We start from the raw sequence: 72,089 nt of genomic DNA on the forward strand, positions 1-72,089 counted from the left end.
GGTCCTACATGGCCCAGCAGGGTTTGTGCTGGCGGTCCTTCATGGCCCAGCGGGGCTTGTGCTGGCGGTCCTTCATGGCCCAGCGGTGCTTGTGCTGGCGGTTCTACATGGCCCAGCGTTGCTTGTGCTGGTGGTTCTTCATGGCCCAGTTGGGGCTGGGGCTGGCGGTCCTTCAGGGATCAGCGGGGCTGGGGCTTGCGGTGCCCTCCTGAGCAGCTGGGCTGGCGATGGCCTCCTGGGCACCTGGGCTGGGGCTGGCGGTGCCCTCCTGGGCAGCTGGGCTGGGGCTGGCGGTGGCCTCCTGGGCAGCTGGGCTGGGGCTGGCGGTGGCCTCCTGGGCAGCTGGGCTGGGGCTGGTGGTGGCCTCCTGGACTGCAGGGATGATGGCGGTCTTCTCCGCCGTGCAGCTCTTCCCAGACTTGCCGGGTTTCTTCTGGCCCTTCCCCACCTTGGGAGGTGTCACAGCTGACTCCACACTCCCACCGGGACCCCTGGGAGCGGCTTTGGTGGCTGGAGTCTTCCCCCTCTCCCGCCGGGCACTGGCCAACTTCTGATGCTTCACAGGTGGGGGACTGGCTGTGCTGTGGCTCCGTGCCACACTGGCTGTCCCGGTGGCCGGTGCACTCCACATACCGGTGTCTACAGGCACCACTGGTCCCAGAGATGTTGTGGCTGAGGTGCTACTAGGGACCTATGAGATGGACGGGGTGGGGGAGGTGTGGGAAAAAGGTCAAGGCTGGACATGAAATATTTCTTGGACACACTGGGATGGGTAGCTGGAGGGGGTTTGGGAGTGGAGGGAGAGATGGTGGTAGTAGGAGGTGTACGTTTGGTGACTTTGGGTGCAGGTGCATGCGCTGGAGGATGTGTGAGGTGGATGGCTGTTGGGTGGGTGTGTGGCTGTGTTTGTGTATTTTGGGAGGGGGCGTCACAGGCACACTGGCAGAGTACACAGGGGACATGTGAATGGTAGTGGGGGTGGGGGTGGTGACTGCACGTGAGCGGGGTGTGCTGGTGGGTGTGCTGGTGAGGGACATAGTGGCTGTAGAGGTAGTGCATGCAGGTGTGAGTGTAGATGAGACTGGGAGGGAGGAGGGAGACGACGAGGAGGGGGACACAGTGGAGGCAGTGGATGTTGGTGTGTCTGCATGTGTGTGTTGCTTGCGTGAGTGCCTGTGGGATGTGTGGTGCTTATGTTTGCCAGAGCTTCCCTTGTGTGTTGACATGTGTGCATGCTGGTCTGATGGTGTGCTTGGGATAGGCAGCGGTACAGGGGATTGGGTCTGGGTGGAGGACGTTGGAGGGGGGAGGATAGAGATGGGGACAATGGCTGCCATCAGTGCTGAGGCCAGAGTTTGAAAAGCTCGGTAAAGGGCCGCCTGACCAGAATGAATGCCCTCCAGGAATGCATTAGTTTGTTGCAACTGCCTTTCTACACCCTGGATGGCATTCAAAATGGTAGACTGCCCAACAGTGAGGGACCTGAGAAGGTCAATGGCCTCCTCACTGAGGGAAGCAGGGGTGACTGGGGCAGGGCCTGAGGTGCCTGGGGCGAAGGTGATGCCCACCCTCCTGGGTGAGCGGGCACGGGTCGAGGACAGAGGGGCTGCTGGGAGGGCGGTGCTGGTAGGGGGGGTGGCGGCTGTACCTGTAGATGCGGGGGGCACAAATGTTGCCGCCACCACAAGGGAGCTCCCATCAGAGGACGTGTCCGTGTCACTGGTGTCAGCTCCTGTCCCGCCATGAAGCTCCCCTCGCCCTCCATCCCAATGGTGAATTCCGAGTCCGTAGTCTCGCCCTCCAGGGCCATGTGGGATGCAGCTCCCTCGAGCTCCGGTGCCACTGCTCCTCCGCCTGATGATGCTAATGCACACAAGAACAGGGAGACCACAAAAAAGGGGGACGACGACAGAAGAAAGACATGTTGAGTGCATGGATTACCACTACAGTTGGCGGACAAGACAGACACAGAACCCCCCTGCACTATGCCGCGCTCTTGGGCTCCACTGTTCAATTCCTGGGAAATGGCCTACAAGGCTATGGAAGACATCTGCATACATAGATGACACAGGGGCATGAATCGCTGTACTTGGCAGTCTACAGAGGTGGGGTGGGGTGCCACATGGCCTGCCTTACGGAGGGGCCTTGCCTATGGAACTCGCCCTGGCCTAGGGAAACCCACACCCCTCCTTCCCCACCCAGACAACTCCACTGTGTGCAAAGTCAGCAGAATGAGAGTGTACTAACCCCCTTGTGTCTGCTGTGATGCCCTCAAGCGCCCATCCAACTCCGGGTAGGCCACCGCCAGGATCCTGAACATCAGGGGGGTCATGGTGCAACGGGCACTCCTCCCACGTTGGGAGGCCATCCCCAGCTGAGCCTCCGCCGTCTTCTTGCTCCAGCGGCGAATGTCCTCCCATCTTTTCCGGCAGTGGGTACTCCGCCTGTGGTAGACCCCCAGGGTCCGGACGTCCTTGGCGATGGCACGCCAAATATCTTTCTTCTGGTGGGCGCTAACCTACATGAAATGTACAGGGGAAGAAGAGAAGTCATTACCAACTGCACCGTCAAAGTGATTGGCCCCCATCCCTACCCTTGCCATGTGGCACATGCATTCACCGTCTTTCATGCATGCAGCACTCTGCCCCCTTCCTTCTTACATCCAGCCATCTCCACTCAGGCATAGCCCATACAACATGCTCCCTGTGTACTTACCTGTTTGTCTGGAGGACCGTAGAGTAGCGTGTACTGGGGGAGGACCCCATCCAGGAGCTTCTCCAACTCCTCCGATGTGAAGGCAGGAGCCCTTTCCCCAGACACTCGAGCCATTGTCTCTTCCAGACCGAAGTCACAGCAGCACTTGCAGCGTAGGTCCTTTCCTGTCGAAGATCAGGTATTGAGTGATTGAACAGATAGAAAATGGCGGTCGCGTCCGCGGCGGTGCGAACTGTCACCGCCGGTGTACATCGTCATTGGCTTCTGGGACCCATAGGGTCCAATGTTAACCAATGTAGCATTGCGCCGCGGTCTCTGACCGCCTACCGCAACGGTGTACAACGCCAGCGCAGTTACCTCACATCCCATTGTCTCACTTTAGAGGTCAGCCAGCCACCATTTCAGGGGTCCACATGGCTTCATTTTCACACATACCTAGGCCTAGTCTCAACACACATACAGGCCACCTTTTGTGTATGATTGGTGTTCTGTGTAAACTGTAGGTACGCACCTCTGAGTTGTTTGACTCTGTGCCTGCTGTTGTCCTTCATAGGCACCGTCCGCTGGGACATGTGAGGAGATGGCGGCATCCTCCGGTGTACCGACCGTTGGTGGACCTGTCGACAATGGAGGAGCGACATTTGATAATCACCTACAGGCTTGACCATGCCACAATCCAGGAACTGTGTACCCAATTGGACCCAGACCTGATGTCAAAAAATGTGGAAAAAAAACACGTACACCAGGCAGCGCCGGCGTAGGGAAAAATGGCGTTAGGGCGTCTTAAAAATGGGGCAAGTCAGGTTGAGGCAAAAAAATCGCTTCCACCCGATTTGCGCCATTTTTAACGACGCCCAGACGCCATTTACATGACTCCTGTCTTAGTAAAGACAGGAGTCATGCCCCCTTGCCCAATGGCCATGCCCAGGGGACTTATGTCCCCTGGGCATGGTCATTGGGCATTGTGGCATGTAGGGGGGCACAAATCAGGCCCCCCTATGCCAAAAAAAAAAAAAAAAAATGTATACTTACCTGAACTTACCTGAATGTCCCTGGGATGGGTCCCTCCATCCTTGGGTGTCCTCCTGGGGTGGGCAAGGGTGGCAGGGGGGGTCCCTCGGGGCATGGGAGGGCAGCTGTGGGCTCATTTTGAGCCCACAGGTCCCTTAACGCCTGCCCTGACCCAGGCGTTAAAAAGAGGCGCAAATGCGGTTTTTTTTGCCCCGCCCACTCCCGGGCGTGATTTTTGCCCGGGAGTATAAATACGACGCATTTGCGTCGCAGTCATTTTTTTAGACGGGAACGCCTACCTTGCATCTCATTAACGCAAGGAAGGCGTTCACGCAAAAAAATGACGCTCTTTCCTCATACTTTGGCGCTAGACGCGTCTAACGCCAAAGTATAAATATGGCGTTAGTTTTGCGCCAAATTTGCGTTGAAAAAAACAACGCAAATTTGGCGCAAACGGAATATAAATATGCCCCTGTGTTTTCCAACGTATTGTCCAGAGTGTTGTCTGCCCTTCTGAAACACATGCAGAGCTACATCGTTTTCCCTCAGGTGGAGGATTTTCCTACAGTGAAAGGTGATTTCTATGCCCAGGGACATATCCCCAAAATCATAGTTGCCATTGATGGGACCCATGTGGCTTTGGTCCCCCCCCCCACAGGAGTGAACAGGTGTACAGAAACCGGAAGAGTTATCATTCTATGAATGTACAGATGGTATGTTTGGCTGACCAGTACATCTCCCATGTGAATGCCATGTTCCCTGGCTCAGTGCATGACGCCTACATCCTGCGGAATGGCAGCATCCCTTATGTGATGGGTCAACTCCAGAGGCTCCGTGTGTGGCTATTAGGTGAGCACCTGGAAGCAAGTCAGTGGGAATGGTTGTCTGGGTCTGGTGTTATCCCTCCAGGTTAGTGTGTATCTAACAGTTGCCCCTCACCATTTGCAGGTGACTCTGGTTACCCCAACCTGTCATGGCTACTGACCCCAGTGAGGAATCCCAGGACCAGGGCAGAGGAATGCTACAATGAGGCCCATGGGCGAACTAGGAGGGTGATGGAGCGGACCTTCGGCCTCCTGAAGGCCAGGTTCAGGTGTCTCCATATGACAGGTGGATCCCTATTCTACTCACCAAAGAAGGTGTGCCAGATCATTGTGGCCTGCTGTGTGCTTCACAACTTGGCTTTGCGACGACAGGTGCCTTTTCGGCAGGAGGATGGTCCAGATGGCGGTGTTGTGGCAGCTGCGGAGCCTGTGGACAGTGATGACGAGGAAGCAGAGGAAGAAGACATGCACAACAGGGACTCAGTGATCCAGCAATATTTCCAGTGAAACACAGGTAAGAATACAATCTTGCAGACTACATGTACATTTACACTACTACCTCTCTCCTGTCTGTCGTTTTCACCCAGTGTATGGTCACTGAGTTGTCACTTTCCCTTAGGGTTTCACAGATGTGGGTCCCACTGCGTGACATCTGCTTAAATTCCTCATGGACTAGAGCTGTGTGACATAGGTATGTTGACATTACTATTTCAAATACATTTTGTCACTGTAATTGCTAATACACTATTTCGAAATAACAGACAGACCCCAGATCTTTTTGTGCTTTAGGTGTGTTTATTTAAATGAAAAATATTGGAGGGGGTAGTTCAATTTTGATGGGTGATGGCGGAGGAGTGTCCATGGCAGAGTCCAGTCTATTAGTCTCACAGGTGCATTGCCCATATGGGCATAGGAAGTGGAGCTGGGGCAGTTTAATTATGGACAGGGTGACAAAGTGGGACAGTAGGATGACAATCAGGGTGGTCTCATTTCTTGGCGGGGGTCTTGGCATTATTCTCTGTCTTGTTCCTGGATCTCAGGGACCGTTTGCGGGGTGGTTCTCCCTCTGCAGGGGGTGGGGTGCTGGTGTGGTGGTCCTGTGGTGGGACGTCCTGTCCACTAGCACCGTCGGAGGTTGTGGGCAGTTCATTGTCCATGCTAGTGTCAGGGGCCCCTTGTAGTGCCACAGTGTCCCTCCTAGTATTGAGTACTTCCTTCAGCACCCCTACGATGGTGCCCAAGGTGGAGCTGATGGCTCTGAGTTCCTCCCTGAAGCCCATATACTGTTCCTCCTGCATGCGCTGGGTCTCCTGAAACGTGGCCAGTACCATTGCCATCGTCTCCTGGGAGTGGTGGTATGCTCCCATGATGGAGGAGAGGGCCTCGTGGAGCCCTCCCAGTTCCCCTGTGTTCCAGTGCCTCCATCCCCTGGACTGTGTGCCCACTGCCACTGCCCCCAGGTCCCTGTTGTTGTTGGGGTGGTGGGTTATCCTGGGTTCCCTGTAGTGGTGGACACCCAGCTGATTGACGGGTCCTGGGGACGGAGGTATGGGCCCGCTGGGTGGGTGCTGTGGTAGTGTTTCCAGAGGGGGGAAGGTCTGTGGTGGCCTGTGCCTGTGTGAGGGGAACCAACTGTCGTGAGGTCCCCGATGGTCCGGGCTGGTCATCTAGATCTAGTTGGACAGAGGTGCTGTCATCACTGTGGGCCTCTCCTGTTGGTGGTGTGGACATGTGTGGACCCTCCTGTCCGGTGACGTTGGGTAGGGGTCCTGCAGGGGTATAAAAGGATGTTTGTTAAATCTGTGTGTGTAATGGTGTGCAATGGGTGGGTTGACCGTGGACCCCAGTGCTAGCATTTCTGTGTGGGAGCTTGTGTGATGGTGGTTTAGGGGGGTGTATGGGTGTGTGCATTGGCCATGCTTTTGTGATGGGTGTCCATGCTTTGTAGTTGCATGCAGTGCTTGGTGTTGGGATGTGTGGTTTGTGATGTTGGGACATTTGTGAGGAGTTGGGGTGCTGGGGGTGAGGGTGAGGGTGGGGGTATCTGATAGCATGCAGGTAGGGTGGGGGATGTAATAGTAAAACTTTGACTTGCCAGAGTCCATTCCTCCAGCTACTCCTGCGAGGCCCTCAGGATGCAGAATCACCAAGACCTGCTCCTCCCATGTTGTTAGTTGTGGGGGAAGAGGTGGGGGTCCGCCGCCAGTCAGCTGAACCGCCAGGTGGTGTCTTGAGACCACGGAACGCACCTTCCCCCATAGGTCGTTCCAACTCTTCCTGATGTCCTCCCGATTTCTTGGGTGTTGTCCCACTGCGTTGACCCTGTCCACTATTCTGCACCATAGCTCCATCTTCCTAGCTATGGAGGTGTGATGCACCTGTGCTCCTAATAGCTGTGGCTCTACCCGGACGATTTCTTCCACCATGACCCTGAGCTCCTCCTCCGAGAATCTGGGGTGTCTTTGCGGTGCCATGGGTTGGTGTAGATGATGTGTGGGGTGGAGTGTGTGGTGATAAGTGTGGTGATATGTAGTGGTGTGTTGTGTGAGGTGCGTGGACGTTGTGTGGGTGATGGTGTTGAGTGCCTGTGGATGCTGTTGTTCTTGCTGTTGGTGTCTCTCTGGCCTTCTTTCAGAATTTTTTGTCGTGGGTGTTTGTGGGTGATGTGGGTGTGTGTTTTATATTGTAATGGGTATGTGGGAGTGGTGTGTGTATGTGTCTCAGGTGTGTGTATTTTGAATTGTCCAATGTGGGGATGTTTTGTAAGAGTGTGTGTATTTTGAGAGCAGCGGTGTGTACCGCCAATGGAATACCGCTGATGAAAGACCGCCGCGTGGATTACTGTGTCGTGATAATGTGGGCTTATTTCTGTTGGCGTGACGGTGGAGGATTTGTTTTCGCCAGTTTATCACTGACCTTTGGTGTGGCGGACTTGTGTGGGTGTCTTAATTTTGGCGGATTCCGAGATGTGGGTCATAATAGCTGTGGCGGAATTCCGCGGCTGCGGCGGTGTGTTGGCGGTCTTCTGCACGGCATTAAGCGGCTTTTACCGCCAATGTTGTAATGACCCCCTTTATGTCTGTTCTTTCCCAAATGATCCAGTAGGGCAATGGTATCGTACCTGCTGTCATCTCTCGTTTTGGACGCAATTAACAAATCATCAATGTACTGTACTAGAGTCGAACTAAAATGCAATTCTTATGATTCCAAGTCCTTCTTCAATATCTGATTGAAGATGGAAGGTGATTCAGAAAACCATTGAGGAATTCGACACCAACTGTAAACCTTGTCCTGGAATTTGAAACTGAAGAGAAATTGGCTGTCCTCATAAAGAGACACTGAAAAGAATGCTTGAGATAGGTCCACAACTGTGAACCATTCTGCATCACACGGAACCTGAAACATAATCACGGCTGGATTTGGTACTATGGGGCAACATTTTACCACAATCTCATTAATTTTTCTCAGGTCTTTGACAATTCGAACTTTCCCACAAGGCTTTTTCAGACCCATTATTGGTGAATTACAAAGGGCTGCTCATCACTTCTTTTAGAACCCCTTGCTTTACAAAGTCTGCAATTATCTGTGTCACGTGTATAAGAACATCTTGTGCCATGTGGTACTGCGGCACCTGGGGAAATGCAGCATTTGGCTTCACTTCTGCCTTGACTGGCTCTACTCCTCTTATTAATCCCACTTCCTTTCCTGTCAAGTCCCACACTTTCTCTGTCACTGTTCCCTGTAATTCGGCTGGTAAATCAGTCACTGTGAACATCCGGAAGAAGGTTATCAAAGGGTACTCCTCATTTGCGGTCTCCGTCTCTGTCTCTGAGATCTGGCCATCGTCCCCTTCATCATCACTGTTTGTCTGCACCTCAATCCCTCCATTGGAACAGGTAATCGAACACCTCGTCTTACACAGTAAATCTCTTCCCAACAGGGACACAGGACTCGAGTCACAGACTACAAATCTATGTAATCCCTGGAAGGTACCAATATCAACTTGCACTGGATCTGTAATTGGATTTGTCAGGAGCTGATTTGCTACTCCTACCACCCTTATGGTACGCCCCGAAAGTGGCAGTTTCGGAACCTCTACACTTCTGACTGTAGAGCGTGTAGCTCCTGTATCAACTAGGAACGAAATCTTATAACCCATCACCTTTCCCTGAAAATAAGGTCCCCTCTGATCTGCTTCTAGGGACGCTGCAAGCCTGCACTCCTCACTATCTGAACAATCATCCGACCATTCAACATTTATTCCATCCTCACTACGCAATGGGAACTGTTGTACTGTATCATTTTGACTCATTATTTGACCTTTGACCTGTTGAGGAAGCATCACCTGTTGCTGTCCCATTGGAGCTAGTGGTAACTGCATTTGCTGTCTAGGTACCATGGGAATCTGCTATTGTACCTGCTACATCTGTGCTGGTTGAACACGTGGCATTTGCATTTGTTGCATAGGCTGGAGACCCTGCATCTGCATCATGTTATTCTGGAAGTTCGGATTTTGACCCCTCACTCTTGGACCCCTCACATTTTGAAATGTACCGACATCATTGCTTTGTTGAACAACACCATCCAGGATCATCATTGGGCACTCCTGCTTTCAGTGTCCTACGCCCCGCACGCGTGACATGGTAACACCTTTTTCATCCCTTGCACATCATTTTGAACCACAACGGTATTCAAATCTGGACCACGGTTCACAAAACCTCCTCAACCTCGTCCTCTCGGCTGCGACTGAAACATTCTGTTTCCTTGTGGTTGCTGCTGTACCATCTGCTGTACTCCATTTCCCTGCATCCCTGCCTGAGCTGCTATAATTTGCATCACCATCACCTTCTCTTTCAACTTTCTTTGCTTCAATTCAATCTCATCGCTGCAGTATTTCGCATACTGCAACACCTCATCAATCGGCTTCGCTTGGCAACAGATCAAATGATTCTTAATCATCTGCCTAATCTCTGGTCTCAACCCTTCAACAAACTTGAACACAAGGTGATTCATGTCTTTCGGTTCCATGACCTCAGTACAACAATAGTGTTTGAATGCCTTCAACAGCCTCTCATAGTAAGCATGTATCGACTCTTTTCCTTCCTGTGACGTTCGGTCATTTTCTGCCAATCAGTAACTTTCGGCGACACTTTCTGCTTCAAAAACTCAATCACCTTATGGTAATACCTCATTACTTCAGAAGACGGTGCTCCAGTAATCTTGTCTCTTGCCGGTTCCTCTCTCGGCCAATCCACGGCCCTCTTGCACTCAAGCCATAAGTCAGCTGGGACTATGATCTCAAACAATGTATTCAAGTCTTCCCAAAGACATTTCACAAGTTTCGCAAACCTGTCCATCTGCTGGTACCACTCTATTGGCTTTTCCCTCAACCTGGGATAATCATTTGTGAATGACAGGATGTCACCCCTAGACCACTGTATTTGGACTAGAACCCCACCAGCTGTTTCTCTCATTGGTAACATTTTTATTGTTCCCGTGTCTGGCACAGCTTTCTCTTTATCTCTCTTCTTTGCCCATCTGCCTTCCCACTTCTCTAATGCTCCCCAAATTTGAGCACTCTGCAATATCTCTTTAAGATGTGCCTTCATTCCGGTGGATCTCATGTGATCAAAACCTTTAGGTTCAAAATCTAACCTATAAGTCCTCTTCAAATGCTTAGTATTGTCGAAGCCTATGCTGTATTTGTCCGCTAGGTTTCCCAACCTCTGATGTATCCTGCTCAAGTCTTTGGTTATTTTGGGGCACAGAAACCTTAATTCTGCTTCCGTGTATGACTCTAATCTGTTCACTCCCATTGTTCCTTCTACTAACTCTGTGGCTTCCACACCCAACCTCACAAAATTCAGGTATTCCTCTCTTTCTGATCTCTCTGCGGTCACTGAAGTAGTCTGCGGAGTGTTGAGCTTGTCTAACCACTCATTCAATTGTTGCGCTGTTAAGCCTTGCAACGAGACATTTCCAGTCTGCATCATTGATGTCTGTGACGTGTTTGCACTTATCATCTGTGGGGTCAAGGTACCCAACCCTGCTTGCCTCATTGTCTCCAAAGGAACCCCAATCGGACTGAAGTCCAACAAGGATCTAGACCTTTCGGCTGTCTGTCCCCCCTGTGTCATTCCCTGCAAGTTTCATGTGAACCCTCCTCTTATCGCCTCTTGGGTCATTACTTCTTGGTCACATATGCTAGGCTTAGCTTGCGCATACAGCGGTACTGGCGGACCAACAGTAATTGGCAATGATATAGCAGCTTGTGTTTGTCCAATTCCCAAACCCTGTGGAGCATTAACTCACATAGCTTGATTCATCATGGGTGCTGTAGCTACTGACTGCGGTCCTGTGACAGAAGTGTAACTCTAAACCACCTGTTGCTGTGGCTGGGGCAGTAATTGTGGAGTTGGCTCGATCTGCACTAACTTTGCTCTCCTGTATACTGGATCAGGCGGCACCATCAAACTCGTAGTTGTCTCTAATACTGGGACATCAGGATAGAGCCTCTGAATTTGTGGCGGCTGCAACCGTATCTGTGTGTCTGGTGCAGTGGGTACACTGACACCATTCTGTATCAGAACTGTATTGCCTGTCTGTACTGTATTCATGATTCCCTTATTTTGTGTCGGATCTTCAGGACCTGCACTAGTACTCAGTCCATTATCATTCATGGCATATGGTGGCGGGCGATCATGTAACAACTAATTAAGAAACTCCTCATCGTCTGAATCATCTGCATACGCCCAAGACTTCTGAGTCTCCTTTGGCTTACTAGAGCCTTTGTCGGTTTTACAAGTGGCCTTCTTTCCCTCTGTCTCGGCTTCTTGTGTTATTGCAGGGAACATCCTAACTCCTTCAACTATTCCCCTTCTCCACATCTTAGTCTCACTATCCCATCTAGCCTCCGCTAGAGTCTTTTCTGCTTTTCTCATTCTCCTCACAAATTTCTGCTGCCTCTGTTGTATGGCCATTAAATCCCAGATCGCTAATGCCTCAAATTGAGCTGGTCTCGGAGGCGGTATTTGCTCACTTAACACCCTCCCCAAATTTTCAAAAATCCTTATATTAAACGTTCTGTACTCCGGAAATGCCAAACATCCCTCTTTCTCTGTCATTTTGCACCACTGCTTTAGCCAAAGACATGGCGCGACTCCCTTCTCCTCCATTACAGTATAAGCCGGAGTATCCTCTGGCGGTGTAGGCTCCCCCACACTCGCTGTAATGTATGTATCTCCCTTAAAAGCACTCTTTAGAGCCTCAAAAAACTTCATTTTTGCATCTTTTATTTTGTTTAGAATCTAATCAGGAAGTGACTTTAATTCCCAGAACACTCTTCGCCTACCTTCTCAACCAATTGCCTCTCACGGACGGCTGGCAATCTGTGTGCGACCCCTTTCGGCAACTGACCTATCCCAGCGCAGCTCTAATGATGTCACACTCACACACACACTGCGGCTGACCAAGTCTTGTGGCTTGTCTTCCTCACACAGAAACTAATGCAATAGACTGCGAGCACCTTAACAATAAACTCAAATTTGCCGGTTTACTACAGGAAGTGTAACACAATCGCTTCAGAACTTTACAGAGATTTCACTTGAAGCCTCGGCCACTACTCTCTCCTTTTCAGCTCCCACACTCGCAAGCAGAATTCGACCCGTAAATCCTACTCTCGACTTGTCAATGGATCGTTCTAGTGCACTTTAGAACTTGCCAAATCTCCATCGAAGGTTGCATTCACACATTTGACTCAAACTCGACTCGTCAACCACGCCCGACTGACCTATTAAACTGCACAAATTACAACATAAACCAAGTGTCTCATACACTTCTCAATATACTCCGGAGTCTCAGACCATGACAGGTCTGTACATCGCCAACAACCACGTGGACAATTTTTGAGCACAAAGCGCCACACTCACATGAAGTTCGCCAACTTCCCTACTCTCATACTGCGGAGTACGCCCACTCCTACTAAAACATTACCTGGCCTAAATTCACACATACTTCACAAATCACCTGCGATATGCATAAGCTGGGCAAACGCAAATTCTATTTCACACATGCTAGGACGCCGAGAACATACACAACTCACTTAGGCAAACTCCGAGATTCCGGGAAAGTCATTTGGGGCTTAGAGACACATCATACCTCCAATTTGCATTATTTCGAAAACAATTTTAAACAATGGTCCCTCGTCTTAGGGCCCCAAAGGGCCTAAACCACCCTCTGCTACCAGAACTGATAACGCATCCCAATCCAGATAATTTATTCACTTCGGGACTCGTTTTAGGCCGATGAATCTTTTGACCCTGATTGAAAACACCTTAAGACGAGACCTCTAATCAACACGTCAATCAATAAGTCAATAACGTCATCAATATTCACCATAACAAATCAATTTGATTAATCAACAACATTAATAAGACTCGGAAACCACCATGACCTCTCAGTCATGAATAACCACACCAGTTTAGTACAATTTTATGATGTTTATTCCCTATTGATTACAATTCTACTAGTAAATTTATTAGTCTCAAAACCATGAAACATATCAGCATTGTCATAATATGGTAACTCGAATAAGATTTCATCAAAGCAAAGATCACGAACATTAGAACATAACACAACGTCAACATAGGTTAACCTTAGCAGAGTATCATTAGCGCGTTATTCAACAAAGCATTGATCCAGTCATTTGTCTATTTGCGTCCGTTTAGTGAACCCTTAACTAACCTCGAATTAGCATTGGCATGTTGGGCTTCATGCAAAATAATTTTGGTAACACACATTTAGAAAAACATCTAACTATGGTCTCTGTCAACAGAAGCAGTTGGTACCTAGAAAGGAAAGGCAAACAGACAATTACAATTTCATCATCATATAGTTACCCTCCGTAATGGGTCAGAATACAGAGTCAGTCTTCATCCTCAGGACATCAGTTGATTCGCCATTCAGCCAGGAAACACAGCAAAGTTAAGCAAGACAGGGTAAGTAGGGACAATTCCCTCAAAAGGAGGAGAAGTATAGAACGGGCAAGGTAAGGGTGAGGATGGTTTGAAGAGTCAAACAGCAAAGTCTTTAGGCAGAGTGACAAAGTGTCTGGGTAATAGCAAGAAATTTGCAATGGCATCTTCTAATGGCTCCTTGTGTCAAAGGTTTTTATCCCTTTTCTGTTGTACAGTCCCCTAATTTCTAATTGGGCTGGTTTGGCACCCCACTATCTCCATCCAATGGTTTTCCAATCGTACTATCAAAATTGTCACCTCATAACAGTTCTCACATAGTTTATTGGTTCTTGTGATTGACGTCTCCACCGGGTAGAATGTCCGGTATGATTTCATATTCTCGTGGTCCTCTTTGCATCCCCAGTCAGTATTTCCATTGTCTATACCGGTTTAGGCGACCTTGTACCTTTTGCGAGTCTACACTGTTATATTCAGCAAGAATGTTCCCTTGAGCAAGTCGAGTTTCAAGAGAACGGATCTATTACAGTTACACTCATCTTCTAGCTTCTGGAAAAATACGATTACATGTCCTTCAGAAATTCAGCACACTGCACGTTAGAAAAACACATTTACCGGGCAGCTAGGCCTTGACTCATGCTAACTAAGGCCTTGTGAATTAATTAGCAAAACCTTAATGTATAGCTCTTAATACTAATGCAAAATCATACATTAGCGCATTAATAACTCATTATTTGTCAATTTTATTAGTCCCCGTATATATTGGCGGCCACTCCCTGTGGGCTCATTTCGGACTCACGTTAGTAAAACACATTAATACATTTTCTATGTGGCATTATTATGCATTAGTTCATAAACATTTTCATGTTAATTTTGATTATAAGAGCTACGCTCCAACACTCTTTATAACGTGAAGACTCGAAGAGGCTTGCGAGGACTGGTAACCAGAGTGAAGGACCTTGAACTGTGCAGATTTCAGATGGCTCTGCTAGAATATTCTGCGAATGTACCAGCGTACAGGAGATGATGAAGTCAATTTGATAGAATTAAGGGCCAGATGTATCAAAATATTTTGCACTCGCAAATGGCAAAATCGGCCGTTTGCGAGTACAAAATCGTGGTCTGCAATGCATCAAAGGCATTCGCAGATCACAAAATAGAAATCGGAAAAATTTCCGACCTGGATTTTGCGAATCGCATTTCGCGATTCGCAAAATCCAGGTCGCAAGGCAATTCTGCAAAAAATCGCAAATTGCGATTTTTCGCAGAATGATATTTTGCACATGCAAAATACCATTGTCTGCAACCAGGTGGTAACCTGGAGCAAAATTTAAAAATGCAGTAAATGTAATATGTAAAGCACACATGCCCTTTTTGCATGTGTGTACTTTACATGGTAAAAAAACAAGAATTTGGGGTGCAGGAGAGGGGGCCTTAGGCCCCCAGCACCCTGGCCTTTTGCATTTCCCAAATTGCGATTTCTGGTTCAGAAATTGCAATTTAGGAAATGCAAAAAATTCGCAGCTATGGGCCAACAGGCCCATAGCTGCGAATGGGGCCAGTATCGCAATTTGCGATTCGGTAATTGCATTTGCGATTTTTAAGAAATTGCTATTACCGATTCGCAAATGTGATACATGGCCCTTTGCAATTCGGTAATAGCGATTTCTTAAAAATCGCAATTACCGAATCGCAATGGGCCAGATTCATACATCTGGCCCCAAGTGTAGTGTAGGCTAAATGTACTTTCCCAGGACTTGAACAATAGAAGCACTGACTAAAGACTTGTATACAACAATTTTGTTACCTGAAGAGCCGGATGATGTTCTCGTCACCAGGAGGACCAATCAAATTAATGGAACTTGAAGCCTAAGCAGAAATGTAGATTCGGTAAACAAAAACTATAGTTTAGAGTCATAACTTCTGATAAGTTTGACCAATTAGCAATTAGTGGGATGGACTGAGAAACCCTAACAAAAAGTCGTGACAAGAGGAGTAAAAGGAGAGCAGAAAGGAGAAAGTCGATAACTTCAGGAGATGCTGTCCGAAGTGCTGATAATTGGGCTTACACTCTGTGAGCCTGATACTTTGCTGACTATTGATGACCTGGGGATGAAGACTGACTCATTACTGATCCATCCTGGATAGGTAGCTATGAAACTGTGACTGACAAAATTGTGTGCCTTTTCTTTTAGGTGCAACTGCGCTGTTCTGAATAGATTTTTATCTCTTAGATAGAATTTTTCCAAATTAATGTTTTATCCAAATTGTTTTCGCATGAAGACCCACATGATGATGCCAATCTTGGTTAGGTAGGCTAACAGGGGAGACGTTGACGTGACAATTGACTGACGAAATTGCATTGCTGAGTTTCTCTATTAATGTTGATAATTGCTGACTTATGATTTGCTTTGATTGCTTGTGATTCTTTTGGTGAATAATTTTTTGTGATGATTAATAAAGCTTTGATTAATAAAAAAGCAAAAGAAGATCTTGATTAGAATTGTAATCAATAGGGAATAAAAACTATTAACCTTTCCAATGAGTGATGGTTATTTTAGATTATTAGGGTTTCCGTTCTTGGATATTTGAGTGTTGACAATGCTTTATTAATGTTGATTATTGGATTAGTAATCACTGCATGACTAGGATACTCCAAGCGATTCAAAAGGTTCATTGATCTATACGCATCCCCTTGTAAGTTTACTTACTAAGGATCAGGCGCGCTATCAGTTTTTGGTTGCAGCTTGATGGTTAGTTTCCTAATGTTTCCTAATCTAATTTGTAATTCACTGATAATGGGTTTGAAAACGCCATGTGGGAAAGCACGAGTTGTGCAGGACTTGCGAAAAGTGAACGACATGGTGGTTAGATGTTGTCCGATTGTGCCCAATCCAGCAGTGATACTGTTTCAGATTCCTTGCAATGCAGAGTGGTTCACAGTGGTTGATCTGTCACATGCTTTCTTTTTTGTGCCACTTCATGAGGATAGTCATTTTTTCTTTAGTTTCAAATTCCTAGATAGAGTCTACAGCTGGTGCAGGCTTCCACAAGGGTATACGGAGTCACCATCCCTGTTTAATCAGATCTTGAAAAAGAATCTGGAATAATTGGAATTGCCCTGCCAATCGACTCTTGTACAGTACATTGATGATTTGTTGATTGCGTACAAAACAAGGGACAAGTGTAAGCATGACTCGATTGCCCTGTTAAATCATTTGGGAGAATTTGGACATAAAGTTTCACCTGTGAAGTTACAGTATTGTCAGAAGTCAGTAACGTATCTCAGACATCCAATTGAGAAGGGGTTGAGAAGAATTTCCTGAGAAAAGATCACCATGATTCTGCAGAGAAGTCCCCTGACGTCTCAGAGAGATGTTAGAATGTTTCTGGGAATGGTGGGGTACTGTAGACAGTGGAATCCAAATTTTGCTGAAATAGCCAAACCCTTACAATAGTTAGCACATAAGGGAGCAGACCCTATTATCCTAGATGAGGACCAGATGAAAGCATTTACTGAATTGAGAGAGAGTCTTTGCAGAGCTCCAACGTTGGGTATGCCTGATTACACAAAGCCTTTCACATTGTTTTGTCATGAACGTGATGCTTGTTCCTTGTCTGTCTTGACACAGGTCCAAGGAGGTGCTTATCACCCAGTAGCTTATTTTTCAGCTACATTGGACCCGGTTGCAGCAGGTTTACCAGGTTGTCTGTGCGCAAAAGACGCAGTTGGTCAAAGTCTTTTCTAATGTGAGGGGGTAGTCATGGGATACCCTTTAATGGTAATGGTACCACAATCTGTTGAGATTTTACTGACAAGGACGAAAACGCAATATTTGACAGGAGCAAGACTGACAAGGTATGAGACAAGCATATTGCGTGCTCCAAATATAACATTGAAAAGATGTACAGTGCTGAATCCAGCGACATTACTTTCAAGTGATTCTGTTGGAATTGAGAAAGAAGAAGATATTGAACATGATTGTCTTGAAGTAACTGAATTGTGCACAAAACCGAGGCCTGACATTAGAGACACTCGTTTAGAAGAAAATGATCAAAGTGTCTTTGTTGATAGTTCGTGTCTCAGAGATGGAATCAGCACACTGAGAGCAGGATATGCTGTGTGCACAATTACAGGCACATTAGAAGCTTCATGGCTTCCAGGTGTGTATTCTGCACAAGTGGCAGAACTAGTAGCTCTTACCAGGGCTTGCTATGTCTCTGCAAGGCTAAGAGTCACAATCTACACTGAACGTCAATATGGATTTGGAATTGTTCATGATTTTGTCCAATTGAGGTCTCAGCGAGGTTTTATGACCTCAACTGGAACACCAGTGAGAAATGGTGACCGGATAAAAGAGTTGTTGTTTGCAATTCAGTTATCTGAAGAGATTGTGGAGGTGAAATGCAGTGCACACCAAAAGACACAAGATTACATTTCTTAGGGAAATGTTATGCAGATCAAGTCGCAAGTATGCTTTAAAAATAATTGACACTTTAGAAGAGACAAGGAAGAGAAAAAGCTTTGGTTAAAGTTAAAATGTGTCCAAAGACCAGATGAAATTTGGGTTCCTGAGGAGGGCCAGATGGTACTGGCAAATAGTTTGTTAACTCAGATGGCCCGGTACTACCATGGCCAGGCACACATTGGACGAGGTGCCATGGTTAGGCTGTTTAAAGTTGACTGGTTAAATCCAAAATTCAGACAAGCAGCAGAAGCAGTATGTCACAGATATGTGATTTGTCAGCAACTAAATGTGGGAAAAGGGACAGTAGTGAATTTGAGCCACATTGGAAGAGCAGGAAGACCATTCAGCAAAATGCAATTGGATTTCATTGAAATGCCTGCATGTGGTGGACTGAAGTACCTGTTGGTGATTGTGTATGTTTAGTCATTGGATTGACGCATACCCCACACGAAGAAATGATGGTCTCACAGTTGCAAAGCTATTGCTTAGAGAATTAATACCACGGTTCGGATTTCTGATCTCATTAGAATCAGATAGGGAAACGCACTTCAATAACAAAGTGATCAAACTCCTATGTGCAGAACTAAACATTGAGCAGAAATTGCCCAGAAGCTTCAGGACTTGTAGAACAAATGAATGGTACATTGAAATCAAGAATTGCCAAAACGTGTGCTGCAACAAACCTGAAATGGCCAGATGCATTACCTTTGGTGTTGATGTCAATGCGAAATATACCTGACAAAAAGACAGGACTGTCACCACATGAGATTCTCATGGGCAGAGCAAAGAGATTACCAGCAATACCAGCAAATGCTCCAGTCAATATTACAGATGATATGGTGTTGGGCTACTGCAAAGGTCTGGATGATGTGGTTCGATCTTTCTCTCAGCAGGTACAGGCTGTTACCCTGCCAACCATCCATGACCCAGGTCACAACTTAAGAGCTGGAGATTGGGTTGTGATTAAAAAGCACGTTTGAAAGACTTGCCTAGAGTTGCGCTGGAAAGGCCCATACCAGGTGGTGCTGACCACTACGACAGTTGTGAAGTGTGCCGGACTATCTAACTGGATCCATGCAAGTCATACCAAGAGCGTGGTGAGTCCACAAGATCATGAAGAAGTGTTGTTGAGATCACCAACAGCAGCAAAACAAGTGGCACTTCCTGAACCAGAACCAGAGCAAGTTGAGCCGGAGGTTGACCCAGAGCTGGTGGAAGATGGGTCAATCACACCAGTGAGAGACGAAGGTCCTGGAGTACAAGAGGAGGATCAAGAGTCAAACCTGACGGAAGCGACTGGAGAACCAGGCACAGGAAGAGTTCTCCCAGAAATAGATGGTGCCAAAGCACAAGCAGACCAAATGCCAGATCAAGAGGGGGAAAGAGTTGAGATGAATCAAATCGAAGGTGATCCAACTCCTCTTGAACCCGTTGCAGGTCCATCAAGAGAAAACACCATAGATAAGGGACAGGAGAACAGTCCAATCTTAAAAAGATTACTGAAATACGAGCTAAGTGAAGGAGAATTAGCAGGAGGACAAAGGTTGAAAAGAAAGAGAGTAGCAAGTCAAAGATATGCAGGTCTTGAGTGGGCATATGCAGCGACAAGTAAATGGCAAAACGAGTTGATGTCCTTTTGCTTTGACAGAGAAGTTCTGAATCAGTACTTTGATGCAACATGAAAGAATCAATATACTGAGTTGCTGAGCTAATCTGAAGAAAAATAAGTAGAGAATAATAAACCCGGAAAAGACTTCGATGACTTGATATGACATTTGAAACCTGAATATGACAAGCCACTAACCGATTTGACAAGGATAGAAATGGGTTCCTGTGTGTTCAGTTGAATTGCAAGAAAGAAGCATATTTTTGATTTTTCAATTTTTTATTTTTTCCTGTTGCACCTTATCTAAGAGTTATTTATGTTTTCTGATTCTTTACAGATCATGGCTGGATCAAATAATAGTGTTAGAAATATTAGGTATTGTACATACTTGAGTGCGGGAGTGGTAATCATGTATGGAATAATGTTTATAATAATGATTGTGGGAATGTCTATTCATGAGATGAAAGAAGCTGCTATTACTCCTTGTTGGATAATGGGTTATTGGTAAGGGCAGGTACGTACCTACACTTAGCAATAGGCCACTAACCTCCACTTAGGTCCAGTCAGGTCTCAGTAAATTAAACCTAGCTCAACCCTTGGTATCTTGGCAACGAGTGACAAGGCTTAACTTAGAAGACTAAGGGGGTCATTACAACCCTGGCGGTACAAGACCGCCAGGGCTGAAATGACGGAAGCACCGCCAACAGGCTGGCGGTGCTTCCCTGGTCATTACGACTGCGGCGGAAGCGCCGCGGTCGTACCGCCGGGGCCGGCGGTTTCCCACCACAATGGCCCGGCAGTAGTAATCCGCCAGGGCAGCGCTGCTAGCAGCGCTGCCCAGGGATTACGAGTCCCCCTACCGCCAGCCATTTCCTGGCGATTTGAACCGCCAGGAAAAGGCTGGTGGTACGGGGAGTCGCGGGGCCCCCCTAACAGGGCCCCATGCAGCTTTTCACTGTCTGCTATGCAGACAGTGAAAAGCTCGACAGGTGCAACTGCACCCAATGCACGGCTGCAACACTGCCGGCTCCATTTGGAGCTGGCTCCTATGTTGCGGCCGAGATCCCCGCTGGGCCGGCGGGGATCTCATAATGACCGCGGCGGGGGCGCGACCGCCAAGGTCATAATGAGGGCCTAAGTGTAAAGAATTCAAATATCATCAAACAGTAATTAAATTAAACATAGGAAACAGTTTAAAAATCCAAAATCAATTTATAAAAATACAGAATATTTAGTAGCTTTACAATGACACAAAAATGAATACAATCGGATAAGGGGAACCGGAGATATTAATTTTTAAAGAATTATTATTTTCTAGCGCATAGAAACACAAAGCGCCAATCTGGTCATCTGGTCGCACCTTGACCTGGGCAAAGTCAAAGTTTAAGGCTGACCGCGATGGAGCCCGGCTCGGCTACAGCCCACGGGAGGCCTCGGTCAAAAGTTTATCTTAGGACTTATTTGTTTTTCTGGAGATTTTCTCCAGCGGGACGAACCTGCAAGTCCAATCCGACCTCCTGGAACTCTTCCTCGGATATGCATTGCAGGAGCTTTGTGGAGATTTTTACCTTCGGACTTAGTCATTTTTTCGAGGTGTTGATCCAACGTCCATGGAGCCCTCTTTGGATACGCTGGCTGGGAGGTCCCGGTCAACTTCCTACGTTTGGACATAGGGGGTCATGACCGCCAGGGCCAACGACCGCGGAAGCACCGCCAACAGGCTGACAGTGCTTCCATGGGCATTCTGACCACGGCGGTACAGAAGCGGTCAGAAACGGGAAACCGGCGGTGTCCCGCCGGTTTCCCGCTGCCCCAGGGAATCCTCCACGGCGGCGCTGCTTGCAGCGCCGCCATGGGGATTCCGACCCCCTTACCGCCATCCTGTTCCTGGCGGTTTTCACCGCCAGGAACAGGATGGCGGTAACGGGTGTCGTGGGGCCCCTGGGGGCCCCTGCAGTGCCCATGCCAATGGCATGGGCACTGCAGGGGCCCCCTAACAGGGCCCCACATAGATTTTCGGTGTCTGCCAAGCAGACACTGAAAATCGCGACGGGTGCCACTGCACCCGTCGCACGCCTTCAACTCCGCCGGCTCCATTCGGAGCCGGCTTCCTCGTTGAAGGTGCTTTCCCGCTGGGCTGGCGAGTGGCCTTCTAGCGGTCGCCCGCCAGCCCAGCGGGAAAGCCAGAATGGCCGCCGCGGTCCTTTGACCGCGGTGCGGTCATTAGGCGGCTCCCGCCGGGCGTGCGGTTACCGCCGCCGGCGGGAGTCGGAATGACCCCCATAGTCTCTTTTTGGGAGATTTTCTTCACCGGGACGAACCTGCAGTCAGGCTGGGTCGCGGTTGAGGCAAGCCGGCTAGAGTTGCCGTGACGGGTCAGTCCCTCTATGGAGCTTATTTTTCCAAAAGTTCTCCAAAGTTCTCCAAATGTCTGGATCTTCTTCCAGATGTTCTTTTAAGGTTCTTTTGATGTCCACAGCTCACCCCAATTTTCCAGAAGCTCTGAGATTCTCCTTGAGGGTGTGAACTACAACTCACAGAATGCACCTGGTACAAACTCCTTTTTAGCCACTGGGCAGTGGTCAGCTGGTTGGTTTCTTCAGGAGTTGGTGTAGGGAACTCTGGTTAGAATGTTCTCACCTGTAGCAAACAGGGAGTCCCTCCTTGAACCAGTTGAAGCCAGGCAAAGTCCTTCTTGTGGTGAAGCCCAAGTGTGCATCTGGTGCAGTCCTCCAGAGTATAGGATCCAGGTGCAGGCCAGGGGTCCAGTAGGGCAGTCCTTCTTCTCCTGTAGTTCTCCCTTGTTGGAATCTGATGGGGATCTGAGGTGTGGGTGCAGGTCTGCCAGTTTTATCCTTGCTCCTGGGTGAAAAACAGGGGGTTCCTGGTTCTCCAATCAGGGGCAGAGGCATTCCTCCTGTGATGAGCACTTACTGGGAAGTGTGGCAAAAACCAATCCCAGGGAGCAGCATTCCTTAAAAATTCATCATGGCTGAAAGTGATTTTTGGAGGTTACATCTGGCTGAGCCCACCCACTGGTGTGGCTAAAAATCCTAAACACACCCCTCTCCTGCCCTCTCCTTATCTAATCGAGGGGGCACCTAATTGTCTGGGTTTGCAGAATGTGATGGTGTTGTTGGGTTGCTCCAAATGTCCTTGTCTGCCTTGGAAGACCAGTTTGGCAGCCCTCCCCCTTCCTGCTTCACCATCTGCTGAGGGGAGATCTCCTCCCCCCGGCACATCTCTTTGTGTGAAGCCAGGCCACTTCACACCTCATCAAGGCAGCCTGGCTAGGCTGCCAGAGACTTGCCAATCAGAGCACAGCAGCAAAAACATGACAGGGCTGAAGTTGGCAACTTTTCAGGTAAAGTTAGAAACTATTTACCTGAACAAGTTATATTAAATCAAACAACTGGAAGTTGTGGGATTTATTATAACAATTAATTTGATACCAAACTCCGGGTATCTGGTACTTAAGGGGATTTTCAAAATTAAAATAACGTCTCCCCATTCTAGCCTATGGAGGCCATTCACTGCAATGAGGGGAAAAGGAATGTGACTGTTTTACCTCACCAGGGCTTGTAAAACTATTTTTATAAGGTCCCTGCTTATAGTTACATGACACCCAGTCCTAGGGGCACATAGGGCACATCTTAGGGGTGACTTATATGTAAAAGTAAGGTAGTTTAATACTTCAGAACTACCTTTAATTCCAAAGTCAAATTTGCATGTAACTTTAATTTAAAAGCAGCTAGAAAGGCAGGGCTATATTTAAAATGACACTGGGCACCTCAGCAGTGCACCTATGGGGGCACTACCTATGCTGGGGTTTCTAAACATCCATGCCCTATCGTATGCTAGGGACTTATAGGTAGGTTTACTTAGACTATTAGAATTAGCCTAATTTGCATACTGATTTTACACAGAGCACAGGCCCTGGGACTGGTTAGCAGTACCCAGGGCACCATCAGAGTCAGAAAAACACCAGCAAAAAGTGGAAAATGGGGGCAGAAAGTTATGGGACCTCTGCAATCAGCCCTTTTCTCACTCACAAGCCCCCCCGGCCCACACGCCCAGGAGACTCAGCCCAACCCTGGGAGAGTCTTCTTGGCTTGTCAGGCGAGGAAGACCGTGAAGGGAACAAGCTGTCGCTTTGCAGGGCCTACTCTGCCTTACATCCTCTTTCCATGGTCACTCCCTCTGGGTAGTGAATCCATCCCAACAGTGAAAAGACCCATCTCAAACTGAAACTTCCCTCCAGGAGGGTCTTCCTCCTCTCTCATTGCCAACTTGGGTAGTGAGGTGCCCACCTCCACTACCCCTAACATTGCTAGGGCTACACCTAGCTTACCCAAAGAGGTCACCCAACACTTGTGCAACCCCACCATGACCAACAGGGTCAGGGGGCCTACTTTGCTTTTGGCCCTGTGGTCTGCCTCCCAGGCCAAGTGCAGTGCTGCCAGGAAGGCTAACACTCAGCAGAGGCTAATGACAGCTGTCAGTAACCAGAACCACAACCTAAGCTCTCCACTGACAGGGGAATGAGCTGCTTTAGGGGAAACTGTGGGGTCCTGGCACCCCTTTTGCTGTTTAGAGTGGGGGGCTACAACCTCCTATGGCGGAAACCCTCCTTCCACTCTCCCTTCTGTCAGTGCAGGGGCAACACCCTGCATCTGGACAGCTGCCTGACTACTCAGGACTTCCTTGGGGTCAGGTGAGGCCTCACCAGTGACAACTCTGGGCTCCCCCCCTACTTGGGCAAAAGGCCCTTGGCTCCCTGGAACTCTGTTTAAGAGTGGCCCATCCTTCCATCCTTCCTTTTCTTCTTTCCTTTTCTTGGGGTCCCCTGTCTCCTAACTGTAGGGACTGACTCCCCAGGACTTTGGGTTAAGGAGTGCCCTGGGCGACCACCCCATCTGGGACCAGACTCACCTCTGGAAGGTCATTGTCCAGGATACAGTCTAACACAAGGCTATTCCAACTTGACCATAGTACATACAAATGCCCCACACCCATTAAAAATGAAACAAAAGACCAGGGTTCAACGGCGTGACGCCGAAACACAGGCGACACAGAAACTTTAATGTGAAGCTCACGGAGCCAAACAGTCTAAACAGGGCCAATGGCCAGTCCGTATGACGACAATTGCCATGGGCCACAACGGGCCCAACCTGAGTCCCACAAGTGCATGGTACTCCACCTAATGGGGCAACATATGGGCATCCAGGCACCTCACGGAAGGGGGAAGAGGGTGGTGGGGATTGACGACAGGGGTGGGCCTTGGACTTTCGTTTGGAAGGTAGAGGGGGGTGGGCTTGTCCTTTAAAGGGGGTGGGGGCTGTTTGGATCGGGTGGAGCTAGATGGCCTAGGCTCAGTCCGGGCCTTTTTCTTATCTGGGGAAGGAGCACAGGAATGTGAAGGGTGGACAGGGGTGGGCTGTGATGTGGAAGGGGTGGGAAGGGCAAGGAGCTGAGCACATCTTGGGACAAGACGGGGTGGGCCAGTGGGTTGGAAGAGGTCAGCACGGGAGAGGAAAAGTTTATTCGGAGAAATTGGGGTGGGCGTGGATGAGGGTGTGGGAGTGGAGGTAGAGGGTGTGGATGTATGTGGTGTAGGGATGCATGTAGTGGGTACAGGTGACTGGTCAGTATGCTGTGGTGTGGTGGATTTCTGATGGGTGGGTGTCTTGGTACATTTGTGGGTTTTGGGAGGAGGGGGGTGGACACATTGGGAGAAGACAGAAAGCTAGTGTGGACGTATGTTGTGTGGGTGTCTGCAAGTCTGCTGGGTGTGCTGCATGTGTCAACTACAGCAGTGGTGGTGAGTGCAGGTGTGGTGTATGGGGTGCATGTATGTATGGCTGCTATTGTGGTGAGAGCAGGAAGAGGAGAAGCAACAGTCAGTGAAGGTGCAGTGCATGAGGGTGTGGCTATAGAGGGGACAGACAGGGAGGCGGAAGAGGTGGGCACACTGAGGGAAGTGGATGTTGTTGTGTGTGCATGTGTCTGTTGGCTGTGTGAATGCTTGTGGTGGGAGGTGTGGTGCTTGTGTTTTGAAGTGTGTTTCTTGTGTGTTGAAGTGCTTGACTGGGTGTCTAAATGTGTGCTTTGGACAGGTGATGGGAGTTGGGTGCTGGAAGGGGTAGAGGAGGTTGGAGGGGGGACGGAATAGCCAGGGAAACTGGCTGCCACTGGAGAGGAGGCCAGAGCCTGAAAAGATCTCTGTAGGGCAGACACGGCACAGTGAAAGCCATCCAGATAGCCATTTGTCTGCTGCACCTCTGAAGCTAGCCCCTGGATGGCATTGATGATGGTTGTGTGCCCTACAGAGATGGTTCTCAGGAGGTCAATAGCCTCCTCTGTGAGGGCAGCAGGGCTGACCGGGGCAGGAGAGGAGGTGCCTGGGGTGAATGAGACGCCCACCTTTCTGGGTGGGCAGGCACGGGCAACTCAGTGGGGAGCAGAAGAGAGGGCGGTGATGGAATGGGGGTGGCGGAAGATGTCACAGTAGTGGTGTGGGCACTAGGGTTCGCCACCGCTGGAGAGCCCCCATCAGAGGAGGTCTCGGAGTCACTACCTCCTGTGGTAGTAGTCTACCCCTTGGAACTCCCCTCGCCCCCCCACCCATTGGTCTCCTGGGCGTCGGTTGTCTCTGCCTCCGAGGATCCATGGACTGCTGCCTCCCCACTTGCCGGTGCCTCAGCTCCCTCGCCTGATGTTGATGCTTGACCAAACCAACACAAGAGAACAGGGATGGGGAGACAAAACAGGAGAGACACTTGTAAATAGCTGAATACAGGTACATAATGGTCAGACATACACCCACCCAGAAGACACACCAAACATGCAGCACCGTTCACTATGCCCATGGCCATGCCCCTGACTACTGACCAGAATACTGCTCTCTACCCATCCCCTGAAATACGTAAGGAGCCGACGTATGTGAAACCTGACAAAGACACCCGTACAACCTTTGGGGAGCATAAAGTAGATGCACACCAGTCAAAGTCCCTGCCTCTAAGCAGCATGAACCCTAATGCACATCCAGAGATCCATCCAGACTGAAGTATGTGAAATGAGTACTCACCCCCTTGTGACTGCTGTACAGCCTTCAAGCACCCATCCAGGTCTGGGTACGCCACCACCAGGATTCATCGCATGAGGGGGGGTCAGTGCCCGACTGGCACCCCTTCCACGTTGGGATGACTTCCCCAGCTGGGCTTCAGTGATCTTACGCGGCCAGCACCGCAGGTCCTTCCACCTCTTTCTACAGTTTGTGATCCACCGGTTGTAGACCTCCAATGTCCGCACCTCCCTGGCGATGGCATGCCATGTTTCCCTCTTCTGGTGGTGCTGACCTAAAAGGGCAACACAGAAATGGAACACAGAGGTCAGGCACTTGCACGATAGGAACAGCTGGCTAATCGCCCACTATGGGACGGACAGTACTCTCAGACATACAGGACAGTCGCACGCAGCATGCCATGCACAATGGCCCATGCAGGGTCAGAGGTACACACATATGTGCAATCAACACCATCCATTACACACAGACAGTGCCCCCCAAACCCAGACTCATCTTTACCTCTGGCCATCCGTACAGTTTTGCATACAGGGGCAGGACCCCGTCAACTAGCTTCTCCAGTCCTCCTGGGTGAAGGCCGGGGCCCTTTCCCCTGCAACATGAGGCACATCCATAGCCAGAGGCAGGCCACAGCTGTACACACAGTGGAGTACCTGTCCACACAAGATCAGGGAGTCAAGTGATCAAACGATGACGAACGCGTGTGCGTTCCGCGATGGTGCGCACCGTCACTGCCGGCGGCGATCATGATATGCCAGGATTCCCCATTGGTATCCATGTTAACCAATGAGGGTGCAAACAGCGGTAAACACCGACTTACGCTGTGGTATGAGGTCACTTCCACATCGAAAGGGCAGAATTACAGTGGGCAGACATTTTGCCATGACCTACGCATCTAAAATTAATTACTACTCACAATGCAGGCCCTATTAGCTACATGAAGCACCTAGGCCTCTGTCCTTTCAGTATTGTAGAACACATGAAATACTTTGTTCCCTCCTTGTGATGTACATGTGTATCTGTCAGGTAGCAGTTATTGTAGAGACACTACAATGAACAATGCAGTGCACAAATGATGACAAGTGTGCCTATGTATGTGTCTTCATCACACCTTTTTGTAACCCCTATTAAGTATCGACCCTTGCGGCGAGGAAGGGCACCATTGGTGTACAGACCACTTGTGAATATGAGGACCATGGTGGAGCGTCAGAACATAGTCACTTACAGACTCACACGTGCAACAATTCCGGAGTTTTGTGCATCACTGGTTCCTGCACTAACTCCGGGAAATCGTAATCAGCATGCCATTCCAACTGAAGTGCAGGTGCTCTCCGCACTCCATTTCCTGTCCACGGGCTCATTTCAAGTGATAGTGGGCATGGGTGCTGGTCTTTCACAGCCAATGTTCAGCATGGTACTGACAAGATTTCTGAATGCATTTGTATGACATCTGCAGTCCTATGTGAGGTTTCCCTAAAGTACTGACCTACCTGCCATCAAGTCTGAATTGTATGCCTTGGTCAACATACCCCATGTCATAGGTGCCATCGATGGCACCCATATACTGATCATCCCCCCAAGAGTGAGTGAAAAGGTGAACAGAAACCAAAAGAACTTTCACTCCATCAACATCCAATTGGGATGTACTGCAGACCAGTACATCTCACATGTGAGTGCCATGTTTCCAGGTTCAGTCCATGATTCCTCTGTGTTGAGGAACAGAAGTGTGCCACTGAAGATGGGACAACTACAAGAGGACAGGGGGTGGATCATAGCTAAGTGTGCCTGTCACTAACTGACACATTGCAGAAAACCAGCCTGGTTGACTAAGGGACATAACAATGATGACTCTATGTTGCACCATTTTCCTGGTGATTCTGGCTATCCAAACTTGCGTTGGCTCCTGACACCAGTGAGGAATCCCAGGACGGATGCAGAGAGGAATTACAATGAGGCCAATGAACGTACTAGGAGGGCAATAGAGTGAACTATAGGTCTACTGAAGGCTAGATTTCATTGTCTTCATATCTCTGGGGGTTCCCTGGCCTATGGGCCTGAAAAGGTATGTAGAATAGTGGTGGCCTGCTGCATGTTGCACAACCTGGCAGGGAGACATTCTATCGCCCTCTTGGAGGTGTAGGGTGCTGTAGGTCCTGATCAGCTACCTCAGAGAGATGAGGAGAGTGATGGTGATGATGAGGAAGGGGAAGATGTCAATTCCAGGAAACCAACTGATACAACTCTACTTCCAGTAACTGTGTGGGACTTGCGCCTGACATTGGGGTTTGTGACTAATGCTGTCAGTGTGCTCAGTCATAAAGTGGGGGGTTGGTAATGATAGGCGAAACATGGCCCACTTCTGCCTGGTACAGACTGAAAATATATGCATTTCCTCCTTGCCACCATTTAGGAACACAGGACTCCCTTCATGCACAGATTTGACAATAAAGTTGTTCTCTGCCAGTTGCATCCATGCTTCACTTTGTTCACAATTTAACACAGGGGACAGTGTTACAGGTGTGAAATGTGTTTTATTTGTTGAAGTGAGTGAATAGTGCTATTTACAGTGATGGCAAGTCGTAAGGGGGGTGTCCTCAAGACCAACATGGTGGCAGCCTTGTTGGTAGTATTGATGGGTCCATCTTGTCTAACAGTACTTCATATTGGCTCTTAGCAATGTGTGGTTGGTAATTGGGTGAGATGGTTGCTGTGCATATTGTGGCAGAGTTACTTACTGGAGGGGGCCTTATTCTTAGCTGGGGTTCCAGTGCCATATCTTGGCCTTAGGGTCAGTTTGGGCTCCTGCTGTTGACCTTCAGGGGATGACATTGTAGGCCCTTGTGTTTCCTGTGAGGGTACTTCCTGGGATGTTTCTGCTGCTGGGGTCATCTGATGCTGGTTGTCCGGTGCAGTTGTGGGTGTCTCTTGTCCGGTATTGGGTGTCAGACTGGTTTTTGACCAGCTGCAGCAGTGCTCCTGCTATGGTGGCCATTGTGGCATTGCGCTCTTTCCACTGCTCCCTGGCCTGTTGGTGGTGTTCCTGCTGCATCCTCTGACTGTGCTCCAGGGTGGACACAATCTGTGCAAACCTGTCATGGGTATGTTGGTAGGCCCCCAATACCTCTGAAATCATGGCCTGGGCTGCTGCATCCATCCTGTGGCCTCCCCCTGACCCACTGCCACCCTTGCACTTGCCCTAACCCCCTGTGCCTGTGTCCCCTGCACAGGTCTGGCAGTACCACTTGTACTGGGGCCCTCGCCTTCCTGTATGTTGGGAGTGGGAGACTGTGGCCTATGTACCTGTGTTCCACCAGTCTGTGGCCTGGTACACTGGTGTGGGGATGCCTGCCCAGGGCTGCTGGTCTTGACTGGGTGGTAGGGGTGACAGTGGTTTCCTGGATGGGGCTGCTGCATGGTGAGAGTCCAGGACTGTGTGAGGGGCCTGCCTGCTCATCAGTGTCCAGGGATCCTTCACCAGTGTCCTGTGAGGTGCCTCTGTCTCCCTGGGGGACTCCTTGTCCCATCTGTTAGGGTTGCATGGGTGGTGGTGCCTGTTGGGGGACATAGACCTGTCTGTTACATCTGCATCTGCATGAACGTTTGAGGTGGACATGACTGGACTTATTTTTGCTGGTGTTACTTCAAGTGGCCTTTGAGGATACCTTTGTGAGATTGACATTGCATTTTGCGCCAGTGTGGGGTTGCATTGTGGTGGGGGGGTCATTTCAGTGTGGGTTAGTGCAGGGGTGGGTGACTGTGCACTGCAGGAGGGATGTGGGCCTGTTAGTGGGTTTGTGGTCATGCAGGGGGGTGGATTTAGTGGCTGATGCCTGGGTGGGGTGTTGGTCCTGGTGTGGGTGGGTGGGGTGGGGTGGTGCATGCATTGTAGGTGTGGTGGATGTGGGGTATGCGTTGATAACTTACTCAAGTCCATTCCTCTAGTGAGTCCCTCTGGGTGCAGGATGGCCAGTACCTTTTCCTCCCAGTCAGTGTAGTCAGGTGGTGCTGGTGGCGGTCCTTCCCCAGTCTTCTGCACTGCGAGGTGATGCCTTGATGCCGTGTTCCTGACCGTCCCCCGCAGGTCGTTCCATCTCTTGCGGATGTCGGCCCTGGGGCATGGATGGTTACCCACTGCATTGACCCTGTTCACAATGGTCTGCCACAGCTCCATCTTCCTTGTGATAGGTGTGTGCTGCACCTCGGCCCCAAATATTTGTGGCTCCACCTTCAAGATCTCGTCCACCATGGTCCTTAACTCCCTTTCGGCGAAGCGTGGATGTTTGGGGGGGACATGGTGAGTATGGTGAATGGTGTTGAGGCTGGGAATGAGGTGAGGGTGCTCTTCTGTGGGTCAGTGTGCGTCTCCTGTATGCTGGCATTCATTGTCTGCCTCTGGTGCTCTCTGTCTTCTTGTCCTGGTTTCATTGCAAAGGATTGTGAGGTGTGTCTGGGGGTGTTTTATGGGGTTTTGGATGTGTGTCAGGTGTGTGGGTCATACGCCTATCCAATGTGTGCACTTCTTGCTGTTGAGTCCACTTGCCGCCCGTGGTGGTCACAGCCGCCAATGGTCGCCCGGCCTCCACTGTCCACCAAGGTGATTTGTGCATCATTATTTGGAGGGCGGGATGTGGGTGTGCTTGGCGGTGGCGGGGTGGGGTGGGGAGGTCTGGGATTCAAGGGTCATGGTGGGAAGTGGTGGGCTGGTGATTTTTGGCAGGGTTGAGATTTTCCATCATTATATGGCAGGTTTCCATTCACCGCCAACGGCGGGATTCCGTTCATCGCCATCACAGCGGTCGGCGGTGTTTCCCGCCATGTTCATAATGACCGCCTAGGTGTAAAGCATTCAAATATTGTCAAACAGTAATTAAACAAAACACAGGAAACAGTGTAAAAATCCAAAATCAATTTATAAAAATATAAATATCTTTAGCATTAAAATGACACAAAAACAAATAAAATGGGATAAGGGGAACAGGAGATACGAATATTTAAAGAATTATTGTTTTCTAGCGCATAGAAACACAAAGCGCCAATCTGGTCATCTGGTCGCACCTCGACCGGGGAAAAGTCATAGTTTAAGGCCGACCGCGATGGAGCCAGGCACGGCTACAGCCCGCGGCAGGCCTCAGCCAAAAGTTTACATTAGGACTTAGTCGTTTTTCTGGAGATTTTCTTCAGCAGGATGACCTCCAGGATCTCTTCCTCGGATACGCGTTGCAGGAACCCTCGGTGGAGATTTTTACCTTCGGACGTAGTAATTTTTTCGAGGTGAAAATCTTTCAACCGGGGCAAACAAGAAGCTTGATCCGACGTCCATGGAGCCCTCTTCGGATACGCTGGCTGGGAGGTCCCGGTCAACTTCCTACGTTGACCGGGACCTCCCAGCCAATAAAAAATTTGGCTGTTTTACCTCACCAGGGCTTATAAAACTTAGGGGGTCATTACGACCTCGGCGGTAAAAGGCGCTTACCGCCAGACAGAAGACCGCCATAACACCACCGCGGCCGCGGTAAACCGCCACGGTCATTCTGACCCACAACAGGCAAACCGCCAAAATACCGACATCCACAAAAGTCCGCCACACCAAAGGTCAGCGATAAACTGGCGATGACCAAACCTCCACCGTCACGCCAACAGAAATACGCCCATGCCATTACGACCCACGAATCCACGCGGCGGTCTTTCAACCGCGGTATTCTATTGGCGGTACACACGGCCGCGGTCGAAATACACATACTCGTACAAAACACTACCACATTGGCCAATTCGAAATACACACACCTGATACACATACACACACCACTCCCACACACCCAATACAATATAAAACACACACCCACATCACCCACAAACCCCTACGACCAGAAATTCTTAGAGAAGGCCAGAGAGAGACACCACAGTCAACTACCAAGCATCCACAGGCACACAATACCAATACCCACAGAACTTCCACGCACCTCACACAACACACCACTAAATAGCACCCCACCTATCACTACACACTCCACCCCACACATCATCCACACCACCCCAAGGCACCTCAAAGACACCCCAGGTTCTCAGATGATGAACTCAGGGTCATGGTGGAGGAAATCGTACGAGTAGAGCCCCAGCTGTTCGGGACTCAGGTGCAGCACACCACCATTGCCAGGAAGATGGAGCTATGGAGCAGAATAGTCGACAGGGTCAACGCTTTGGGACAGCACCCAAGAAATAGGGACGACATCAGGAAGAGGTGGAACGACCTACGGGGGAAGGTGCGTTCCATGGTATCAAAGCACAACATCCCGGTACAGCGGACTGGCGGCGGACCCCCACCTCCTCCCCCAGAATTTACAACATGGGAGGAGCAAGTCTTGAACATCCTGCATCCTGAGGGCCTCGCTGGAGTCGGTGGAGGAATGGACTCTGGTAAGTCTCATCTTCACTACTTCATCCCCCCCACCCCACCTGCATGCCAACTCATACCCCCACCCTCACCCCCACCCCCATCACAACTACCCCTTGCAAATGTCTCACCATCACAACCCACCCATTCCAAAACTTAGCCCTGCTTGCGGCCCCAAAGCATGGACACCCATCACCAAAGCATGCCCAATGCACATACCCATCACCCCCCCCCAAAACACCGTCACAACAGCCCCAACAAAGGAATGCCAGCACTGGGGTACACGGACACCCACCCATTGCACGCCATTGGCACACACAGAAGCAATAACCATACTTTTATACCCCTGCAGGACCCGAACGCCAGGTCACCGCGCAGGAGGGTCCACAATTTTCCACTCCACCCCCAGAAGAGGCCCACAGTGATGACAGCAGCTCTGTCTCCCTGGATCTAGATGACCAGCCCGGTCCATCGGGGACCTTGGGACAGTCGGTTCCCCTCAGACAGTCACAGGCCACAGCAGACCTTCCCCCCTCTGGGAACACCAGCACAACACCCACCCAGCGGGCCCATACCTCTGTCCCCAGGACACGTCAATCAGCGGTGTGTCCACCACTACAGGGAACCCAGGCTAACCCACCACCCCAACAACAACAGGGACCTGGGGGAAGTGGTAGTGGGCACACGGTCCAGGGGACGGAGGCCCAGGGAAACAGGGGAACTGGGAGGGCTGCTGTGCGACAGGGGGGGGACAGGCCAAGGGAACCCACTCTCCACAAGGCCCTCTCCTCCATCATGGGAGCATACCACCACTCCCAGGAGACGATGGCGACGGTCCTGGCCAGGTTTCAGGAAATCCAGCTTCTGCAGGAGCAACAGTATATGGGGTTCAGGGAGGAAATAAGAAACATCAGTTCCGCCATGGGTACCATCGTAGTGGCCCTGAATGAGTTAATCACCACATTGCGGAACACTGTGGCACCTCAAAAGGCCACTGTCACTAGCATGGACCAAGAACTGGCTACCACCTCCACCGGCGCTAGTGGACAGGAGGCCCCGACACAAGACCAACAGGCCACCAGAACCCCACCCCCTGCAGAAGGAGAACCACCCCACAAGCGGGCCCTGAGATCCAGGAAGAAGACAGAGTAACATGTCAAGACCCCCGCCAGCAGAAGATACCGCCCTGATTGTCATCCCACTGTCCCACATTGTCACCCTGTCCAACCTTAAACTGCCCCTGTTCCACTTCCCACAGGCATTTGGACAATGCACCTGTGAACCTGATAGTCTGGACTCTGCCATGGACAATCCTCCACCATCACCCCTCACCGATTTGCAACCACCATCCAAATTAGAGCACTTGAATAAACACACTTATTGCACATAAACAATCTGGAGTCTGTCTGTGATTTTAACAAATGTATTAGACATGACAGTGCCAAAATTTTTATTCACATTGTGATGCCAACAAACCGCTGTCACACAGCTGTAGTCCATGGGGAAACAAAGCAGATGTCACGCAGTGGGGCCCACAGCTCTGAAAACAGAAGGGAAAGTCACAACACAGTTACCATACACTGGGGGAAAAAGTCAGACAGTAGAGAGGTAGGAGTCTTGAAGTAAATGTAATATGCCGGTGTGTACTCTTACCTGTGTGTCACTGAAAATATTGCTCTATTACTGTGTCCCTGTTGTCTATGTCGTCCTCTTTGGCTTCCTCTTCTTCACTCTCCACAGGCTCCACAGCTGCTACAACACCACCATCTGGACCATCCTCCTGCAGAAAAGGCACCTGGCGGCGCAAAGCCAGGTTGTGAAGCATACAGCAGGCCACGATGATCTGGCACACCTTCTTTGGTGAGTACATTAGGGATCCACCTGTCATATGGAGGCACCTGAACCTGGCCTTCAGGAGGCCAAAGGTTCGCTCTATCACTCTCCTAGTCCGCCCATGGGCCTCATTGTAGCGTTCCTCTGCCCTGGTACTGGGATTCCTCACTGGGGTCAGTAGCCAGGACAGGTTGGGGTAACCAGAGTCCCCTAATAGCCACACCCGGTGCCTCTGGAGTTGACCCATCACATACGGGATGCTGCTATTCCGCAGGATGTAGGCGTCATGCACTGAGCCAGGGAACTTGGCATTAACATGGGAGATGTACTGGTCTGCCAAACAGACCATCTGTACATTCATCGAATGATAACTTTTCCTGTTCCTGTACACCTGTTCACTCCTGCTGGGGGGTACCAAAGCCACATGGGTCCCATCAATGGCACCTATGATGTTGGGGATATGTCCAAGGGCATAGAAATCACCCTTCACTGTAGGCAAATCCCCCACCTCAGGGAAAACGATGTAGCTCCGCATGTGTTTCAGCAGGGCAGACAACACTCTGGACAACACCTTCGAAAATATAGGTTGAGACATCCACGTTGATATGGCCACTGTTGTTTGAAGTGACCCACTTGCTAAGAAATGGAGTACTGACAGCACCTGCACTAGAGGGGGGATCCCTGTGGGTTGGCGGATGGGTGACATCAGGTCTGCCTCCAGCTGGGCACACAGTTCATGAATAGTGGCTCGGTCAACCTGTATGTCAGTATGACATGTCTTTCCTCCATTGTCGACAGGTCCACCAGCGGTCTGTACACGGGTAGATTCCTCCATCTCCGCGCATTGCCCAGCGGACGGTGCCTAGGAAGGACAACAGCGAGCACAGCGTCAATCAACCCACAGGTACGTTCCCACAGCTTGCACACAACATGATTCACTATGCATTGAATGGTTTGTATGAGTGTTGAGGAAAGGCCTGGGTATGTGTGACGCAGTAGAAATTAAGCCATGTGGGCCCTTGAAATGGCGGCTGCCTGACCTGTGAAGTGTGACAATGGGATGTGAGGTCAATGCGCTGGCGTGGCACATCATGGCGGTAGGCGGTCAAAGACCGCGCCGCTAAGCCGCATTGGTTAACATAGAACCCTATGGGTTTCACAAGCCAATGACGATGTGCGCTGGCGGTCGCGGTACGCACCGCCGCGGGCGTGACCGCCATTTTCTATCTACTTAATCACTCGATACCTGATCTTCCACAGGAGAGGACCTACACTGCAAGTGCTGCTGTGACCTCGGTCTGGAAGAGACAATGGCTGCTGCGACTGGGGAAAGGGCCCCTGCCTTCACTTCTGAAGAATTGGAGAAACTCGAGGATGGGGTCCTCCCCCAGTATGCGCTACTCTACGGTCCTCCAGACCAACAGGTAAGTACACTGGGACCATGCTTTGTGGGCAATGCCTGGGTCGAGTCGGGTGGATGAAAGATGGTGGGGAGGGGAGCGATTGAGGCATGCATCAGACGACAGATGAGAGCATTGGCCACATGGCAAGGGTGGGGATGGGGGGCCACTCACATCAAGCATGCAGAAGGTGATGATTTTTGTTCTCCCCCTGTACATGTCACATAGGTCGGCACCCACCAGAAAATCGATATTTGGCGTGCCATCGCCAAGGACGTCCGGACCCTGGGGGACCACAACAGACGGGGCACCCACTGTCGGAAGAGGTGGGAGGACATCCGACGCTGGAGCAGGAAGACGGTGGAGGCTCTGCTGGGGATGGCCTCCCAACGTAGGAGGGGTGCCAGTCGTCCATTGACCCCCCTGATGTCCCGGATCCTGGCGGTGGCCTACCCCGATTTGGATGGGCGCGTGAGGACATCACAGCAGACACAAGGGGGTGAGTACACTCTCATTCTGGTGACTTTGCGCGCAGTGGAGGTGTCTGGGTGGGGGAGGTGGGCTGTGGGTATCCCTAGGCCATGGCGATTTCTGTAGGCTAGGCCCCTCCGTAAGGCATGGCCCTGTACCCCCACCACCCACCTCTGTAGGGTGCCAAGTACAGCTATTCATGGCCCTGTGTCATCTATGTGTGCAGTTGTCGTCCATAGGCTTGTAGGCCATGTCCCACTGATTGAGTAGTGGACCCCAAGTGCGCAGCGTAGTGCAGGGGGCTTCTGTGTCTGTCCTCTCCGCCAACTGTAGCGGTAATCCATGCACTCAACATGTCTTTCTTTCCCCCCCCCCTTTTTTGTGGTATTTCTGTACATGTGTGCATTAGCATCATCAGGCAGAGGAGAAGTTGCATCGGAGCACGAGGGAGCTGCATCCCATATGGCCCTGGAGGGCCATGCAACGGACTCTGAGTACACCAGTGGGACGGAGAGCGAGGGGAGCTCCACAGCGGGGACTCGTGCTGATGTCAGTGGCAGCGACTCCTCCTCTGAAGGGAGCTCCCTTGTGGTGGCGGCAACATCCGTGCCCCCCGGAACAACAGGTACAGCCGCCACCCAGCGCACCAGCACCGCCCTCCCAGCAGCCCCTCAGCGTTTGCCCCGTGCCCACTCACCCAGGAAGGGGAGCATCTCCTTCGCCCCAGGCACCTCAGGCCCTGCCCCTGTCACCCCTGCTGCCCTCAGTGAGGAGGTCATTGACCTCCTGAGGACCATCATTGTTGGGCAGTCTACCCTTTTGAATGCCATCCAGGGTGTAGAAAGGGAGGTGCACCGGAGTAATGCATACCTGGAGGGCATTCATTCGGGTCAGGCTGCCCATCAGCGATCGTTCAACGCTCTGGTCTCAGCACTGACGGCAGCAATTGTCCCTGTCTCTAGCCTCCCCCCTCCAACTTCCTCCACCCAGACCCAATCCCCTGTACCTCTGCCTATCCCAGACACACCTACAGACCAGCCTGCACACACCTCAACACCCAAGGGAAGCTCATCCAGACATAAGCACCACACATCACACAAGCATTCACACAAGCAACATCCACATGCAGACACACCAACACCCACTGCCTCCACTGTGTCCCCCTCCGCCTCGTCTCCCTCCTCCCTCCCTGTGACGTCTCCACTCACACTTGCATGCACAACATCTTCAGCCACTATGTCCATCACCAGCACACCCACCAGAACACTCTGCACACGTGCAGTCACCACCCCCACTACCATTTACACGTCCCCTGTGTCCTCTCCCAGTGTTTCTGTCACCCCCTCTTCCAAACCACACAAACGCTGGCAGCCGCCCACCCAACAGCCATCCACCTCACGACAGCCTCCAGCCCAAGCCCCTGCACCCAAAGACACCAGACATCACACTCCTACAACCACATCCTCTTCCTCCACTCCCATACCCACTACACCTAGCCGTCCCTCTCTTTCCAAATTGATTTTCCTTTCCAAACTTGAAATCTTTCCAACAACTCCCCCACCCCGTCCATCGAATAAGAATGCAATCAGCACCTCAGCCACCACCAAACCAGGACCTATCAAGACTGTTGTCCAAGGACTGTGGAGTCCCCCACCCTCAAGGGCAACTAGTTCTGCTAGGAGCCAAGGCACGGCCAGCCCACCCTGGAAAACACCCAAAGATTACCAGTGCCCGGCGCGAGAGGCCAAGGACATCAGGGACCAAAATCCCTACCCTGGCTCCGGCTGGAAGTGGGGTGCCACCTGGCACACCGCCAAAGGTGGGAAAGGGCCACAGACGACCAGGGAAGGGTGGGAAGGGCAGCACGCCCGACAAGTCCGGCAGCAGGCCAGCTGCCCAGGAGGGCCCCACCAGCCCCATCCCAGGTGTGCAGGAGGACACCCAGAGGCCCGGAACGGCAGGCCAGGAGGGCCCCGCAAGCCAACAGACAGATGGGCAGGAAGGCCCCGCCAGCCACATGTCAGGTGGCGAGTGACATCCATGCCTGGGCCGGAACAGCTGCACTGGACACTCATCTCAAGCACCGCTGAACTGGGCCCTTTCACTCAAGCACCGCTCCGCTGGGCACCGCCGTCTCAAGCACCGCTGCACTGGGCCCTTCATCTCAAGCACCGCTGCACTGGGCCCTTCATCTCAAGCACCGCTCCGCTGGGCACCGCCGTCTCAAGCACCGCTGAACTGGGCTCTTCATCTCAAGCACCGCTGAACTGGGCACCGCCGTCTCAAGCACCGCTGCACTGGGCCCTTCATCTCAAGCACCGCTCCGCTGGGCACCGCCGTCTCAAGCACCGCTGAACTGGGCCCTTCATCTCAAGCACCGTTCCGCTGGGCACCGCTGTTTCAAGCACCGCTGCACTGGGCCCTTAATCTCAAGCACCGCTGCACTGGGCCCTTCATCTCAAGCACCGCTCCGCTGGGCACCGCCATCTCAAGCACCGCTGAACTGGGCACCGCCGTCTCAAGCACCGGTGCACTGGGCCCTTCATCTCAAGCACTGCTCCGCTGGGCACCACCGTCTCAAGCACCGCTGAACAGGGCACCACCGTCTCAAGCACCGCTGAACTGGGCCCTTCATCTCAAGCACCGCTGGCCCATTGGCGGAAGGGGCAGTGCCGCATCTGTGTTGGGCAGGGCTGCACGAAGCACTCTGGCCACCAGTCCCCCTCCAGAACCAGTGGACACTGTCATCCACTTGAGAGACTGTGGCTTTGCACTCCCCAGGATGGTACAGTGGGCAAGCCACCGACTGTATGGACTTGAGAGACTGTGGCTTTGCACTCCCCAGGATGGTACAGTGGTCAAGCCACCCACTGTATGGACTTGAGAGACTGTGGCTTTGCACTCCCCAGGATGGGACAGTGGCCATGGAGGCCCCTCGTGGATCTGGCGTTGTGTACTCATGTGGCTGAGGTGCTCCCCCTTCCCTTCCCCCTGAGGTGCCTGTAGTTTTTCTATCTGATGCCCCTGCAGTGTTCTCTCCGTTGGTGTCAGGTATCCTGTGTGGGCCTTGCCCATGTGATTTGGGCCCAGTGGTCCACGGACAATGACTGCTAAAAGTATCAGACTTTTAATATTTATGTATATATTAGTTTTAAATGTGTGATATTTTTATATGCCAATAATACAATATATTTGAATGTTTATGATCATTTCATTTTGTCTTTGCATTCTTCCGGGGGGTTTGGGGGTTGTAACAGTGATGTATTGCTATGCATTGATGTGTGTGTTGTAGTGGGTGAGGGTGGTGGTGGGTGTGTAGCGTATGTGTGCCCGTAATATTTTCTCCTCCCCCCTCCCCTGTGTCGTAGGTGCAGTACTCACCGTAGTCTTCTGCGCCGGCGTTCGTGCTCCTGGTAGAGGAGCAGGAATACAATAGCTGGTAGGATGTGTAGTTCGGGTTCCATGCTGTCCAGATTCCTCGTGGGGTGTATGGAGGTGAGCGTTTTCCATTTGAAATGTCTGTTTCCGCTGTGTTTTTATCGGCGGGGCTACCGCCCCGGAAAAGGTGGCGGAATGGTGGGTTGTGATAGGGTGGGCGGTACATTGACTCCCGTCTGTCTGTTGCCGGTGACCGCCGCGCTGTTTGTTTGTCCTGCCGTGGCGGGCGGAGTGTTAATGTGGCGGTCTCTGTTGGCAGTTTCCGCCAGGGTCAGAATTCCATTTTTGTAAAAGCCGCTTTAACACCGACCGCCAGGGTTGGAATGATCCCCTTAGTCTTTTTTTGGGAGATTTTCCCTACCGGGACAAACCTGCAAGTCAGGCCGGGTTGAGGATGAGGCAAGCCGGCTAGAGTTGCCACGGCGGGTCAGTCCCTCTATGAAGCTTTTTTTTCCAAAAGTTCTCCAAAGATCTCCAAATGTCTGGATCTTCTTCCAGATGTTCTTTTAGGATTCTTTTGAGGTCCACAGCTCACCCCAATTTTCCAGAAGCTCTGAGATGCTCCTTGAGGGTGTGGATTACAACTCCCAGAATGCACCTGGCACAAACTCCTTTTTGGCCACTGGGCAGTGGTCAGCTGGTTGGTTTCTTCAGGAGTTGGTGTAGGGAACTCTGGTTAGAAAGTTCTCACCTGTAGCAAACAGGGAGTCCCTCCTTGAACTAGTTGAAGCCAGGCAAAGTCCTTCTTGTGGTGAAGCCCAAGTGTGCAGCTGGTGCAGTCCTTCAGAATGCAGGATCCAGGTGTAGGCCAGGGGTCTAGCAGGGCAGTCCTTCTTCTCCTGTAGTTCTTCCTTGCTGGAGTCTGATGGGGATCTGAGGTGTGGGTGCAGGTCTGCCAGTTTTATCCTTGCTCCTGGGTGAAAAACAGGGGGGTCCTGGTTCTCCAATCAGGGGCAGGGTCCTTCCCCCTGTGATGACCACTTCCGGGGAAGTGTGGCAAAAAACAATCCCAGGGAGAAACATTGCTCAAAAATCCTTCATGGCTGAAAGTGATTTTTGGAGGTTACATCTGGCTGAGCCCACCCACTGGTGTGGCTAAAAAATCCTAAACACACCCCTCTCCTGCCCTCTCCTAATCTAATCAAGGGGGCACCTAATTGTCTGGGTTTGCAGGATGTGAGGGTGTTGCTGGGTTGCTCCAAATGTCCTTCTCTGCATTTGAAGGCCAGTTTGGCAGCCCTCCCCCTACCTGCTTCACCATCTGCTGAGGGGAGATCTCCTCCCCCAGGCACATCTCTTTGTGCTGAGCCAGGCCACTTCACACCTCATCAAGGCAGCCTGGCCAGGCTGCCAGAGGCTGGCCAATCAGAGCACAGCAGCAAAAACACGACAGGGCTGAAGTTGGGAACTTTTCAGGTAAAGTTTAAAACTCTTTACCTGAACAAGTTATATTAAATCCAACAACTGGAAGTTATGGGATTTACTATAACAATTAATTTGATACCAAACTCCTGGTATCTGTTACGTAAGGGGATTTTTAAAATTAAAATAAAGTCTCCCGATTCTAGCCTATGGAGGCCATTCACTACAATGAGGGAAAAAGGAATTTGGCTGTTTTACCTCACCAGGGCTTACAAAACTATTATTATAAGGTCCCTGCTTATAGTTACATGGCCCCCAGCCCTAGGGGCACATATGGCATACCTTAGGGGTGACTTATATGTAAAAATAAGGTAGTTTAAGATTTTGGAACTACTTTTAATTCCAAAATCTAATTTGCATGTAACATTAATTTAAAAGCAGCCAAATGACACTGGGTACCTCAGCAGTGCACCTATTGGGGCACTATTTATACTGGGGTTCGTAAACCTCCATGCCCTACCATATACTAGGGACTTATAGGTAGGTTGACTTAGACAATTATAGACAATTATAATTAGCCTAATTTGCATACTGATGTTACACAGAGCACAGGCCCTGGGACTGGTTAGCAGTATTCAGGGCACCATCAGAGTCAGGAAAACACCAGCAAAAAGTGGAAAATGGGGGAAAAATGTTAGGGGGGCCTCTGCAATCAACCCTCTTCTCTCACACTCCTGTTCATGAAACTACTACACTAACAGCTTTAGAGAGGTTCAAGTTAGATGAAAAATATTTGCATGATTATGTTAATGCACAAGGAGAGCTTTTTTCTAATGTCTTGTATCGGTTGTTGAGTGAATATGTGTAAACGATGGTTGCAAAGAATTGTCTCGTGTGTACACAAATTCCTTCCTCTGTGGAAGAAGGGGTTACGTACCATAGTCTGCCCTTAACAGATGGCATAACTTGTAGTTTGCTACTATCGAGATTCTATAATCAAGAGTATAATCAGTATTTCTATTCAAACCACGACCTGGTGTTTTCCTCTGTTCCCAATACTAGATACTTGAGTAAAATAGCTAAGGAGCATGATATAGTACTAGTTAGAGCATTCTTTGAGCCACCTTACATTTGGAACGCCTTATGCTCACCGTAATAATTTAACCTGTTTATTAACTTCAATGGAAAAGAGCTTTATAGGGCATACTGATGATAGAAGATAGGCATTACAGGAAAAATGAGAAAAAGGGCTGGAGAAAAGAACTTATAAAAATGACTATACCTACACTGCTATTAAAACACAAGGGAGATTAGCTTTAGATGCATTACACGTGGGGAAGCTTTGTGTGTATATATGCCAAAATCATGCACTAACACTTTGTTTGTAGGAACGAGTGAATGTAGGCATGTGTTTTTGTTTCAGAGTAAATGGACTTTTATGCTGAATGGTACGGACCCTGTGATTCCTGGGATTTATTATATATGTGGACTCAATGCCTATTCCCATCTTCTAAGAGGATGGTATGGAACATGCTATTTAGGGATAGTTTTCCCTAAGATTTATCAGATAGATTACTTAAAGAAAATACCAAAAGTGATGTCAAGTGCGACAGAGGAGGGAGACCGCCTCTGCAATTGTAGGAGATATTTTTGGGGCAATAATTCCCTCTGTAGGAGTTATTTTTAATGCAAATAAGATACGAAAATTGTCTACTATTGTGGATAATTTGCTGACAAACTTTACAGGGGCAATACTTCTGTTAAATACTAAATTAGCTGCGGATAGAGCTATGACGCTTCAAAATAGGCTTGCTTTAGACATAATTTTAGCGAAAGACGGCGGAGTCTGTACAATTATTAATGTCAGGCACTGCTGCTCATTTATTCCTGAAAATGATAAAGAGATAAGAAATTTACTTACAAATGTAACTAATTCAAGCAAAGATTTGAAAGAATTGAAGGAACCAGGGGTTTGGGAGAAAGTTGGAAATGGATATAACCCATGTTTTGTGTTACTTTGAATTCTTAACTTACCCCAACCAACGGCCTGGTTTTACTGGGCCTTGCCTGTTTGTAACGTGAAGACTTGAGTTCAGATGTTATGTTATGTTATGTTATTGAGACTTATATAGCGCCAGCTACCCGGAGGCCTCGTAGCGCTGATCAGTTTGAAAAGTTTAGAACATACTGGAGGAATCTCAAACTTCCCTGGAGAGGGGGAACTTAGAAGAATTTAGAATAGCCAGGTTTTAATGGCCTTCCTAAATTGTGTCTCCTGATCCATCATGCGAATATTCGTGGGTAGGAAGTTCCAAAGTCTGGCTCCCTGGTACTTCAGGGATCTTCCTCCCCATGATGTTCTCTTTACTTTGGGTACCACTACCAGGGCTTTAGAGGCCGATCTCAAAACTCTTGTGGGTGTATATAGTGAAATTAATGATTTTAGATAATGAGGATCCTTTTTATATAGAGCTCTATGGAAGAAGCAAAGAGCCTTAAACTTTATCCTTTTTGCCACTGGAAGCCAGTGCAGTTCAGTCAGAGCTTTTTTAGCTGATGTGGTCCTAGACAGATTAAAGAGCAGACGTGCTGCAGCATTTTGTACCACGTGTATTTTGTTAACCACATAACCTGGAGATCCCAAAAATAGGCTGTTTCCATAATCTAATCTGGATACAATCAGGGCTTGTATGGCCAATCTTTTGGCCAATGGCGGAAGCAGACCAATAATCTTCCTTAGTAGCTTAAGAATCCCAAAACAGTTGGCTGACGTTCTCTTGGCTTGATGTTCCATGGTGAGTTTGGGATCCAACCAAACTCCCAAGGCTTTAATCTGAGCTTTGGGGAGGGGGGGGTTGGGGGTAAGTAATCTAAATGTATTACTGGTTCTATATTTTTAGCAGGGTTGGCCAGTTTTCCTAAAAACATAATTTCTGTATTTTCTTCGTTGAGTTGCAGCCTGCTTTCTGTCATCCAGGCAGCAATCGCTTGGAGACAGGCAGGCAAGGCCGAGTTGTCCGCCTCCTTATTGGGAGAGAAGGAAACCACCAGCTGTGTGTCGTCCGCATATGACACCAGGGATACCCCAAAGGGTTCTATGACTTCTGCTAGGGGGGACATGTAAATGTTGAACAGAGTGGGACTCAAAGATGAGCCCTGCGGAACTCCACATAAAAGTTTCAACTGGGCTGAGAAAAAAGAACGATCCAGGACTTGAAAGGTTTTATTTTGTAAGAACAAGCTTAACCATTTAAGCGCCCTTCCTTTAATCCAACTATTTCCCATTCTTTGAATGAGTGGATCATGATTGACCGTATCAAATGCCGCGCTCAAATCTAGCATTATTATTACAGTTGCCTGACCTTGGTCCATTCGTTTTCTCGCTTCTTCCGTAACCGCAGTCATGGCAGATTCAGTGCTGTGGCCCGGTCTAAAGCCCATTTGAGTTATATGCAAAATCTTATGTTCTTCCAGAAAGCGCGATAGTTGTATATTTACGTGCTTATCAATAAGTTTTGCCATCATGGGAAGAAGCGAGATAGGCCTGTAGTTTTTAAAGACCGCTCCATTTAGATTAGGCTTCTTTCGAAGGGGCTTGATCACTGCATGTTTCCAGGAGTCCGGCACCATCCCAATTTGTAGCGAGCTGTTTAACAGCTCGGTTATTACCGGATTTAGCGCTACTCTTCCCTGCATATTAATATGGGGAGGTGCGGGATCAAGTGGAGAGCCTGATTTTAATTTACTGAGGAGCCCCAAAGCTCCTTCCTCAGAGATGGGAAGAAAACTCTGTAACACATTGTCACCTTCCTTCTTCTCCATCGCGTGCCCTGCGACTCCCCCTACTTCCCCTGAGAAGTTTTCATAGATGTCCTCAATCTTCTTTAAGAAGAAGGAGGCAAAATTGTTACTATGTTCTTCTGAAGCTTCCATTGCTTCCGGGCATGCAGGAATATACAATAGCTCCTTGAGCACACCAAAAATTTCCTTAGGAGATCCTGCCGCCTTTTACATTTTATCTCCATTAAAGGTCGCTTGGGCTAATCTGATCTCCTTCTGGTACAACCTAATTGAACCTCTGTACTCTTCTCTGTCCTCCTCCTTTAGTGATTTCCTCCATTTCCTTTCAATCTTCCTACAGTTCCTCTTTAATGTCATTAAGTGGTTATTGAACCAGGGAGCCTTTCCTCCCTTCTTTTGCCCAGAGAGGGGTGTATAGGGCAGCACTCTGTCCAGACTATCAGAGATCCACTCATTAAAAGATGGCACTGCTAGAACTTTCTTTGAATGTACAAACGGACAGGAGATGATGAAGACAATTTTGTACAATTGTGTGTAGTGTAGGATAAATGTACTTTCCCAGGACTTGAACAATAAAAGCACTGACTAAAGACTTGTATGCAACAATTTTGTTACCTGAAGAGCCAGATGATGTTCTTATCACCAGGAGGACCAATCAGATTAATGGAACTTGAAGCCTAAGCAGAAATTTAGATTAGGTAAACAAAAACTATAGATTGGAGTCATAACTTTTGATACGTTTGACCAATTAGCAATTAGTGGGACGGACTGAGAAACCCTAATAAAAAGTCATGACAAGAGGAGCAAAAGGAGAGCAGAAAGTAGAAAGTCAATGACGTCAGGAGACGCTGTCTGAAGTGTTGATAATTGGGCTTACACTCTGTGAGCCTGATACTTTGCTGGCTATTGATGACCTGGGGACAATGACTGACTCGTTACTGATCCATACTGGATAGGTAGCTATGAAAATGTGACTGACAATATTTTGTGCCTTTTCTTCCAGGTGCCAACTGCACTGTTCTGAATAGATTTTTCTCTCTTAGATAGGATTAATGTTTTATCTGAATTGTTTTTGCATGAAGACACTCATGTTGATGCCAATCTTGGTTAGGTAGGCTGACAGGGGAGACGTTGACGGTGACAATTGACTGACGAAATTGCATTAATGAGTTACTCTATTAATGTTGATAATTGCTGACTTATGATTTGCTTTGATTGCTTGTGATTCTTCTGGTGAATAATGTTTCATGATGATTAATAAAGCTTTGATTATTAAAAAGGGAAAAGAAGATCTTGATTAGAATTGAAATCAATAGGGAATAAAAACTATTAACCTTTCCAGTGAGTGATGGTTATTTTTGATTATTAGGGTTTCCATTCTTGGATATTTGAGTGTTGACAATGATTTATTAATGTCAATTATTGGATTAGTTATTACTGCATGACTAGGATACTCCATGCGATTCAAAAGGTTAATTGACCTATAGGCGTCCCCTTGTAAGTTTACTTACTAAGGACCAGGCGCACTATCAAATGTATCTTATGGCAGTGGGGCAAGCAAGTAGCAGTCTAAGCGAGTACTGATTTTTTTCCACGTTTGACAGTTATTCTACTAGCCACCACCCCTTGCCCTTGAGAAGGTGCAACTCACTTTAAGAAAAATAGTAGAGAGAATTCATCCACTTTGTAAACTAATCTGGACTACTGCATGCGCATGCACAATTCTCAAAATGTGATAAACGTATGTAAGGAAATCTGCAACAAATAGGACAAGAGGAAAGCATCCATCTGACCTCATACAAGTAAATGATGCACTTTGTAAATAAGTTACAAGAACTGAATTTACAGTTCAGTTGTAATAATTTCTGTTTGCCAGGTGTGTGCTTTTTATGCATGTTCAGGAAGGTGTTTTGAGAGGATAGGGCATGCAGGGAACAATGAACCTCGTGGACACATTTTGGAGCATGTGGAGAGGTTTTGTCAGGCTCTGGTAACCGTGGTCTGTAGCAAATCAGTGGCTATACTTTGTACGAATAGTCAAATGATTGTATAATGAACTAAGCCACTCAAAGAAGGAATTGGTACTGTTGCTCTGCCACAAAGAGTTCTGTAGATTGTCAAGTATCACATCCATTTGTTCTCACTAACACCCCACCTTTGCTCCAGTAGCATTCTTGGAAGAGAATGCTTTTTAAAAGTTGCTCAGTGAGTGTTAGACCTAGAACTCTTGGTGTAGTTTCCCTTGACATTTTTGATTTCTGACCTCCTGTTTTGCTGACCTCATCATTGCTGGCAATAGTATTCTGTGCACTTTACTACTGCTAACCAATGCTAAGGGCAGGTGTTCTGTATTCTAAACATGGTGATATTGGCTTATCTACAATTGGCATATTTAATTTACATGGAAGTCCCTTGTAACATGCACTATATGTGCTACTAGCAGTGGCGGCTGCCACTCAACGGGGGTGGCGGGGCAGGACGGGACGGTGAGGGGGGGTTTAAAAAATGTGTACCTTCGAGGGAGATGCGTTCGTCTTCCCTCCCTCCTCATCTTCTTCCTCTTCCTGGCTGCACAGGCTCCTAGCCATTCATGACGATGTTGTCACCAGCATGACAGCAACGTTGTGATTGGTCTGAGCAGCCTTCTTCGCCACTCAGACTCGGAGTGGAAACCTGTGCATGTTCTTGACTCAGCTGTGCAACACAACTGGATAGAGAACATGCTAAGTGTGCATGTCTGTTTGGCCAGCCCAACATGGCCAGGTGCTGCAAAACCGCATCTACAGCCCTCTTCTGGCCCCCTCCCTCCAGCCCGGCCCAGCCCCTACTCACAGGAAAACTTAAATGATGATAACATTGAGTTATTATCATTTTATTTTCCTTTCCTGACACTCCAGTGGGGTAACTCTCTTCCCCCTTAGCAGAGGCGCTGCCCCTGACTACTAGTTGGCCGGCAGCACTGATTTGGCCACCCACTACAGTAGTTTCTTATACATGTTTCAGGTCTGCCACTGCAGAGCCGGTGTGTGCAGTTTTAAACTGTCACTTCGACCTGGCAAGTGCACCCACTTATCACCCCAAACCTTTTTTTTTAATATGTGAAACTCACCCCTAAATAAAGTCCTAGCTAGTCCCACTGGCAGGGTGAAGTGTGTATAAAAAGTTGGACAAGTACATTTCAGTTTAACCTGTCCTGGTTGTGAAAAAAACTAGTACTTTTTTTTTCCATTACTGCAAGTCCTATCTCTCCCATGGGTTAATACTGGGATTATATTGCTACAGATTTTTATTGTAATATCCAATTGGGAAAATATAGACATTTGGATTTTGGTGTCTCTGGACTCACAATTTAAAACCACAACCTATGGTGAAGCCGGATTTTAAACAGTACGTCTGAAGATGCCACTTTTAGAAAGTTGGCATTTTCCTACTTCTACCATTCTGTGCCCTTGTCTGTCTCTGAATATATGTTTGGGGTTGGTGACAGCTGGTCTTTGTGTATTCCCTCTAGACAGTCACACAAAAAGGGAGCTGAAGTGTGCCACTTATATCCTGATGGCCCATCACCAAGCTGATGACTTTTCCTGGGCTAGGTGATGAGCTGACATGCCTGAATGGGGCTGTGCCAGTTCCCACACAAAGAGCTGCGAAACCCCCTGTAGAGTGTCTGGAGCCAGGGAAGGAAGAGCAGGGAACATGTGCACTTCAAAGCCCTCTCTTTGATGTGTTCCCCATGTCAAGGTTCAACTGGGCGTACGTACTGACCCCTAAGCCCCACCAAATCAGTACACTTCTGAATCTCAGGAAACCGGAATGGTGTTTCACTCTGTTGAACTGCTTTGAGGTGTTGGCTGGCTTCCTGCTGCCTCTTGCCTGGGAGTGAGAAGGACTGGACTTACCTCTCTACATCCTCTAAGAACGTAAGTAACTTCAAAGGGTTGCTGGGTTGCCTCCTGTGCTGAAGCCTCAGGGCCATCAAAGACTTCCATCCATTTCTGCTTCATCTGCTGGACTCTGTCAACTGTTTGTCCTGCCTTGCCAAGAGGGGCCAATCCAGTCCTAGGCTTTGAAAGTGGACGTTGCAGCAGTTCTACAAATATTGACACACCAACACCATTTCCCTGATCGGAACTGCTGCATCCTGCCTCGCCCTTGGTGCATCACCAGCGAGAATGAAAGTGTGGCTCAGGATCAACGCATCACCACCAGCCTTGGTGCTTCACCATCGTACCACCAGCTGTGTGGCTCGATTACAATGCGTAGCCTTCATTGAGAGGGGTCACAGCCCCTTCTGCGAGGACATAGCTCTGATGACTGCACAGCTGGACGATGATGCATCCCCCAAATGTGCAGATCCGAACCAACACATCACCTCTTCTACATCAACATGGCCTTCCACCTAAGGTTCTTTTTTCAGCGGTCCCTGTATGGGTCCTGCAGCTGGCCTGCCCTCCATCGCCATCGACCTGAACTTTGGATTTACGCTGGTCTGGCATGACCTCAAGTAACCTTTTAGCGCTATTGACTTCTCAGCACTATATGGCACTTTAATCTTTAAAAAATCATATTCCCAGTTTTACCTATTGGATCTTTGTTGTTTTGGTCTTGTTTTACTCATACAAATATTCTTTATTTGTCTAAACTGGTGTGAAGTATTTTTGTGTTGTTTTCTCTGTGTTACTCTAAGTTAGGTGTTGTACAAATACATTACTCATTGCCTCTTAGGTTAAGCCTGACAACACTTTGCCATCCAACCAAAGGATGAACACAGGTTAATTTATAGAGTGTATCTGACTTACCCAGACTAACATAATGGTCCCTACTTGGACAAGGTGCATACGTCTGTCAACTAGAGATCCAATTTCTAACAATGAGTTATTTTAACTTTTCTCCACCAATCACTGTACTATAACCGCTGTGACTCACTAGATTGTGCATAATGACACAGTAGTGCATAGGATACCTCTTAAAGACCTTATTCTACTTCAGTGAACAGGAAGAATGATATAGCCAATAAATTAAATTAACTTAAAATAGTTACAACAGAATATACAGTATTACCTAAGCTGCTCAACTTACCATCATTTTCAACTTAAAGTGTGCTAATTAAACCTTATTCTGTTTGAGGGGGACAGTCATGTAGCAGTAGTGCCTGGGACCCTAATGCAAGAAAGGAAATGTGTCCCCCATCAATTGGTTTGATTGTGGAAAAAGCCACTTACTGAGGTGAAGTGTGTCCCTCACACCTCTAGGCTCTGGACCACTGCACCTGCTGCACCATGGGTAACTCCTGAGGTCAGGTGACACTTCAACATGGGATGCTAAATTTCCCCTCATAACAAAATACACCTTTTATCCAACCAACATATGGAAAAAGAGTATATGTATCTGGAACTGATGGTGCAAATTGTATTGCCATGAGAAACCTCCTGTGACCTACATGTTGTCTGCGTACTAAAGATTTGTGGTAGGAGAACAAATTATTTTCCCATTCACATTTAAGACAGCAACTAAAGGATGACATATATGGATATGCTTTTTTATCTACCCCAAGATAATTAATCGATTCTAATAAAATAAATCAAAGCATTCTGTTCATAACATTCAGTTATAGGATGCCTCATCTCCAATTTAAATTCTACCATAATAATTAAAAACTCTCTCTTTGTTGCCCAGAATGCTTCATTTCTCTTGCCACTTCCACATGGATTTTCAGGTGAGACTCAGTGACAAGCATGAAGACATTACACTACAAAGAAAAATATCAAAGAAAGGGGGAAAGCAAACATCAATACTTCCAAAATAGAAAGTATATATATAGGACAGATATTTTCAGAAATATTATATGGAAGATATCTGAAGACAATAAATCCATCGAGAAGTGAACTCATAAGAAAAAACTGTTTGTGAAAGTGCAAGTGGTGTTATTTAGGCAGAAGTGACAGATTAAAGATACAGTGGTGGTAGTATGAGAATTCAAAGTAAAAATATCAAAGAAATGGAGAAAGCAAACATCAGTACTCCAAAGGTAGAAAGTATATATTTAGAACAGATATTTTCAGAAACAATTTATGGAAGATATCTGAGAAGAACATTCAATTGTATATCAACAAAAAGACATTCAAGCCTATTGAAAACCATTCAAACTTGCTTTCATATGCACAAGCCCTATCATAATGAGCTCCATTGCCTTAAGGCGGAACTGAGAACATGTTTTATGCACCTGATGTGCACAAAGTCAAGTCATTTAGTCCTGTATTTCTGCATGACAGTGTTTGATATTCTGAATGTACATCTCTGAAACAATGAGCAGTGCTTTCCTCTTTCTGAATCTGACCTACACTTCTTAAAAAATGCATTCACTCTGAAAAATATTGTTAAATGAATTCTGTTTCCAGCACACACTGAAGACACAGAAAAATCAGTGCTCGTCTCTTCACTGAGCTAGTGCAGCCCCTCGTGATATGGCCTCTGGGCCTGTATCATGAAGAGCTGCACTGGCTCAGGGCAGTACTTCTTTTTAGGTTGAGCATAAACGTTAGACCTAAAATGTACTTTTGCATACATCTCTGTGGGCTTAAATCCACCCCACTACTTCTCATTTGCTTGTTTTAGTGTCCTTTAAAAATCCTTGCTTGCCAGTGGTCAGTCCTGCCCCTTTGTCCCTTGTTTAATCTTCCGGTCCACCCATGGAGCAGGGAATCAGTACAATGTAATTTCACTTTGTTGTGCTCTTTTGTTGGAGGGTGGACTATTGTATCATTTTTTGTCCAGCTTGTGTCACACTGTGGGGGCTCAGAGCCGTAGCAGCAGGCGTTTTATGCAGCATTCGGCCCTCCCAGCTCCTCCCATGTGGCTGACATTCTTTTGCATTTTAGCTCCCACACTTGGCTTAGAATGGAGAGCTTAAGGGGCATATTTATACTCCGTTTGCGCCGAATTTGCGTCGTTTTTTTAGACGCAAATTCGACGCAAAACTAACTCCATATTTATACTTTGGCGTTAGACGCGTCTAGCGCCAAAGTTCATGGAGTTAGCGTCATTTTTTTGCGTGAACACCTTCCTTGCGTTAATGATATGCAAGGTAGGCGTTCCCGTCTTAAAAAATGACTCCAATCCATATGCGTCGTATTTATACTCCCGGGCAAAAATGACACCCGGGAGTGGGCGGGTCTAAAAAACCCGCATTAGCGCCGGATTTTAGCGCCTGGGTCAGGGCAGGCGTTAAGGGACCTGTGGGCTCAGAATGAGCCCAGAGGTGCCCTCCCCTGCCCCCAGGGACACCCCCTGCCACCCTTGCCCACCCCAGGAGGACACCCAAGGATGGAGGGACCCACCCCAGGGACATTAAGGTAAGTCCAGGTAAGTATTTTTTAAAAAAAAAAATTGTGGCATTGGGGGGCCTGATTTGTGCCCCCCTACATGCGACTATGCCCAATGACCATGCCCAGGGGACAGAAGTCCCCTAGGCATGGCCAATGGGCAAGGGGGCATGACTCCTGTCTTTGCTAAGACAGGAGTCATTTCAATGGGGGATGGGCGTCGTAAAAAAATGGCGCAAATCGGGTTGTGGCGATTTTTTTGCCTCAGCCTGACTTGCACCATTTGTGGACGCCCATACGCCATTTTCCCCCTACACCGGCGCTGCCTGGTGTACGTCCACCAGACAGGGCCGGCGGCTAACGCCGGCTAACGTCATTGAATAAATCCGGCGCCCGCATGGCGCTTCAGAATGGCGTTAGCCGGCGCAAATTTTTTTGACGCAAAACTGCGTTGGCGCAGTTTTGCGTAAAAAAGTATAAATATGGGCCTAAATGTCCTTTCTGCCTCGGCCATAGCTGGAAAATCAATGCCAGCTCTGGTGCTCTGATCGGAGATGCTTCGAAGGGGGAGCTCTTCTGCTTAATGACTTCAGGTGTGATGTTTATATCGGCATGATCCCACAAGCCTGCAGTTAAAAACACCAAAAATGCAACTCACAATTTATTTAGTCAAACTGAGTAAATTGTGAAAAATGAGAAAGAGGCACAATAACATACACAAAACACTGCGGCAGCAGCTCTGGGCCCCACAAGGAGGTAACTGGCATTTCCTCTTTAATGGGTCTATTGAAACTGCCCTCACTCTCTTTGTTTGGTCCTTCCTATCCTTCCTTCCCCAAATTGATACCAGCAAATGCCTAGCCAGCAGCAACAATTCCTCCCGTCCCCTCCTCCCAGCTCAGCCACAAACTAGAGAGTAGGGATAGATCCAAATCCACTTCCTTTCCCATGGCTGTCCCTGGCCCCCCAGGACTGGGCTAGTCTGAGCCATGCTTCACCACACTGGGCAGAGATGTAGAGAGGGGGGAGCTAGAGAGAACTGCTCCCTTCCATGGGTAGTAAGACATGCTTTCTAAATGTGCTTCCCAGAAAACAAACTCAGCAGCTTGGAACAATAAAAATAACATTCATGGGGGGAGGGCATGGAGGGGTTTAGCTGTGTTCCCTTTGGCAAATATCAACAGAACAAGGATGATTTCAGCCCTCCACTACCTTATAGCTACTGCAGCTCTAAATCATTCACAATAAACTGCTACTTAAAAATATTACATTGGTTTAATTGAACTGTTCTTTCCAACCTAGTAATTCATCCACTTCAGGCCTGTCATCATTTCTGTTCCTTTTAGTGGCACAGGAACCAAGTACTGATTAATTTAACTTAATCTGTGTCATCTTCTGCTCCCAACATGGTTGAGGTAGTATTGTTTAGTTTGAAAGTTTTAGTGCCCTGCAAACAGAAGGCTCGTGACTAGCAAAAACATGGCCTGCAGGAAAAATAATATTGCAAAGCTTTCTTTTCCATAGCTAACTTTCTTTTATTTAGCCAAGTCAACTTTTCTGACATTTCACTCATGTTTTATTTTGTTTTTGCTTGTGCGTGCTCTTCTCAAAAGATTATTTTGGTCGAAATTGTGATGCTCCCGTGGTTGAGGCTGAGCTTATGGAATGAGATTGTCAGCACCTCAGGCTTGCTTCCCAACCCTTGTCATGCTTCCCACTCACAGCTGTGAGGACTATTTGGACATCCAGTGCACGAGAAATGGGCAATGCAGTTCAGAAAGTGTTCATTGCACTGATAACACTTTAGCCCGGGCTTCTCCCACTCTGCTACATAATTCAACTGTACTCCAAACAATATAATTAGATTTCACACAACACAACTCAGCTCCAGATAATTCCACTACACATAGTTACACTTCAACTTAAATATTTACACTTCATGCCACAGATTTACACTCTACATATATCTACTCAATTCCAAAACACATAGGCCCTCATTACAACCACTGCCCGCCAAGGTTTCACCGCCGAGCGGCCTCCCCAATGCAGCCGCAATCCTGACAGCCGGTGGGTGGAAACATAGTATCTGCCTGCCGGCCCATCGGGGATGTCGGCCATAACATTGGAGCCGGCGGTGTGCAGCTGCACCCGTCGCGCTTTTCACTGTCTGCTGTGCAGACAGTGAAAAGTAAGGTGGGGCTGTGCCTGGGGGCCCCTGCACTTCCCATGCCAAGTGCATAGGCAGTGCATGGGCCCTCAGCGGACCCGTGACTCCCCTTCCCGCCAGCCTTTCCATGAGGTCTCTACCACAATGGACAGGCTGGTGGGAAGGGGACTGGTAATCCCCTGGGCAGCGCTGCCCTGGCAGATTAAAACCGCTGGGACAACCATGGTAGGAAACCGCCGCTCCCGACGGTGCGACCGCGGCACTACCGCCACGGTCGTAATTCACCAGCTTGTACTGCCAGCCTGTTGGCGGTACAATCGCCGAAACAGCCCTGGCGGTCTTTGACCACCAGGGCTGTATTGAGGCCCATAATCACACTCCGCAAAATAAATTAAAGTTTACAAAATGCCACATAATTTCACACCACATAATACTACTCCTCATCATGCAACTTATTTCCACTCCACACCATGCCACATTTTACCACTCAAAAACATGCCACATAGTTCCACAGAACACCACACAATTCAACTTAATTGAGTGCCACACAATTCTGCACCACACAACATAATTGCAGGCCACATAATTCCACCCAAAGCCACAGAATGCAACTCCACATAATTACACTCTACTCAATACCACATAACTCCACTCTATGCCACTTAGCAACAGTCCATACCATGCCACATCTTTCCAATCAGCATAATTTCACTCCAGGCCACACACTTCCCCGCCACACAATTCAACTTCACACATTTCCATTCCACACCACATAATTTGACAACAAACCACATAATTCAATGGAACAACACAATTACACAACACACCACATACATCCAATCTACACCACATAATTAAACTCCACTACATACCATTCCACAACACAATATTCCATTCTACATAATTACACTCAATGACACACATTCCTACTCCACATAATTCAAGTACACTCAATAACACATAATTACTCTCCATATAATTACACTGCACACCAAGCCACTTAATTCCACTACACAAATGCACTCCAAACCCCACACAATTCCACAACTACCAATTCCAATTCAAACCACATAATTCCATTCCACATCACATACATTCACTCCATTCCAAACCAAACCACCTGAGTAAGATGCATTGTCATTCAAAACACCAATCCTTATAACTCTCACAGTTGTGAGACCCATTGCATTGCAAATGCATGTTTGTGTTTGAGGTGTCAAAAGTCTGTTCTCTTAGTTAATGCACAGATTGTAAATGGCACAAGTTAGAAAAATGAGAGGAACAATCCCTGCTTACACTTTCTGTCTTGGGCTATCTGCATTGCTTGCTTTAAGTCAGATAAATTCTGAGTTATATACGTTACCTTTAGATATCCCGAATGCAAAAACACTAGGGGGGTCATTACAACCCTGGCGGACGGTGTTAAAGCTGCGGAAATACCGCAAACAGGCCGGCGGACAAAAAAAGGGAATTATGACCCTGGCGGAAACCACCAACAAAGACAGCCACTTTAACACACCGCCCGCCACGGCGGTGTAAACAAGCAGCGCGGCGGTCACGGCCAACAGACAGGCGGGAGACAATGTACCACCCACAGTATTACAACCCGCCAATCCGCCACCTTTTCCAGGGCGGATACTCCGTGGATAAAAACACGGCGGAAACAGCTTTTGCTATGGGAAAACGCTCACCTGAACACATCCCACGAGGAACGAGGACTCCATGGAGCTGGAACTCCAAATACTACCTGCCCTTGTGTTTCTGCTCCTCTACGACCAACAGCTACGTAGGCGCCGAAGACAACAGTGAGTACTGCACCTACGACACGGGGAGGCAAAAGTTAGGGGGACACCCACCAAACACCCCCACCCTCGCATATTACAACATACACACCAATGCATTCACAAAAATCACAGTAACAACCCACAACCCCCCGGAAGAATGAAAAGACAATGCGAAATTCGGTCAAACATTGTAATGTGGCAATATACATGTCATACAAAAATATACAGATATATATTTGAAAATCAGTTATAATTATATACAATACGAGAAGTAGTGCAGATATGTAAATAACAATGTCCGTGCACCAACAGTCCAAACATGCATGGGCGAGGCCCACAAAGGATACCTGACCACAATCGGAGAGAACACTGCCGGGGCATCAGATAGAAATACTACAGGCACCTCAAGGGGAAGGGAAGGGGGGGCACCTCAGCCGGATGACTGCAAAGCCAGATCCATGACGGGGCTCCATGCCCATTGATGTATCCTGGGGAGTGCAAAGCCACAGTCTCTCAAGTCTCTACAGTGGGTGGGGTGCCTACTGTGCCATCCTGGGGAATGCAAAGCCACAGTCTCTCGAGTCTCTACAGTGGGTGGGTTGCCCACTGTGCCATCCTGGGGAGTGCAAAGCCACAGTCTCTCAAGTCTCTACAGTGGGTGGGTTGCCCATTGTGCCATCCTTGGGAGTGCAAAGCCACAGTCTCTCAAGTCTCTACAGTGGGTGGGTTGCCCACTGTGCCATCCTGGGGAGTACAAAGCCACAGTCTCTCAAGTCTCTACAGTGGGTGGGGTGCCCACTGTGCCATCCTGGGGAGTGCAAAGCCACAGTCTCTCAAGTCGATAACAGTGGGTGGGTTGCCCACTGTGCCATCCTGGGGAGTACAAAGCCACAGTCTCTCAAGTCTCTACAGTGGGTGGCTTGCCCACTCTACCATCCTGGGGAGTGCAAAGCCACAGTCACTCAAGTAGATGCAGGTCTCTACTGGTACTGGGGGGGGACTGGTGCCCAGACTGGATGAGTCTCCCCGTGAAAGTTCCTGTCCTGTCACTGTCCCAGCTGCACATGGGATAAGGATGCCTGATGCGGCGGGCCATTCATTCCTACCCGGTGCTTGCCCTGTTCAGCGATGCTTTGCCATGGCGGTTCCGGACTGTTCAGCGGTGCTTTGCCATGGCGGTCTTTGCCCTGTTCAGCGGTGCTTTGCCATGGCGGTCTTTGACCAGTTCAGCGGTGCTTTGCCATGGCGGTCTTTGCCCTGTTCAGCGGTGCTTTGACATGGCGGTCTTTGCCCTGTTCAGCAGTGCTTTGCCATGGCGGTCTTTGCCCTGTTCAGCGGTGCTTTGCCATGGCAGTTCCGGACTGTTCAGCGGTGCTTTGCCATGGCGGTCTTTGCCCTGTTCAGCAGTGCTTTGCCATGGCGGTCTTTGCCCTGTTCAGCGGTGCTTTGACATGGCGGTTCCGGACTGTTCAGCGGTGCTTTGACATGGCAGTCTTTGCCCTGTTCAGCGGTGCTTTGCCATGGCGGTCTTTGCCCTGTTCAGCGGTGCTTTGACATGGCGGTCTTTGCCCTGTTCAGCGGTGCTTTGCCATGGCGGTTCCGGACTGTTCAGCTGTGCTTTGACATGGCGGTTCTGATACGGACATTGGTGTGTGGCATGACGTTCTCTACACTGGGCAATGGTGTGTGGCATGACGTTCTCTACACTGGGCATTGGTGTGTGGCATGACGTTCCATCATTGCCCAGTGGGGCTGTGGCAGCCGGGGCCCTCCAGGGCACTGACTACGGCGGTGGTCTCTGGACCAGTGATGATACTTGTGCCCTCCTGGGCTGTGACTCTGGCGGTGGTCTCTGGACCAGTGATGATACTTGGGCCCTCCTGGGCTGTGACTCCGGCGGTGGTCTCCTGACCAGTGACGATACTTGTGCCCTCCTGGGCTGCGACTCTGGCGGTGGTCTCTGGACCAGTGACGATACTTGTGCCCTCCTGGGCTGTGACTCCGGCGGTGGTCTCCTGACCAGTGACGATACTTGTGCCCTCCTGGGCTGTGACTCTGGCGGTGGTCTCTGGACTACTAACGATACTTGGGCCCTCCTGGGCTGTGTCTCCGGCGGTGGTCTCCTGACCAGTGACGATACTTGTGCCCTCCTGGGCTGAGACTCCGGCGGTGGTCTCTGGACCAGTGACGATACTTGTGCCCTCCTGGGCTGTGACTCCGGCGGTGGTCTCCTGACCAGTGACGATACTTGTGCCCTCCTGGGCTGTGACTCTGGCAGTGGTCTCTGGACCAGTGACGATACTTGGGCCCTCCTGGGCTGTGACTCCGGCGGTGGTCTCTGGACCAGTGATGATACTTGTGCCCTCCTGGGCTGTGACTCCGGCGGTGGTCTCCTGACCAGTGACAATACTTGTGCCCTCCTGGGCTGTGACTCTGGCGGTGGTCTCTGGACCAGTGACGATACTTGGGCCCTCCTGGGCTGTGACTCCGGCGGTGGTCTCTGGACCGGTGACGATACTTGGGCCCTCATGGGCTGTGACTACGGCGGTGGTCTCCTGACCAGTGACGATACTTGGGCCCTCCCAGGCTGTGACTCTGGCGGTGGTCTCCTGACCAGTGACGATACTTGGCCCCTCCTGGGCTGTGACTCTGGCGGTGGTCTCCGGACCAGTGACGACGGTGCTGGCGGTTGTGTGTCGACCGCCGGAAATGATGGCGCACTTCTCTGCCGTGACACTCACAACAGTCTGGGCAGACTTCCTCTGGCCCTTCACCACCATTGGTGGAGTCACAGCTGACTCTCCAATCCCCTTGGAACTCATGTCAGTTGTTTTCCCACCAGGAGTCTTAACACGGTCCCGTCGTCCACTCTCCAATTTTAGAGCCTTTACAGGGGGTGGGCTGCCAGTGCCTTGGCTCCTGGTCCTACTGCCTGCCCTTGTGGCCGGTGCACTCCACAAACCTTGAACAGGCACCAATGGTATTGGAGGCTTTTTGGCTGAGGCGCTACGACGGGACTGATGAATTGGAGGGGGTGGGGTGGGGGTAAAAATGTCAACTTTACAGAGGGACAGTTTCTGATGAACACTGGGATGGGTAGCTGGAGGGGGTCTGGGAGTGGAGGAAGAGGAGGTGGTTGTCGGAGGTGTCACTTTAGGTGTTTTGGGTGCAGGTGCAGGTACTGGAGGCTGTCGTGAGGTGGATGGATGTTGGGTGAGTGATTGCCGGCGTTTGTGTATTTTGGGAGGGGGCGTCACAGACACACTGGGAGAGGACACAGGGGATGTGTAAATGGCAGTGGAGGTGGTGAGTGCAGGTGAGCGGCTTGTGGTGCTGGGTGTCCTTGTGCGATTCATGGTGCCTGTAGATGTGGTGCATGCAGGTGTGTGTGTAGACGAGACTGGGAGGGAGGATGGAGAAGAGGAGGAGGGGGACACAGTGGAAGCAGTGGATGTTGCTGTGTCTGTGCATGGGTGAGGCTTGCGTGAGTGCCTGTGGTGTGTGTGGTGCCTATGTTTGCTTGAGCTACTTGTGTGTGTTGTCTTGTGTGCATGCTGGTCTGTAGGTGTGCTTGGGATGGGCTGGGGTACAGGAGATTGGGTCTGGGTGGAGGAAGTTGGAGGGGGGAGGCTAGACACAGGGACAATGGCTGCCATCAGTGCTGAGGCCAGAGATTGCAGGATTCGCTGAAGGACAGCCTGACCAGAATGAATGCCCTCCAGGAATGCATTACCGTGTTGCAACTCTCGTTCTACACCCTGGATTGCATTCACAATGGTAGACTGCCCAACAGTGAGTGACCTGTGGAGGTCAATGGCCTCCTCACTGAGGGCAGCAGGGGTGACTGGGGCAGGGCCTGAGGTGCCTGGGGCGAAGGTGATGCCCACCCTCCTGGGTGAGCGGGCACGGGGCCAACGCTGAGGGGCTGCTGGGAGGGCGGGGCTGGTAGGGGAGGTGGCGGCTGTACCTGTAGAGGTGGGGGGCACAGATGGTGCCGCCACCACAAGGGAGCCCCCATCGGCGGACGAGTCAGTGTCGCTGCTTGGTGATCCGGTGGCCGACGTGAAGCTCCCCTCGCCCTCCGTCCCACTGGTGCATTCAGAGTCTGTGGTGTGGCCCTCCATGGCCATGTGGGATGCAGCTCCCTCGTGCTCCGGTGCCACTGTACCTCCGCCTGATGATGCTGATGTACAAAAGGACAGGGAGAGCAGAAAAAGGGGGGGAGACAGAAGAAAGAGAGTTTTAGTGCATGGATTACCGCTACCGTTGGCAGACAAGACAGACGCAGCTGCCCCCTGCATTACGCCGTGCTCCTGCCCTCTGCACATGCAATTCCTGGGATATGGCCTACATGGCAATGGTGGACATCTGCGCACATGTATGCCACAGGGACAAATGTACCTCGACTTGGCACTCTGCTGAGGTGGGGTAGAGTGCCACATGGCCTACATTACGGAGGGGCCTTGCCTACCTAACTCGCCCTGGCCTAGGGACACCCACAGCCCACCTCCCCCACCCAGACCCCTCCACTACATGCAAAGTCAGCAGAATGAGGTTGTACTCACCCCCTTGTGTCTGCTGTGATGCCCTCAAGCGCCCATCCAACTCAGGGTAGGCCACCACCAGGATCCGGAACATCAGGGGGGTCATGGTGCGGCGGGCACCCCTCCCACGTTGGGAGGCCATCCCCAGCTGAGCCTCCGCCGTCTTCTTGCTGCAGCGGCGAATGTCCTCCCATCTCTTACAGCAGTGGGTGCCCCGTCTCTGGTGGGCCTCCAGGGTCCGGACGTCCTTGGCGATGGCACGCCAAATGTCCCTCTTCTGGTGGGCGCTGACCTACATGACATGCACAAGGGAAGAGGAACTGTCATTAACAACTGCACCGTCGTTGTGAGTGGCCCCCTCCCTACCCTGGCCATGTGGCCCATTCATTCCCATGCATTGTTGTTCTATGAACTCTGCCCCCTTCCCTCTTCTAACAAGCCCTCTCCACCCAGGCCTAGCCCATACAACGTGCTCCCTGTGTACTAACCTGTTGGTCTGGAGGACCGTGGAGTAGCGTGTACTGGGGGAGGACCCCGTCTACCAGTTTCTCCAACTCCTGTGCAGTGAAGGCAGGGGCCCTTTCCCCAGACGCAGCAGCCATCGTCGCTTCCAGACCGAGGTCACAGCATCACTTGCAGTGTAGGTCCTCTCCTGTCGAAGGTCAGGTAGCTAGTGATTGAACAGATAGAAAATGGCGGTCACGTCCACGGTGGTGACGTCCGCGGCGGCGCGCATCATCACCGCCGGCGCACCTGTTCATTGGCTCCTGGGACTCATAGGGTCCAATGTTAACCAATGCAGCATTGCGCCGCGGTCTACGGTCGCCTACCACGACGGTGTGCAACGCCAGCAAAGTTACCCCACAATCCCATTGTCTCAGTTTAGAGGTCAGGCAGCCGCCATTTCAGGGGCCCACATGGCTTCATTTACTACTGCGTCACACATAGCTAGGCCTACACTCAACACACATACAGGAAGGGTTTTATGAGTGGTGTAGTCTTGTGTGTAACTGTGGGTACATACCTGGAGGAATAATGACTGGTTCTTCGCTGTTGTCCTTCGTAGGCACCGTCAGCTGGGACATATGAGAAGATGGCGGAATCCTCCGGTGTACCGACCGCTGGTGGACCTGTTGACAATGGAAGAGAGACATGTCATCGTCACCTACTGGTTTGACCGTGCCACTATCCAGGAACTATGTATCTAGTTGGAGCCAGACCTGATGTCACCAATCCGCCATCCGACTGGAATCCCCCCTGACGTGCAGGTGCTGTCAGTGCTCCATTTCCTTGCAAGTGGGTCTTTTCAGACAACAGTGGCCATGGCATCAGGGATGTCCCAGCCTATGTTTTCCAACGTGTTGTCCAGAGTGTTGTCTGCCCTGCTGAAACACGTAAGGAGCTACATCATTTTCCCTCAGGTGGAGGATTTGGCTACAGTGAAAGGTGACTTCTATGCCCTTGGACATATCCCCAACGTCATAGGTGCCATTGATGGGACCCATGTAGCTCTGGTCCCCCCCCACAGGAGTGAACAGGTGTACAGGAACAGGAGGAGTTATCATTCCATGAATGTCCAGATGGTCTGTTTGGCAGACCAGTACATCTCGCAGGTAAATGCTATGTTCCCTGGCTCAGTGCATGACGCCTACATCCTGCGGAATACCAGCATCCCTGATATGATCGGTCAACTCCACAGGCACCGTGTATGGCTATTGGGGGACTCTGGTTACCCCAACCTGTCCTGGCTATTGACCCCAGTGAGGAATCCCAGGACCAGGGCAGAGGAACGGTACAATGAGGCTCATGGGCGGACTAGGAGGGTGATCGAACGCACCTTCGGCCTCCTGAAGGCCAGGTTCAGGTGCCTCCATATGACAGGTGGATCCCTATTCTACTCACTGAAGAAGGTGTGCGACATCATCATCGCCTACTCCATGGTCCATAATTTGGCTTTGCAACGCCAGGTGCCTTTTCTGCAGGTGGATGATCCAGATGACGGTGTGGTAGCAGCTGTGGAGTCTGTGGAACCTGTGGAGAGTGATGAGGATGAAGCTGAGGAAGAAGGGAACTACAACAGGGAGTCAGTCATACAGAAATATTTCCAGTGAGACACAGGTGAGAACATTTTCATTTTTAGCATTACAATAACTTTCACACGTCTACCTCTATCCTGTTTCTCGATTTAAATCACTATTTGGAAACTGAGTTGTACCCTTCCATTACGGTTTCACAGGTGTGGTTACCTACGTGTCAACTGCTTGCATCCTTCAAGGGCTTGTGATGTGTGACATAGGTATGTTAGCCTTACAATGGTAAACCCATTATGACACTGTCATTGATAATACATATTTACTAAATCACTGACTGACTCCAGATTGTTTTGTGTTTCAAGGGTGTTTATTGAAGTGCTCTGAAATGTGAGGGATTTGTAAAATGAGGATGGGTGATGGCCGAGGAATGTCCATGGCAGAGTCCAGTCTATTAGTTTCACAGGTGCACTGCCCATCTGGGCATAGGAAGTGGAGCTGGGGCAGTTAAAGTATGGACAGGGTAACAAAGTGGGACAGTGGGGTGACAATCAGGGTGGTCTCATTTCCTGGTGGGGGTCTTGCCATCTTGCTCTGTCCTGTTCCTGGATCTCAGGGCCCGCTTGCGTGGTGGTTGTCCGTCTGCAGGGGATGGGGTGCTGGTGTGTTGGTCCTGTGGCAGGGCGTCCTGTCACTAGCGCCGGCAGAGGTGGTGGGCAGTTCATCGTCCTGGCTAGTGTCAGGGGCCCCTTGGAGTGCCACAGTGTCCCTCAAGATCTGCTGTATGTCCTTCAGCACCCCTACGATGGTGCCCAGGGCGGAGCTGATGGTCCTGAGCTCCTCCCTGAACCCCAAATACAGTTCGTCCTGCAGGCGCAGGGTGTCCTGCAACTTGTACAGGACCGTCGCCATCATCTCCTGGGAGTGGTGGTATGCTCCCATGATGGAGGATAGGGCCTCGTGGAGAGTGGGTTCCCTTGGCCTGTCCTCCCCCTGTCGCACAGCAGCCCTCCCAGTTCCCCTGTGCTCCAGTGCCTCCGTCCCCTGGACCGTGTGCCCACTACCACTGTCCCCAGGTCCCTGTTGTTGTTGGGGTGGCGAGTTATCCTGGGTTCCCTGTAGTGGTGGACACACCGCTGACTGACCTGTCCTGGGTAGGGAGGTTTGGGCCCGCTGGGTGGGTGCTGTGCTGGTGTTACCAGAGGGTGGAAGGTCGGTGTTGGGCTGTGCCTGTGCAAGGGGAACCGACTGTCCCGAGGCCCACAATGGTCCGGGCTGGTCATCAGGATCCAGTAGGGCAGAGCTGCTCTTGTCACTGTGGGCCTCTTCTGGGGGTGGAGTGGTGTTGTCTGGACCCTCTGGTGTGGTGACGGTCCTTCGGGTTCCTGCAGGGGCATAAGAGCATGATTATTGCATGTGTGTGTGTAATGGTGTGCAATGGGTGGGTGTTTGTGTACCCCAGTGCAAGCATTCCTGTGTGTGGGTTTGTGTGATGATGGTTGGGGGGGTGTTCTGGATATGTCCTGTGGGCATGCTTTAGTGAGGGGTGTCCATGCTTAGTTGTGTCATGCAGGGCTTGGTGTTGGGATGGGTGGTTTGTGTTATGGGTACATTAGTGAGGATTTGGAGTGATAGGGGAGGGTGTGTGATAGCATGCAGGTAGGGTGGGGGATATGATAGTTAAGATTTGACTTACCAGTGTCCCATCCTCCACCGACTCCTCCGAGGCCCTCAGGATGCAAGTTGGTGAAGACTTGCTCCTCCCATATTGTTAGTTGTGGGGGAGGAGGTGGGGGTCCACCGCCAGTCCGCTGTACTGCGATGTTGTGTCTGGAGACTGTTGAACGCACCTTCCCCCATAGGTCGTTCCACCTCTTCCTGATGTCATCCCTATTTCTTGGGTGCTGTCCCACGGCGTTCACCCTGTCAACTATTCTGCGCTATAACTCCATCTTCCTGGCTATTGATGTGTGCCGTACCTGTGAGCCAAATAGCTGTGGCTCTACCCGGACGATTTCCTCCACCATGACCCTCAGCTCCTCCTCGGAGAAGCGGGGGTGTCTTTGGCGTGACATGGGGTGGTGTGGGTGATGTGTGGGGTGGTGTATGTGGTGATGAGTGTGGTGAGTGTAGTGGTGTGTGGTGTTTTATGCGTGGATGTTGTGTGGGTGATGGTGTTGTGTGCCTCTGTGTGATGGGGTTGTCTATTCTGTGCTCTCTCTCTGGCCTTCGTTCGTGATTTTTTGGTTGTAGGGGTTTGTGGGTGTGTGTTTTATATTGTGTTGGGTGTGTGGGATTGGTATTTGTATGTGTATCAGGTGTGTGTATTTGGAATTGTCCAATGCGCCGGTGTTTTGGAGATGTGTGTGTATTTTTAGCTCAGCGGTGTGTACCGCCAATGGAATACCGCGGTTGAAAGACCGCCGCGTGGATTCATGGGTCATAATAGCATGGGCGTGTTTCTGTTGGCGTGGAGGTGGAGGATTTGTTTCCTCCAGTTTATCACTGACCTTTGGTGTGGCGGTGTTGTGTGGGTGTCTGAATTTCAGCGGATTCCAAGATGTGTGTCATAATAGCTGTGGCGGAATACCGCCGCCGCGGCGGTGTATTGGCGGTCTTCTGCACGGCGGTAAGCGCCTTTTACCGCCAATGTTGTAATGACCCCCTAGGTGCTAAGCTGTGCGCTGAGAAAGTGCAACATTTCATAATAAGGGCTCACTGGATTCAGAAACTAGGAAAGAATTTCAGTTTCACCCTTATTTTACTCTGATCAAATTCTGCCTATGCCTAATTTCTTAATCACCTTTTATATCTGGAGAGAAAGGTGTGTTGCTTATATCAGTGGTGACAGAAATTCTGCAGTCAACATGCAACTTTGCCCCAGAAGGAATTCCTAGCTCCTGCGATCCATAAGGTATAAATATTGTGTACCTCTAATAACAGCAGCTTGCTTTTAATGTAGTACTATGTCTCATATGTCTGGTACTGCAGAGCACAATAATCAACAATTATTAATAATAAAAGAAGAAAGGCTACATTGGCTGTGCCATGTCTCATGGCTGCTGCCTGCAGATGACTGCTAATTTGAATGGCAGCAGTTTACCTCATGGATCCACCTTGAGGGAGCTGTCTACGTCACCTATGTGGTTTCACCCTGGGCGCAACTAGACTCAAACTTCGGGCAAGGAGAGTTACCACTGGTGGCAGAGGCATCTTTCAAAATTGAGTCGACATGTCAGTATTACTTGTGGGGGACTTTATTTGTTTAGCTGTAAACTGCATGTCTTTTGGATACTTTTTTTGGACAATGGCCAGTGCTATATTTTTAAGCACAGTGAGCCAATAAAATAGGTCTCACAGTGCATTCATAAACACAGTGTGTAAATTACATCAGTCTCAACCTATTACACCTTCAAAACATTTACATTTTATTTGGGCATCCTTCTCCTAAAATATGTTTAGGAATATTGATAGAAAATAGTGCAGATCAGGAACATTTCTTTGGTTAATATTCTGTTGCTACTGTACAAAATGTTTACATTATTTGTAGAGCAGGAAAAAATCTCTTTCTAACTGGGGAAAGGGTGCATCTTGCCCAGGCTCTATAGCACATCGAATGTTGAAGCTCCAACCCGTGGTATTACACAGTGACCCAGAGTTTCTGCTACGTTTAAATATCCACAATTTTAATTTGAATGGGATCTCCCACAGCCTAAAGTGCCATCCAAGTTTAATAGGACACATGAAATACAGAAACTGGACGCAGAGTGTGATTATCCATGGTGTGTCCACAGTACAGACAGACCATGGTATTAACAGCTGCTAAAGCAAGCTTAACAGTTGGTTAAGAATTAAATGCAGCTCTAAGCGTCATGTGCCTCTAGCAATTTACTGAGTAGTAGTTCAGAAGGTGTTTAGAAGCTCTGGTTAAATCAAAGAATTAACCATATAAAACTAATGATGGTCAAAGTGCGTGTGATGTTATTTCCACTGCCCCAGACATTTTAGTGAATTGACCTCCGTGAAAGTACAGAACTGATACTCAAACTTTTATTGTACTGGTGAATACTAGCACCAGTGTAATGTTCAAAAGGAACATCCTTTGTGAACATATTTATCAATAGTACATTAAAAATTCCTGCTACAACTTATGTCTGAATTTTGTATGTATGTCTTCATAGATGTTTTCTTGAGTGTGTTTAAGTGGAATTCTTGTTTGCAGAAAAGGGATCATGTGAGAACATTTCTCAGAGCAATGTTCAGTATTAGCATATCAAAGATCTTCCAAGAACAATGGTACATGCATTGAAACTGACTGGTTTGTAACAGGAATGATAGACTAAATCAGAACAAAGTTGAAAAAAAGTTTTTGCTAAACAAGGCTAGTGTGATCAAGGGTCTGAGCTGTAGACATACTACTGTTCAATGTGCTGCATCAGGCTTAAGCCGGAGTTTGATAGATGAATGTTGCAAGCGAGCACTAACCTTGTTTGATTTTCAGGGGTATTGCTCTTCTGAACAGGAAGCTGTTTGTCTAAGTCAGTTTATACCCCAGCCAGCTAAACTAGCCCTCTCTTTCTCCTCACCTGAAATCATTGTTGAAGCCCTAACATTTGTAACTCTTACAGCCTCTTTATTGCCCTTATCCCAGCTCCCATTCCCACCCTCCCTCTTTTGCAGTGGGCAAACAGCTAAATACAACTACTAGTAGTATGCTAATGGAGCTGCTGGACTGTCTTCTGCCTCAATAGGGCTTTCTGTTCTATCTTACTATCAAATGTTCTGGTAAGACTGCAAAACTCATGGATGATGATCAGGCCTCCAGAACCCCTGCTGGCATAGGGAGGACAGTTACACAGAGGTATACTAGCAAGTAAATATTATAGTAACATATTAACCTTTAAAATCATTGAAAGATACAATGGCCTTGCTTACAGGTGGGAAGTTTAGCGAACATTGATAGGATATATAAATATGTTCTTTTCATTCATTTTTAGCAGTACTATAATGTGGATGTCTTTGTAGAGCTAACTAAGACATACATTGTTAAAAAATATTTTCATCAAATTTAAGCAAACTACACATGCACCTATGTATTTATCATGTTAGTGTATTTGCTAAACCACATTCATCCACACCATTTTCCAAAATTACATGAAGTCAGTATAAAAGTAATTAGTACAGAATTAATTGATTACATCATGATGAAGAGAAAAGAAAGCAAAGACAAGTGAAATGATGCACATATCAAGAAAGAAACAGAAAATGAGTATGATAAACAAGTTGAATATAAATAGGAATTGCTTCCTCAAATAACGTCCGCAAGACGTTACGCCTCATCTCTTTTCATGAAATGAAAAGTGGAGTGAATGGTCAAATCCTAGCAGCTGAAAACATGTGAGGAATGTCAGTAGATTACAAGGTACACTTTCTAAATGAAAATGGTATCAGTTGTAAGTACAAGTACTCTTCAATCATCCCAAGATCCTTAACGTGTAAGAGGAATGGACCTAGAAGCCAGAATATCTAAAAGCAAGATAAATCATTGCAGTTCCCAATGCATAAGAGTCAAATATGAAATCTATAGAATGAGCACCATGCAGCAAGAGATGGCATGAGCACATCAGCAAACTCCAGAATAGGATTCAGTACTGTACCCAGGCTCAAAACCAAAAGTACTGGAAATGAGGGCCAACAGGAAGACATTGGAAATGGAGATGATGAGTGGTGGAACCAAAATTGCATGTACTACTCTATTTCCCTGCTCTGAGTGTCTGACTGCTTGTGAATGTGATATTCTTTTGTTTTTGTTATGGTGTCATATAAATCTCTCATATACGGAGTGCCCTAGACCAGTGTCCAACAATGAGAGATCCTGGACCTGTTCTGTGACTTGAAGGGATGTACCAATCATGTCCTAATAGGGAGAGTGGACAAAGGCTCCTGCCATGGGAGTAGACTGTGTTTTGTAATTCATAGTGTGACTAAACCTCTGTATTTATGTCAGGAAAATGTGGTCTACTGTCCACTCTGAAGTAATGTTCCTCTTTTATGTGAGATTCAGAAACTTCCACTAACATTCATAATGCAAGTCAACTCTGTATGTACAGTGAGAATATGGGGTTACACAGTTGTATGTTTGTGTGTCGGTGTGCCTGTGTTTCTGTGTCTGTCTGTCTTAGTACAGATGCCGGTGGAATCCATTTTGAATGCCTCTTGTCTGACATGGCACAAGATGGAAGATGATGACAACTTCCACTGTCAGTGGAAATAAGTTGCTTACATGCCTATGCCTGCAGGATGAACACCTTAGACACTTAGGTGAGAAGGATGGAGAAAGGGCAAGCAAATGGAATTCAGTGAACACTTTGTAAGCAATGGACTGCTTATTAGTTCTTCTTGAGCACTCACATTTGGTTGATGGTAGAATTAAAGAGCAGCACTGCATTTTCTGTTGTTCAAGATGAAGACGTTTCTAGGTTAAGCCTGCCTTTTTGTCTACCCCTGACTAGTGACTACTATAATGCTACAAGGGTGCTGTTGTACGGAGAAACTTCTACAATTTTTGCTATGTCTTCAAATCATAATATCTTAATGAATGATTAGAAAACACACAAGGGTCTAGTAGCCTCTATAGGTAAACATTCATATCCCAAGGTTTGGTTTAAAAGACAAAAAAAATGTAAACAAGGCTATCTTAAAAATTATATGCATATAACATAAATTATGCTTTCAACAAAGACAAATTGTCAACAATGGAGGAAGATGAATACCCACTTTTATTATATATTTATTAAAGAAACATAGGGTCTCAATATGACATTGTCGGTAAATCCCTCTTACCGCCACGCTGACGGCCGACAAAATATCACCACAGTGGAGGATATCCGTTCACCAAATTATGACACACACACACCAATCTGACAGAATACTGCCACATACACAAATCCGCCAGACCAAAGGTCAGGGATAAAGTGGCGATTCCATCACCCATACCGTTACGGCAACAGAACAACACCCTTCACATAATGACCTACGAATCACCACAGCGGATATTCAACGGTGGTAAACCATTGGTGGCACACACCGCCACACTCAGAATGGACACCCACATACAAAACAACACCACATTGCCAATACTAAAAACACACATCTGATACTCATACCCACACCACACCCACACACACACACACACCACTATAAAACACACACCCATATTACCTACTAACCCCTTACAAACACCAATTGCTACCAGAAGACCGAGAAGAAGAGCACAGAGACAACTAGACACACACACCACCCACACTCATACACCCCTCACACACTCCACATCGCACTCCCCACCACATTACCCAACACACCCTCACCAACCCACATCACACAACACCCATGGCACCACAAAGGCACCCCCGTTTCACTGAGGAGGAGTTAAGGGTCATGGTGGAGGAAATTGTCAGGTAGAGCCACAGCTCTTTGGAGCACGGGTACAGGAGATTTCCATTGCAAGGAAAATGGAGCTATGGCAGAGAATCGTGGACAGGGTGAACGCCATGGGACAGCACCCAAGAACAAGGGATATCTCAGGAAGAGGTGGAATGACCCACGGAGGAAGGTACGTTCCATAGCAGCAAGGCACCAGCTCACCATACAGAGGACTGACGGTGGACCGCCACCTCCTCTCCCACAGCTCACAGCATGGGAGGAGCAAGTACTGGCATTACTGCATCTCGAGGGACTCGCTTGAGTAATCGGAGGACTGGACACTGGTAAGTCAATATTTATTACCCCCCACAATATCTACATGCCATCTCACACCCACACCCTCACTCCCATCACTACACTCCAACCCCCACACTGCACTGACACATGTCACTAACCCCAATGCCAAGCCCAGCATGCCAAACCAATGCATGGACACCCCTCCCTGCCCTACATGGACACACATCACTAAAGAATGCACAGCATAGGAAAACTAACATACCCACAATACATCACCATACACAAGCAAAAGCCGGCAGGGCAACACCAACGACAGAGGGGAAGCCAGGGATGTACAAATGTCATACACTTGAAGCATAATACATCATTTACATCCCACAGGTACCCCAGCCACTGTCAGTGGAGAGGAGGTGCCACCACTATCCAGTCCCCCAGCAGAAGAGTCCCTGAGTGATGACAGTAACTCTGGACTTCTGGATCAGGAGGACCTACCTGGCCCATCAAGGACCACTGGACAGCCGGTCACCCAAGCACAATCACAGACCACCAGAGAGCTTTCCCCATCACGATCCAACACCACAGCACCCACCTAGCATACCCACACCTCTGTCCCCAGGACACGTCAATCAGCAGTGTGCCCACCTGTACAGGGACCCCAGGCCACACCTCATACCCAAGACAACCAGGGACCTGGGGTCAGTGGCAGTGGGCACCCCGTTTAGGGGACAGGGGCACAGGCCAAAAGTGAAACTGGGAGGACTGCTGTGCACCAGGGGGAGGACAGGACCAGGGAACTGACTCTCCAGGAGGCACTCTCCGAGATCCTGGGAGCCTACCAACATTCTCAGGACATGATGGGCCAGATCCTTGACAACGTGCAGGAGAAGAGGCGGCTGCAGGAGGGACAGTGCCAGGGGATCAGGAAGGACTTGCAGGCCATTAACAACACCCTGATCTCCATAGAAAGGGTGCTGACAGACATGGCCATCATCATGAAGGAAGAATCAGCACACCAGCGAGCCCCTACCACTAGACAGTCAACAGAACAGCCCTCCACTTCTGCTGCCCCTAGAGGCCAGGAGGCCCCGCCACAGGACCCACAGGCCACCAGCACCCCTCTCTCTGCAGAAGCTGAACCACCCCACA

This window comes from Pleurodeles waltl, chromosome 12 (assembly GCF_031143425.1).
Source record: "Pleurodeles waltl isolate 20211129_DDA chromosome 12, aPleWal1.hap1.20221129, whole genome shotgun sequence".
NCBI classification, from domain to species: Eukaryota; Metazoa; Chordata; class Amphibia; order Caudata; family Salamandridae; genus Pleurodeles; species Pleurodeles waltl.